Source organism: Mesoplodon mirus, assembly GCF_964341445.2.
Source record: "Mesoplodon mirus genome assembly, chromosome: 4".
NCBI classification, from domain to species: Eukaryota; Metazoa; Chordata; class Mammalia; order Artiodactyla; family Ziphiidae; genus Mesoplodon; species Mesoplodon mirus.
In genome coordinates, this window is record NC_138979.1 from 176,211,984 (window position 1) to 176,284,072 (window position 72,089).

The 72,089-nt window shown below is 37.6% G+C and overlaps 1 protein-coding gene across 2 annotated transcripts; it reads right to left on the reverse strand.

The window, feature by feature from the left end:
• Positions 1–549: 549 nt before the first annotated feature.
• On the reverse strand, positions 550–39,009 carry PPP4R3A (protein phosphatase 4 regulatory subunit 3A). 2 transcript variants are annotated; one of them, XM_082620200.1, is made up of 14 exons: positions 38,773–39,009; positions 26,337–26,392; positions 23,181–23,279; positions 18,624–19,241; positions 15,364–15,441; positions 15,166–15,282; positions 14,601–14,717; positions 12,381–12,512; positions 12,171–12,273; positions 10,714–10,872; positions 5,377–5,546; positions 4,363–4,505; positions 3,496–3,686; positions 550–3,062 (listed from the first exon to the last, which is right to left on the reverse strand). In XM_082620200.1, exons 1-14 carry the CDS (start codon positions 38,912–38,914, stop codon positions 2,824–2,826), a joined length of 2,364 nt encoding a protein of 787 aa, XP_082476326.1. In that variant the 5' UTR covers positions 38,915–39,009; the 3' UTR covers positions 550–2,823. The 2 variants fall into 2 exon arrangements, with proteins under 2 accessions (XP_082476326.1, XP_082476325.1); XM_082620199.1 differs by having other exon boundaries at positions 14,562–14,717.
• Between the last annotated feature and the right edge of the window lie 33,080 nt (positions 39,010–72,089).

The window sequence follows — 72,089 nt, forward strand, 5'->3', positions numbered from 1 at the left end:
TGAAATACACTTAAACTCTTACAGTTAATAATGCACGCAAAGTTTCATTAAAAAAAAAAAATTAGCCAACAATAAGACTTTTCATGACTGTAGCAAGTTGTTGCTTTCTGGTTTTCTATGCAACTATTCCATATAACCTTGTTTTTGGTATCACAATGTACTGAGGGCTAAGCAAAAGAGGAACTAAGGTAGAAGCACACAGTGCTTGCTAGATTATCCAGTTAAAGTATATGATACTTAAAATAGTATCCTTTTCCTAGATATGAATTTTTATTCACATTTGCAAATACATTCTTCAGTAAGTTCTAAAATCTTCACTTTAAAAAAGTGAAGGTGTGTGGAATTGAGATATTTATTTTTGTATCCTTAAAAGAATTTTAGCACACCTAAGACAATAAAAAGAACCTATTTAAACATACTGTTTTAATGAGGTGGTATCTGATGGTCCTCTGGCCAGGTATTTATTTAGGAACCACCGCTTACAACTCCAACTGGTATTCCAAAGGGAGTAATTAAAAAAAAGAAAAAAGAAAAATACAACTAATACAATTTCTCTTACTCTTCACTTTTTTTATTACTTAAAAGTCAAATACGTTTTATTTTTAAATTATTCATCCTCAATTTTGATTTAATGTACCATCATTTTCCCAAGATATGAAATTTCAGAATCTCTTTGGAATACTAATTTCATGTTTCCAGGTTTAACAAAACTGCTGAAATTTTAAATTCCACTCTATTTCCCTGAATTCTCAAGACAGTTGCTGATGTAAATTTTAATATAAAATATTTAGTCACAAAATAGTATTGCTTTTTGTATGCACATAGTTGTAAGATTACTTTGCTTTTGTCAATAAAAACTATTCCATCTTTCATAAAACTCTAAACAAATTAAGAACTGTGATGGAGAACAAAAATTACACATGGTAAAACAGGTACCAGCACAACGTTAGGTTATATTACATCAAAAAAGTTTTTAATGGTCCCAAATATATATACTCAACAACTAAGCATACACTCAGGAGAAAAAAAAAAAATCAAAAACAAAATGAAACAAAAAAAATTATGACACAAATGACCACATCTAGAATTCCACTCAATCTTTAATCAAGTAGGGACAAATCCCCACTTAAAAAAAAAATCTGCAGTTTGAAGGGCAAAGGGAACAGATAAAAAAGAGGAAACTTCATATTCGCCCCTCCCCCAAAGAGGTTTTTCCAAACCTGCTGTAGCTTGACTAAAATGTTCAGAATGTACGATTTTAAAGGCAGGTCTCTTTATACAAAGAAACTGCTGGCATTCTTAACTAGTGAAGAATCAGGGCAGAAGAGCCTATTCTTCTGAGTCTCAAACGTGGTCCGAGAAAGCATATTCTGATTGCAGCAACTGACCAGTCAATCCCGAGTTCCACTTCCAAAACCCCTGCCCTGTTGGCTTTTCGTTTCCATTTCCTTCCCTGAGAAAAGGGCAATGTGTGGTCCAAGCTTAGACCTCGAAGGTGTAAGTCTTCCCCCTAAATGTATAATTATCCCCTCCTCCTGCTCCACTGAATTGGCACTTGATGAGCAGAAGTCAAGTGTGCGAGCTGAGCTGTGTCAGTCATTCACAAGAGGCCGCTGCTTTGTTATAGATTTTGTAGTGGGGAGGGGTAGAGAACCGGTTTTCTCAACAGGTACTGGTCACAGGCAGTTGCCATTATGACTCAAACTTTGCTTTCTTTGACAAAGGGAGCGTGTCTTCCTTGTCTTCGTCCTCATCATCATCCTCATCATCATCAGGATAATCTACCAGACCCACGAGGCCTCCCTGTTGGGAAATAAGGATTATTTTAAGAAAACACTACATTTTCAAATACATCTGTCTCTTAAGTCTGGGTAAAGGATATACTACCCCCCACCCCAATATACTAACTGGTTATTTCTGGGAGGTGAGATTGTATGCAGCTGAAATTCATTACCTATTTCCCAAGTTTTCCATGGTAAAATTTGAAGCAGTTATGAGCCTTGCAAAACACCCAGTAGATAAACACTAATTACCGAATTTAAAATTCAAAACTTAAGTTTTAAGACTTTATGCATTAAAAATATGTTCTTTAACAGAGTCTAAACAGCATCACAATTAAAAGCACAGAAAATAAACAGACACTAGAAGCGAGGGCAGACGGACTACCAGAGGCTGTTAGGAAAGTGCCTCTGCCCCGTCCCTTCCTCGTTATTCCATCCAGGCTTCCTTTCAGCTGTGCGCCTTCACCAGAAACCACTGTAGCTCACTTTAGTCCTGATGTAGATCAATGAATCCCAAGTGCCAGTCTGTTAACTGCTAGTCCAGGGAAACAGAAGGCAGCCAAAAGAACTGTTTTTTCCTGAGATTATGTCTTTCCTACATTTTTGGTGGTAAAATTGTGATCCTTCCTAAAGGAAATGTTAGTGATAGTACATAGTTAATTCTTTTTTATAAACCTTGCTTGACAAAATTAAGTTAGGAGTGTCCAGATATTTAGATTATCTTCTTCCTACGAAGTCTTTATCTGGGTATTAGTTGGGAAAGCTGATAAAAGTAAATAATAATTTAACTTTAAAATTTCTGTAAATGTTTTGACACATACAAATGTGAACTTAAGGTTCTAAAATGCAAACAACCAAAATAAGAATATATTCAGACTTCTGAATTGGTCATAAAAACTTTCAGAAATTTCTCAACTGCTGGTGGGAGAATTATTCTCTAGTTCACAAATGTTAAAATCAGTTCCAAAAGACAGTAACCAAAGGGACTACGAGTCACAACAATTTTATTGTTGGGAAAGCTTAAATTTGGTAGGTCTGGGAGTCAAAAACATACCTTGGTAGTAATAGCTGCCGTCTGAGATGTATTCTTAGGGATGGATCCAGGAGAGCCTGGAGATCCTGGGGATCCAGGTGAGCCTGGAGAACCAGGCAGATTTGTTGCAGGTGACTGGCTGGAGAGGGTAGTCTTTGTTCCACTAGAGAGGGAAAGCTTGAAACTTGGGCTCTGCCGACCAGAAAGATTCGTTTTCAAAAGCACCTCCTTTTCCTCACTTTCTTTTACTAAAAATGAGAATACTGTCAATAATTGTCACCCATACTCATCTTTTTAAAAACCTCCAAGTGAGGTGGCACTAAAAACACAATTAACTAGCTTACTCCTTTGCCAGAGAGCGACACTGAAATTCAGTTTATGAACAAAGCTTAGCAAAATACTAAGCATCCATCCTTATCCACAGCACTTTACTACTGAGAAGGAAGGAGACCTTCAGTATTACAGTGTTCCTACCCTTCCTGAAATATCTCACTCAAGACAAATTAGGGAAATTTAGTCTATATCTTCACAACAGAGCTATTAAATTCACACTCTATAAAGCAAAAGTCTTTTAATATCTGTTGTGACACAAAGTAGATACTAATCACTCTGTCAAGAAAAAAAGGATAAACCTAGAGTGAGAAAGCCTTCAATTTTTCCTTGCCCATCTTTTCAACATACATTTCTTCCTCTCCATGAATTTGCTTATTGGATCCATAATGTCATCATCATTCTTAGTTTTGTCAGATGGAGACACGACAGCTTCTCCATCTTCCATGTCATCTTCATCTGTGTTGAACCACATCTCCTCTTCATCTTCTAGTGTTCTGGCATCTCTTCGATATCTATGATTCCTCAAAATGGAACGCATACTATGAGTAAAGAGAAGGGAGTAGAATTAATAGACTCATATAAAGACTTTCGTCTTCAAATATTATCCCAAATTACAGTCTTAATAGATAAATGGAATAATACACATTTATACACACAGAGGTGGAAAAAAAAAACCAGATTTTACCTAACATATAACAAAAAACTACACTCCACCATATCTAGTGTTAAGTAGTGGAATCAAAATTCCCATTATCAAAATTGTACTGTTACTGATCAGTTTTTAAACTTGCTAACACTACGAATTAACAAGTCTTAATTTACGGATTTAAAAATATACCACAAGTATGTGAACTCAGGTATTTAGAAAAAAATGTACACGATTGCATTAAAATAGTTTGTAACCTTAAAGCAAAGCAAATACAATAATACTCTGATTTTACTTTGGACACAAAAGTAGCCTTATTGCCGTATCAGTGTTTTGCTTTTTTTCTTTTGCATTATCTAACTTGATATATGCCTGAGAAAAGTCTACAAATCATACTGATACCCACCTAACACCGTCAGGAAAACATTTACATTGACCATTAGAGAAAACTACAACCCCATCTGCTTATTTCCCCCTCTGCTGCCAAGCTAAATAATAAACAAGCAAAAAAAGAGCTACCATCATAAACTTGTCACTGAATGAATAGGTTCAAATATGTGGTAATCTACCTGTCAAGTTTGGGATTATCTTGCCTTTCTCTTTGTTGTTCAAATCTCAGTTTCAATCCTTTAAATGTTTGTACATAATCTACATCTTCCAGTGCTTTCCAGTAATTTTCAATTACATGAGCAGTTAATGATTTTATATCTTCCTATAAAAAAGAATTATAATAAAAAATGATAGGAAAAATTAGCAAACTATGAGGCTTAATTGTAGTGAACTCATAAACCCACCAAAAATGGTTTAATTTCATAAAATTATTATCCAATCTTAGGGACAAACAAATGCAAATGGGCATAACAAATACTGGCTACTTCAATAGCCCCTGACTTTTGGTGTACCTCAGAATTATCCATGGCTCTTTCCAAAGTAAATGCTCAGGTCCTACCCTGGATGATTCTCATTCAGTAAGTCTGGGGTGGTGCCTAGGCATATATATTTAAAATCACACTACAGAAAAGTGCTAGAGGTGGATGGCAGTGATGACTGCACAACAATGTGAATACACTTAACGCCAGTAAACTGGACACTTTGAAAAATGGTTAAAAGGGCAAATTTTGTTATGTTTATTTTACCGAAATTTTAAAAAAGCATGCCACAGATAATTCTGAGACACACCAATGTCTGAGAACTACCCGCCGACCATATCATTAAAGAATGAAGTTTGCTCTTTAGAGACATATGGAGGAATGTCAAGAAAAAATCAAAAAACCTCAAAGTTAAAAACAAACAAAAAACACATCTGAATACTTATGTCAACTATAATTTTACTTTCTTAAAATGACTACCGTGACAGTGTTAAATCAGTTTTCAAACTATCCTGAGATAGTTTGAAACTAGCTGCTGAGAGAGATTATTTTGTTTTTTGTTAGTTCAAATTGAATCTCTCATAACCTTTTGGTAACACTGGTTTTCTTTCAAAAATTCTCTCCAAATAATCTCAAATAAGCCAAAATACCAACAATGCATATTTGATTTTCTCAAACAAAACCAAAATTCTAACTAAAAAGTATAGAACCTACCACTCTAATAAATTCAAACATTTCTATTATGGCAGAGTTCATCAGATTGTAGCGGGATCCGTTGTTGAGAAATGCTTTGACTACTGGTTCAAACAAAAAACTTTTCATTATATAGCGGTTGTAAAACTCATCTTTTAATCCAATAATCTTTCTCTTAAAACGAAGAGCACCTGAAACACAGAGGCATTGTTGTTCAAATTACATACCATATCTTCATATTTTAGAATTACAAAAAAACCTGTTAAATAAACATAGTTCTTCATGCAGTAATAAGTTACTGCTTCCAGAAGTATGAACCTAAAGATAAGGATTACAAAAAGGTTATCAGAAAAATGTATTCTAAAAGCAGTGTATGTCATCATAGAACACAAGTCTTAAGAGAGCCATAAGAATTCTGGAAATAAGTTACTGATTACCAAAATGTACTTTACATCTGAAATTAGAGCTAAGATAGGGCTAATAAATGAATTAACCTATCATACTACTTAAGATGAGAAAAGTCCAAATATATCCTTTTGTATATACCTTCAAAACAATAGAAAAAACATTGTTTTATTAGGGCAATCCACTCTATAATTTGATCTTCCTTATTTTTGGACACTCTTATTATTTTGTATCAGGGTTAATGGTGTTTACATTGATTTGTTTTTGGATGTGTTTGTAGAAATGCCATAAACCCACAGAAATCTGCATGACCCAAAATTTGCCTTCCAGAGTTTAGGAATCAATTCAGAGGATGTTTTTAAAATGTGGTCCTCTATGCTTACTGCAGCGAGTATGCTTTTTATTTTTTTCCCCTAGTTTTCCTTTTTACAATTAATTAGGCTTTAACTTACAGATTAAAAGGTATATTTACATCTTGAGGTATGGGGAGTTACTTAAGTCACCATTCGTCAAGATCCAAATATACTCAGACAGCTAGACTTCAACAAAGCCCTCTTTACCTAAATGGAATTATCAGTAAGTTAATGCCCCAGTTATTGTAAACAGTTCAAAAAAGCATACTCACTTCATGCAGTCACATCGTCTTCGGTTGGCAAGATTAAATATTGTGTTTGTATTTTGGTTTCTTTGGAGATCATGGAAGTGGCTCGTTAAATTGCCAATTTGTTATTAATCAAGTCCTTCATGAGCAGGTAGCCAGGCAACCATGCTGACACGGTTTCTGGGTAGGAAGGCAGAGGAGTAAAGCAGCTCAATTTTTCTTTAGTTGGCAGAAAAGAGGTCCACAAGTGAATGCCCAATTAGGTACAGTTGATTATAAACTGCCTTAACAATCCAACTTATTTAACAGTGTCTCTTACTAAAGAGACACTCTGGGCAGGGAGTTCAAAATAGTTTATAGAAGAGTAATTGCATTTAATTTTTTAAACTACTGAGTATTTTCAAATACATAAGCATGGTGAAATAAGACATTTTAAACAGTAAGCATCATCTTTCTTTGTGATAAGTCAAAGCCTAATAAGGGTTTATTTCCCCAAAACAATGATTTGAGAGCTTGTTTTTTTTTTTTTATTAATGTTACTTGACAAAGGAACTTAGGCAGTTCCACTTGTTAGAATAAAAATCAATACTTTAGAGCTCATGCTAATAGGCCAAATTTTAAGCTTTTAGTAATTAAGGCAAGTGCTGTTATTTTAAAAATTGTTACTCCAACTTTGCAGGTTTTGTGAAGACTTGTGTCCTACCATAACACACACTAATTGAACCCTGTAGTCTGCATGCAGTTCCCGGGTAAGTGAAAAGAAAACTCCCTTCCTAGAACTCACTAAGGCCAGAGTATGCAGCTGGCACCACTGCCATCTCAAGAGCAGTTTTGTTCAGAAACTGCTAAGGTAGATAGAAGGTAATTCTAATGGGCTTTTTTTGGTTTTGCTCCTCATTTGCCCTCATTTATTTATATCAAGAATCGTGTCACTTCCACCCAAACCTCTCCCCAAAAAGAAACTTGCATGAAATATATCCAACCACTATTCTTGCTGTTGAATAAAGTTACTTTCAAAAATTTACCAGTGAGTTCTAATGAAGTCAAGTTGCTTGAAGGAGATTAGAGAAAGCTTTTGTGATAGGTCAAGTTAGCACAAATGTAGGATTTTCAATGAAAAGTGCACTCTGCTTCCACTCACATCTCTAACCTTTATTAACATGCCAGGAATCTCTTACGCTTAGTTTCAATCATCTCTAAAACAAATAATCAATCTTTACCTTACACAACATGACATTTTTTGTAAGTCTGAAACTTTTTGCTGCATATGTAACTAATGATAGCTGAAAAAAAGCATCTACCACAAAATTTTTCTTTACTTCATTCTTCTTATAGATTTCCATTTTAAAAAACAGCCAGACAACATACAGGTATGAACTAAAAAGCTACAATTTAAGATCCAAGAATCTGGTAAAGGCCAAGACTGATAAAACTGTGTGTGTGTCTCTGTGTATATACACATACATATCTAACCTATAAAGACTAAATAGGATTGCTGTTCTCACTCACAGACTTGATTACATTGTCTTTAAATATGATACAAGTATAATAATTAAGAACCAGCAGATACAAAAAATTCAAAGCCCCCAAACTGTGTACATTTAACCAATCTTTTGTCTTTACAAGTGGACATCTAAATTTACTTATAAAATCTCCCTTAAAAAAAAAAACTATACTTAATATGTTAATGTAATCTTTCCTAAGATTGAATAGATACTAAATCTCCGCATTGAATAGATACTAAATCTCCGCAAATTTATGCTTAGTTCTTTTAGAAATCCTTGATAAAAACTCCTACTGTATAGCCAGTCCTAAAGAGTGCATTCCTAATGACTGGCATCTTCTTTTAGAAGCTACTCATTCTCAATCCTGTGAAGAGAGCCACACTGAGAATCATTTGAGAAAGAGTAAGGTTTAATTAATGATAACCTAACCTAGTTTGGAAAATATTAAAATAATAAAACATAACTAAGATTTTTGCTAGCATGCTTAATTTCCTACAATATAAACTCATTAATTTGTCATGATTCTCTTCATAGTTCTCATTGAACTGTGAGAAATTTTCTTTGCAATCCTGTAAGCAAAATGAGATGAAGGACTAAAGAAAAGGCCTTTCCCGTTTCTGCCACTCTCCCACTAGACTCATGTGTTCTACGTAGCCCAAACCTCTAACACACCACACTTTCACATTTGTTCATCTTAATTGTGTATTCAACCAAGAATTTCACACTCTCCCATGATCAAGACACAACTTACTTCTTTTTGCAAGATTTTCCTGATCTGCCTCATTCAGGGAGAATAAATCATTTCCACTATACATCCAAACACACCTCGATATAGTGCTTTTGATGTTGTTTTGGTATTTACAGACTATCTCCTCCTAATGAACTCCCACTTGACAACTGACTTCAGGTCTTAATCATCTTTTTCCTAATACTAGGTATGCATCGTACTTCACCAAATGTAAGGTGCCACTGATCGCAAAAAACCTTCCTTTCTACTACTAAGAAAACAAAACAAAGGAAAAAAGCTACCAATCATAATGACATGCCATTAATTTTAAGACTCACCTTGATTTGAGATGATAAATGCATATCTTAGAATCAATAAAACATGGTAGTAGGTGTTAAATTTATTGAAATAGAACTGATTAATTTTTTAATTTATTCAGTTTCCCCATTCTGTCCCATCTGCTCAAACTCCCTTTCCCACACTCAAACAAAACCTTCTATGTTGACATGAAAGAACAAATCAAAGAAGTGTTCATTATTAACTTCCTCTCAACTTGCTTTGGGACTATCACTTTTGCTATGATAGGTTTATAAGGAAAATGAATATGAGTTTAAGAGCCCTTTTATATGCACTATTCCTTTTGGCTGAAAAACATCTGACCACATGTATTCTCAGTTCATACTGCAGTGTGTACACCAGACTGAAAAACTAATTCAGCTGTAACAACTGTCACCCTAATAGGTTTCCTTCTAAGAAAAATTCATTAAACTTTCTATTTTGAATACCATTTTAAAGATAAAATGTTGACAGAATAAATAAATGTCAGAAATATCCTTATAAACAATGTTTTCATAATTTAAGGATATTTTAAAAGTCAATTAAGCAAAACATTTTTTTTGGCTGCACTGCACAGCTTGTGGGATCTCAGTTCCCCGACCAGGTAATGAACCCAGGCCCTCGGCAGTGAAAGTGCAGAGTCCTAACCACTGAGGACGGCCAGGGAATTCCCAAGCAAAATGATTTAAAATGAAGTAAAAAAAAGACAGCAAAAATGGATGTATATGTTCAGGCTTCTAATTACTGGATGATTATGATGCCTTTATACAACAACAAAACCAACCTACCCATAAAAACCAAAAGGCCAAAAAGAGTTAGTTACCAACAGACATCTCTTATTGAGCCTCTAGGGTACTCTAAAACTGGTGTGCCAACTTACCAAAGAAGGCTGACTGCTACATGATCAAGAATATTCTGGGTTAACCTATTTCTAATTCAGAAACATGTTTTACTTCTGTAAAGTAGGGTCTTAAGAATACAGTGAAAGTCAACTTTTGAAAAACATGTATAACTAAGAACAGCCTTGTTAAAAGACTATCTGTTGCTCTAAGAGAGGTGACAAACCTTTCCCATAAAGTTCTACAGAATACATATTCTAGGCTTTGTGGGCCACATATGGTCTCTGTAGCTTTTTTTCTGAACAATGCTTTAAAAACACAGAAACTATTTTTCACTTTGCAGGTTATGCAAAAACAGACCATGGACTGACTGGATTCAGCCACAGCTGTGGTTTGTCACCCCTTCTCTAAAATATCTGAGGTAACACAATGTAATATGTCAAATATGTCTCAGTAAAGCTGGGGGAAAAGTATTTGTGGAATTAATGAACAGACCATCTGCAGGCATTTGTGCTAGGCATTCTGTAACTTAGAAAAAATGTATTTTGGAAACTCAGTGCTATTAGCTATGTTTTCCAAATTACGAAATGTATTCTTCATGACTCAGTGTGAGACTCTGGTCTCACAAGAATGTCCAATTTGTGATTGTCATGCTATATATATAAAGTCAAAAATAAATACGGCAAATAAAATGATTTAAGGTGCCATTTTAATAATACTTTAATACATTTTGTAGGTACACTCTAACGCCTTTACTGTATATTGAGAAAGAAGAGTCAGGAAAATCACCTGCTCAAAATATGGCAAAAGTACATTATCAGTGTAGTTTAGTATTAGAACCTTGGTCTCCTGAAATCAGTGATCTTTTCTTCTCAGGCAATAAGACCGAAAGATAACAATACTAATATACAGACAATAAGTAATTCTACCAGAAGCAACACTTACATAATGCCAAGAAAGCATGCTTCGAGGCCATAAGAACTAACACTCTCCGGAGAATGTCCTTATTAATGATGTAGTTCTTTATGTGGTAGGTATGGTGCTCCACACAAAATGTTAACAATTCCAATACAAGTGCCAACAACTGGGCAGTCTGAAAATCATCTAAACGAAACAAAAACAAAACACAATTATATTTAATGGCTTATATTCTTTTCCTCCCCAAATGTAAGAATCCGAATTCCAATCAAGTAAAATCCCTTCTATTAACCCAAATATGTTAAAGGAAAAGGGAACTAACATTTATTGAATGCCTACCATGTGCCAAGAACTGTGCTTTCCATTTTTTCACATTTAATTTAAATAACTCTGTGAAGAATTAGTGTCACAAGACCCAGGTGTGAAATGTTATTAGTAAGGCAAACTGGGATACAAATCTATTAGATCTGTTTTATTCCAAAGGGCAAGAATGCTCTACCATGTCTTATGTCCCTCAATGGATATACAGATATCACAGGAGGTCCTCCTACCACACATCATCTGGCTTCGACGGAACTACTCTGCTCCTTTGATTCATGTGCTTTGTGCCTCCTTTTACTACACATAATGAGTCCACGCTGAATTATAATTACTGGCTTATCTTCCTCACCAGGCAGTAAGACTCCAAAACTATTTTACTCACTGTTTTTATTTCCCCCATTTAACCCCTAAAGGTTATATATATATAGCACAGTGCCTTCCACACAATGGGTTCTCAATAAATGTTTGATGAATTGAACATGTGGGTTTGGAAAGAAGCCTCAAGCTTTACCTACTATGAATAAAGAAGACAGGAAAAATTAGTATCACATTTCCAAGACTTGATTCTAGAGTCATTAAAAAAGGTAAATTTAACACTTTTTTTCTAAGTGGTGTCATAAGTTAAATATACTATATTGATAATTCATATGACAAAATAACTTACTTATTCTCAAAGCTTCAATAAGGAATTTCCCAATGAAGACCCTAAAACTATTTTCTAAATCAATCACACACACACACAAAGCTAAAGGAATAAAATGCAGAAATAAATAATCCTACCTTGGAATAACCTTCAATGCAAAGAAAAACTGCTTAATACTAAGCACAAGCTCTGCTCTGTATCTACACACCTGGAGTACAAATAACTTAAAATGAATTTTCTAATAGCTTCTTCCTTCTATTTGTTTCATACATGTAAATGCAAACTAAATACAAATATTGCTTTAACAAAAAAAATTGTTTTAAAATTCTGAAAGCAAAAAATTATCTCTAGTATCTTCTTTCACAGTTCTAGTACCTCTGACTATAGCACTTTTAAAAGAAATTTTACCTTGAAATTACCTCTTTTGAAAATATATTAGTAGACCTCTAGGTTAACACCAACTTTTTGAGTTTCAGAATTCAAGAACAAAGAACTTAACTACCAACCTGTATTATCTTACCTTTGCTAGGTTTGTCTTCTGTTGTATTTGCCAGTAAGGGAGCAGTAAGGACATGCATACAGTGCTTGTAGAAGAAACCCAGAAATTCAGTCTTTTCTGTTTTCTAAGGAATCGAAAACACTTCCATGAACTTTAACTGCATTGGTTCCTACCAGCAATAAAAATTATACCAGTATGAAAAAGAGAAAAATGCCCATGGCTTACGCTTACATTGGCAGTGGCTAACATGTTTTCCGGGTCAACTAATGTTCGAAGGAGGCCCATAAGCTGGACTGCTCCTCCAAGTTCAGGGTCTGTATCACAAATCATATGTTCTATAATGAGGTTGATGAGCAAAATATCCTGGTGAGAAAAATACACATAGTAAGGATCACTTATTATAGGAGGGAATGGAAAAAGCATATACTGTGAGACAAGCTACAGCATCATACCTAGCTATGGCTATCTTGTTAACTGCGGACAAAATGAAATGCTTGACTGGCTTCTTTAATGGATACAGAGCAGTTTCCCAAAAGTACGGTATAGGCACATTACACAAATAGTACCAAGAAGAATTTGTCTTTAATCACGGGGATTTATGATTAAAAGAAAAACAAGGTGTCAGCTTGGTGCTAACAGATCTCTTACACCTCTGGATAACGAAATCTCCCTTCTGAAGGAAGCCAACGGGCTTTAACAGTAAGAATGTTTAGCTGGAATTTATAACAACTTGTTCTTTCACTGCATTTGTATAGATTCCATTTATGGCAGATGATAACTGCACCTATTTTCCATTCATGGAAATGATATAAAGTTTCCATTTAAAATGAATTTAAGAAAAAATTAGTTGGTACCTGAATGTCTGAAATTGGGGGAAACAAGATAACGTTAAAGAGCACACAGGAGAACAAATATAGATATTCCAAATGACATACAAAATGGACTTAGTTTTCCTGATGCTCTACTATGACTGGTTTTCCTGGCTGAAGAGGAAAAATTGAGAGGCATTCAGTGAGAAAAACCCCTGCTCTTGCCTATATATGCAATGGTAGGATAGACAGAGAAAATGCAGACACACATGGAAATAACAATCAAGACTGGGAATCAAGAAGACTACTGCGTATGAATGAAGCACATCAATGTATGTTCAACTGGTGGGTTACAGCGCCAACAAGAATAGCCTTTATTTTTAATACATATATATATTTTGGTTTTCAAGATAGGACTGTTTTATAAAAGCAAAATGTAACATAATATTCAACAGTTCAAACTGGCACTTCCTGCACCTACCCTGACATTACAATTTTGTAAACAAGTGTTAAATATAGAAGTTACTAGGCATTCCACTTCATTTTGACATCACAACACATTACGATCTCTTTAAAAAGTCTATTTCCTCATTTTGTAAAAATATGATAGGCTGGAATTCTACGTATATTTTTTTCTAAGAGGTTGTCTTTTTACCCTCTCTGTGTGAGGGCAGAATACCTTAGTTTATTCTTAAGTAAAAAGTTACTTCCAAGATTTTATGGGGGAAAGAGAAAATAAAAAATCAGGGTGATTGGTTTAATTATCTGAAAAGAAAACAGAGCACAAACATTTACGGCTTCCACACATGCCATGTAACACAGACTCTGGGAGAACCTTTCACATCACCAGGATACATTCTCTCACCAACTCTGAAATTGATGGGTGAGTGAGTGAGTGAGTGTGAGAGAGTGTGTGTGTGTGTGTGTGTGTGTGTGCACAACACAACAGCTTGTTCCCTATGGTTAGGCAGTAAAGAAAGCACCCTAAACACTTTCCAAAGGAATGTGCTTCATCATTCTTAATGATTTTGAGACTCTATCCCTAGCAAAGCCAATGTTTTCCTAGGGAAGTTATTCATAATTCCACATATAGAAGAACAATTTATTGATTAAATGATTTAAACAACACTACATAGCACATTAACTTCTGAATTAAGAAACTTAATCTCAAATTTTTTTTTTTTTTTTTTTTGCGGTACGCAGGCCTCTCACTGTCGTGGCCTCTCCCGTTGTGGAGCACAGGCTCCGGACACGCAGGCTCAGCAGCCATGGCTCATGGGCCCAGCCGCTCCGCGGCATGTGGGATCCTCCCGGACCAGGGCACGAACCTGTGTCCCCTGCATCGGCAGGTGGACTCTCAACCACTGCGCCACCAGGGAAGCCCGATCTCAAAAATTTTTAAAGAAATTTAAGTTGAGCATTAACAACTGCTGTAAGACAATTTATAAACTGAGACAGGAGCCAGTTAGGGGAAGAATAAGCCATGATATTATGGCTACACTTTTCTCAAACATCAACTATTTAAATCTTTAAGAAATGAATAACAAATACAGTTATAGCTTCCCATGTATAAATACTTACTGTTAGTGCAAATAATATTTACCTTGTTGGTTATTTTTTGCTCTGTTAACTTCTTACTTACATCATCATTCTGTTGTGCCTCCTGCATGACAAACTCTCGTACCATGGATGGATTATATTCAACCAAGTATGAGAATATATCAGTAGCAGCACTTCGCACCTGTGTATCATCCATGCCCTGCAGATAAAAAGCACTTATTTCTCCTATAATAATAAAAATATGGAACTTGCAGCTATATAAATCCAAAACCTAACAAATTATAAGAAAACATTTGAATAAAAAAAGAGAGGTCAAGGAAACTCTGCTTATGTAAAATTCTTGTTCTATGAATAAAGTTATACTTTCTTTTATTCCTGTTTTTTTTCTACTTTAACATTTCAACTAATAGGCTGCAAAGTTAACAAATTATTGATATTAAAAATATGGAAGATTCCTGTATGTGTCCTTTCAGTACTCTCTGTAAGGACTCTCTAATACTAGAATTTTATAGCTTTTTAACTTTATGTAATACACAACTGATATTAAATATTGGCTATAATCAAACAGTTGCATGCTACATAAGAAATATACTATTTTGTGGATTAAAAATATGATGGTAATTAAGTCTAAGGAGAAACAGACTTACAAGGATGACTTCTAAAGCTGGTAATATACCCATGTTTGACAAAGTCTTGAAAAAAGCATCTCTGTTTTGAGGTTGTAGCGTTTGGGAGAACGCACAAAATTCTTTTAAAAAGTTAACCTGAAATTAGGAAAAAGGGTAAGTGAATACAAAAGGTGTGTTGTTTTAGCTTCATGCCCTCCATAATATCAAATTTCTTACCAATTCCTGTCTTTTTTCCTCATCTGTTGCTTCATCTGTTAGCTGTGCAAACAAATCTGTCAGAAATTTTTCATCTTCCTGTGAAATCAAAGGATAAATTAATTATGCTAATAGTAAGAGTATAATATATTTTCAAGTTGCTAATACAGAAGATATAAATTGTAATAACTGGAAAAGGGGAAGATGGTATTAGCAATGCTGTTTTTTAAAAGAGAAGAAAAAAACTATTAAAGGATAAATTGGGGATTTATACAAAGATTATCCTTTATATTTCGGCAAGGCTCTATTTCCTAAGTCTAGTTAAGGGCCACATTATAAACATTTTAGGCTTTGCGGACTCCACCACAGCTACTCAATTCTGCTGTTATAGTAGGAAGCAGCCACAGGCAATGTCAATGAACAAGTATGGCTCTGTTCAGATAAAACTTTATTTACAAAAACAAACATGGTCTGTAGACCCGTGATTTTCATAGGGTTTCATAATCTTAACTTTAGAAGTTAAGGTTCTACAACCACTCAAAGAAAGAAAAAACTTCCTTCATGTTTTAAAAACAGAAATGATTCAATTATGTAAAAAGCTAAATTCAGAACTTTTAAAGAAACATTATTTGAAGCTATCCACCTACAGACATACAAAATCATTTAATACATTATTAAATTATTCTATATTAAATTAAAATGTATTAAATTATTTTGGAAATGATTCAAAAGATCTCTCATAGGATACTCATCTGGGCATGTAAAAGTTAGAGTATAGAACTTGGAAATAACCTCATATGTTATCTTATCTTACCTCCTTATTTTATCATTGAGACAGATTAAGAAGTTTACCCAATGCCCAATCACAGTTAGCAGGTAGGTGGTAGAGCCTTCCTGACTGCCTGTTCAATTTTTTGTCACTATTTTTAGTTAAGGTTTTATTATATTTTAATTCCATACAACCTGAGCTAGTAGAAATAAATTCAACACTACATGCCCTACAGTCATGCCTAAGTCTAAATGTATGTATGTGTGTGTGTATATATATACATGTATATGTATGTGTACGTACGTATGTATGTGTGCATCTCCCACTAGTTTATAAACCCCTTATTCACTGCTGCAGGTGCTCAAGAAACATTTTCTGTGACACTAAATTAGTTTGGCTATTCCCACCTTTACTTTTTCTGCAGTGTACAAATAGGCCACACCTCAAATGGCATCCAATATCAAGATCCATCTCAGACATAATATATCCCACCAAATGGAAATCAAATGATTAAAAAAGATTCTCTGAACTGCTGCAAAGTACAGAGAATTAAGAAGGTTCATCAGTATTACAGAGAATCAGTCAACAGTAAGGGTTATGACTGTGTACAAGGTGGGTAAGAACCTGCTTTAATTACTCCTTGTCAGAAAATGTGTAAAACTCACCTTCCTTCATAGCAGTACTTTCAATATAAATGCTCAGCATCAAGAGAAACAGAAAGACCTACAGCACTGGCAGCCTGCATTTTACAGAGCATATTGTAGGGAAACAAAGACTTAACAACTTCAAATTATTCATACTTAATGAGTAAAACTGGCATTTTACAGGTCTGAAGACCAAGAAAACAAAGAAGTGACAAATCCCTATATAACAAAATAAGAACCATGTGGAGCTAAAGAAAAGGACCAGTAGTGCTTAGGACTATCCAAGGAGACCAGGAATCAGAACTAGACCAGAACAGAGGATCTATTAGGTAGCTAGCAAAAACTAGTTCCTTAGCAAACAACAAATGAAAATTGGTACCAGAACACCCTTCTTCTTCCATTATCAATCACAATACACTATGTCAAGGAATACTGTTGTACTTACCAGACTGTATTGCCTATGTTATTTGTCTGTCTTAAATGAATGGAAAACGTGTCAAATTAATCAATGTGAACTGGACTTATCACTAGCTTCAGGAAAGCAGTTTTGGTAAAATTGACTTTTCTATCTAAATTCATATATATATATATATATATATATATATATATATATATATATAAAGGTGATAAAACCAGGGTCACTGAAAATACAGCAATTTTCTAAAAAGGAATAGACAAAAATTAAATTTACTGTTTTACTCATAACATGTGCTACCAAGCAGCTCTTACTGACATTTATTTGCCTCTTTTTTTAAAATTCAAATCCAGGTTTCAAGTAATTATTTTATTTGTAGATCTGAGGTAAGGTCTTACAATAGCTTTCAAATCATATCACATAGCTGTTATTGTTACAACATCTTGGGCATAAAGAAACAAAACACACAGGAAGTGTGCAACTCACAAATCTTGGCACTATGCAAACTTATATTTCAACTGGACTAGACTAATTCATGCACCATGGGATAAATTACTGAGATTCTCTGACTTTGGGGGTTACAAATGCAGATTACCGGCCAGCTCAGACATTCGGATTGTGTGTTATGTGCAGAATCCAGGATGCATCCTAGGCAGTTCTGATGCAAGCACCCTAACACACCACACCCGAGAGACTGGGCATACTATAAAAAGAAAATTTGGAGTTTAATAGGCAATTATTAATAGATACTTTAAAATAATACTCAAGAGTCTTATATCATGTTCAATGCTTTATAGGCATGCATCTGATTTAATCTTCAGATGACCTTATAGGGTAGGTACTAATATCACCAACCTTAAGATGAGGAAGCTGAAGCTTTAAGAGATTAAGCAAGTTGCCCAAGCCACATAGCTATTAAGTGACAGGCAGAGCTGAAACTCATACTCAAGCCTAACCTCCCCACACTCTCATCCATTACAAAAGCATGCCTTTTGGTAGGGAGACATGCAGCTATAACTTGCCAACATCTGCTGTACCTCTAATAAATAATTACCTGGGAGTTCTATAAATGCTATAGAATTTGTATTCTATATTTAATGACATATTTCTTGGCTTCTCTTTTATTTTTCTTTCCTCTTCCAATCTATTCTGTTCTATGCATAACTGATAGATTAACATCCCTCCACATTCAAGCGTTTCATTAAGATCCTTTTCCTATAATTTCTTCAAGCTAGATTTTTTTAAAAAAAATTACATTTATCATCCCTAATCCAACACAACCTTCTGGTCCCACAGTATCATATATTATAATCTCTTGTAATATCACCAAAATACATACCTTTAGACAAAAATTAAAAATTCAATTTGTGTGCCTAAAAGGAACAGAAAATTATTTCTGCTGAAGGCAATCAGTATCTTTTTAAGTAGGAAAAAAATGAATGATCTAACTCACCTGTAACATACCAACAATTTCTACCTTATTGAAAAAGATAAAAGAGTGAAGTGTTGATAACATATTTTCTTCAAAGACTGAAGGGGTGGGTAGAACCATGTCTTGTATATACTGAACTCTGTATGTCTGATGAATTTTTTGTTTCAGCTCAGGATCTGATATGGGAATCACTTCTTTAAACTTGGCTGTTTTTGTTAGAAATTCCCTATGTTTTCGTGGTTGTGATAAAGCAGGATCATATTCTAAGCATCCAATGACGTCCATTATACATTCCTCAGAGAACATAACTTCAAAAAGAGCAGTTCGATTCAAGAGGAAGATGCCTTTGATAATTTCATACAAGTGGTGCAGTCCTTCGATATTTTCCAAATCCTCACACACATGAAAAAGCTCTAAGAGCTTTTTAATGTAACCCTCATTTTCCAGTGCTAGTGCAAGTTTTTCACGACGCAGGGGGGAAGGTAAAGATGATGCCACAAGTTCTGCAATTTCCTCAAGGCGACTTAATTCACAAGATGGCAACTCTAAACCTGGCGATGACATATCATCAAAACGCTCCTCTTCAGACTCATCTACAAGGTCCTGAGTGATGTCCACTGATGGGTCCTTTCCTTGAACCTAGTAAACAAGATTTATGATAGCTGACAAAGTATAATCAAAGCAAATCTAAATGATATTCTTAGATACAAGAGATGTTATAAGAAAACTATAATGATAATTTTCAAGTTTTAGACAAACTTTAAGTCTTCAAACTTGACACCGGTGCTTTGTGACCACCTAGAGGGGTGGGATAGGTAGGGTGGGAGCGAGATGCAAGAGGGAGGGAATATGGGGATATATGTATAGCTGATTCACTTTGTGATACAGCAGAAACTAACACACCATTGTAAAGCAATTTATATTCCAATAAAGATGTTAAAAAAAAAAAAGCTCGAAACAATTGCCTACTTTTCTAAACACATTTCTACAAATAACATACACTTTCGATTTTAAGGAAGGAAGTTCAAAGTTCAGAAATGGAATAAGCTTTCTTGTAAGTAAAAGGTTTACCAGCAACGGAAACATTCTAAAGATCCACTAAACTAATTGTGACTGTGACTTACAGTGCCCTGCAGATGCATAATATATAGAGGCCTGATGATAAAACATCCACTCACATTTTATATCCATGGCCCTCTTTTCCAACAGACCAGGGCAAATCTCAGAAACACTCCTAGCACTGTGCTCTGGTAGAGCCACCAAACTCTTCAAAGTTTAAGTAAAATTCAAACAAATGCTGTGACCATAGAAAATATATATAATTGTAAGCAATAAGAAAAAGATTTAATATCAGTTAATTTAGAAACCAAGGGCCAAGAGCATTTACAAAGTGGCTTAGGACCAAAGTAGGTCAGTGATTTGGTATGAAAATGCTGGTTGGTAGCCCAAAATGATGATTAAGAAAAACTGAGTGGGAAACAAGTGCACCCACACAAAAATAAAACCACATAAAAAGTAACCGCAACCTATGTGTAGTAGAGCTATCCCCTAGGAATACCTGCTTAAAGTTAAGTAACCAAACCATGGAAGTTCTCCTTTCTACACACCCAAACCTATACCTCTCATAATCCCCTAGAAGCTCTAAAGTTTGTCATAAACCCCAACTTTATGTCAGTGTAGGGGCTCTAATTATAAAAAGATAAGTTATAAGTCTTCACAATTAAATACATTTTAAGGTAAAAGAAAATTTTTACAAAAGGTCAAAGACGTATTTTGGAATGAAATGAGTTTTGCTATCTTGGCCCTGTAATTTGAGACACTGCCACTAAACCAGCCCAAAAGGCCACGCTGGATGGCAAAGGGATGGAGAAATTAGGCCTTATATGAAACGACCAACAAACTTAAATTGCTTAGCATGGTTAAGAGATGTTGATGGGTACTAGAAGGGAAGAAGTCCTGGACTAAGTCTAGAAAAATGCTGCAAGGCAATACCGTCTTGACCTTAACCCAGTGGGCAGCACCACTAAAAGGAGGCTAGGTACATTCACAGCTTTTACCTGGCATAGTCTCAAGTTGGCCCTGGATTTTTTAAAATTACGTAAGATCTCATCACAGCTTTAGACTCCTAGTATTCAAGGTATGGCTCTACCTATAGAAAAATGGTAGGGGTTTGTTTACAAAACCAATGATAAGGGATGAGAGCCCTTATTGTAATGAAAAATGCCATCTTCTGGAGTTAATTAGCAAATACGAAGGCTGAATAGGTAATCGAAAAGACCTGTGTTTAGGAATTTGATCTGCTCAGGGAAACATGGTGAAACTGTAATAATCTGACAAATATGTTTCAGTCTTACTTTCAGAAGAGAAGCAATAGAAGAATGAAAATTTAAAAAGGAAAGGAGACTAAGCTAGAAGAGAGAGCTTTCCTTATGAGAAAGGATAAATCTCAGAAGTCAATCTGGACAGATATGAAGAAAATGAGAATGTGAAGATCATAAAGATATAAAAAGGAAAAAGAGATGCACCCAGACATAACTGCTATCAAGGAGAGTACTAAAAATGTGGAGATTTTTTAGCTGTTTCTAGATCAAAAAATGATGAGTTCAAGAAATAGAGAAACATATAAGATCTCAGAGAACAAAATATAGTAAATTCCCTAAGATAAGCCAGGATCCAGAAATTAATTGAGAAGTACAGTCAGGATCATAAGAGTCATTGAGAAATGACATCTTGAACATAAACTATGTAAAAGTTGGGAGGGGAAGATCAGAAAGGAACAACAAAGTCGGCAGTGATTCCCAGGAAAGTTATTGTAGAGAAAAGTATACAAGTACTATTACTTGTGCCCCAAGAGAAAATGACGGAAAAATTTACGGTGTTACAGACTAAGGAGAAGTATAATAAAGCTCCGACAATTTTAAAGGAGAGCCAGGCATGACGGTAACAGACTGAGTCCAGGTCTGAGTTAAATATTGACCTAATAAAAGATTGTGTCCAGGGTGGGACTGTTCATCTTAGAAAGGTGAAAGAGAACAAGATTTATCTTAATAACGGGTGCTTTCAGCACCACCCTGAGCTCATTAATCTCTTCTCTTTCTATGGAAGAACTCCACATGACAAAAATCTAGAGGAACATGCTGTAAAAACAACTGTATGAGACAGAAAGCAAAGAAAACATGAAGAAAGCATAAATACAAATGTTAGTTTTTCACATGTTAAAAGAAGGAAAGGGACAGCTTAACAGGCAGGTTAATTTATGAAAAACACAGATGAGGAGAATTATATAGCAGAAATAAATTCTGCAAGTTAAGGAGAAACTGTGCCTCAGGAGCACTGTGGCTTCTCTTAAGGCAGTGGCTCTTAAACTTCAGGGTGCATCAGAATCACCTGAAGCAGGCGTTGACAAACGAGCCAAACCTGGCCCACCACTTGTTTTTGTAAATAAAATTTTACTGGAAGAGAACGATGTCCATTTATTTGTTATCTATGGCTACTTTCACAGTACAACAGCAGAACAGAATAGCTGTTAAACTGTATGGTCCACAAACCCTAAAATATTTACCATCTTGCCCTTGACAGAGAAAATCTGACCTAGAGGGCTTGTTAAAATAGAATTACTGGTACCTACTCATAGTTTCTGACTCAGTAGATCTGGGATGGGGGTCTCAGAAATTGCATTTCTATCAGATCCCAAGTCATGCTCATCCTGATGGTCTGAGGACCACACCTTGAGAAACAATGAATTAAAGAATCTCCTGAAAGTTATTTATTCTCCAGATAAAATAAACAAGATAGAGAAAGTGTCCTTAGGATATAATGGTCTAAATAAGTCCATAACAAGAACCAGTGGCTTTAGCCATCAGAGCGCATAAAAAATGACCATACTCAAAAGACTGTGGAGATTTTATCACTAGACTGAGGTACTAGAACCACTAGGGAATTCCAGAATCAATTGAGAACATGCATGATGACGTTGAAGAGATAGTCAAGTGCCATAAGAAGTTACTGAACAAGGGGTAACACGATCAGACTTGCATTTTTAAAAAGATCACTCCAGCTGTGGTACAGATTTGGGATGAAAGCAATAAACCAGGCAAGCAATGATGGTGGCTTAGTAAACTAATAGCAATGAAAATGAAGATAAGTGAATGCATTTAAGACTTACAATTGAGGGACTGAATGGATATAGAAGATGAAGGACGGATAAACACGTTTCTGGCTTCAGCAACTGGGTGGCATTTACTGAGATGAGAGAGATAGCTAGGAGAATGAACAAATCTCAGTGAGATTCCGTTCAGTCTTAGACTATTAAATTTGAGATGCTAGTTAGCACTCATGGAGGAGCTCTCAAAGGCAGCTGGATATACAACTCTGGAGTTCAGAAAAGGCCTGGGCTGGGTAGATTAATGTCAATAAACTGTACTTTCCTATAAATCAAGCTTTTCACAGACAGCAGTGAATTTAGAAGATGTATATGAAATGTGTCTCTGTTTAAAATTGGGGGCATTAGCATAAAGCACAGCAAAAAACAAAATGCTTAAAAGGAAAACATGTTGATTTTCTGATTTTTAAAATTACCTGACATATTTTCTCCCAAATTTCATCACATCCAGCTTTTTCTTGAAAGCTAAGGGCCAAGTCATAATTTTCTGCTTCAGACCACACAATCAAAGTGTCCTTGAGAGAAAAGAAGTCTGAATGATTAACATATATTATCACAAACTACTTCAAATATAAGGCAAATGAACAAAGCAACAGGGAATTGAGAACAGTACTCATTTTTACTTTTTGTAGCATTGATGTCAGTAATTTCCAATGCCTTTTTGCACTTCACTTTATCCAACCTATGAAATGAAAACAACGTTCTCCTTAAGGAGAAGCTGAACCAATATATGAAAAGCACTACAAATTGAGCACATAATCTAAATATATCAAAAGATACAAACTAAACATTATGTCAATCCTTTGCTTGCACATTAAGTTACATTTTATGCTCTAGTCAAAACGCTCAAAGAGGAAGTCCTGAGTATTCAATAACAAGGGCGTGTTAGGAGGATGAGATTAATAAAATAAACATAGCTCCTCCTCCTCTCTAACTTTCAGTATCGGGTGTTCTTTACCTGGGGCACTTGAGGCCCATGATGCCCTTGAAATTACTGGCTAAATTTGTAATATGTGAGCATTTACCTGGACAGAGGTTTTTTAACTTTTACCAAAGTTCAAGAAGCAAGATGTTCCTACCACCTACCACCCTTTTATTCATTTCATACCAGTTTTTGGTTTTTTAATGATAGTAAGTTTAATAAACAGTTTTTACTAAGACGTAATCTCAGCAAGACACTACAATTATAATACCGAGACCACTTTATATTTCCTGTGGTACAAATAGTCTGTACTCTACAATATGCATGGTATAATATTTATAGGGTCTAAGGTATCTTTTTGAAATTACTGACTATAAATAAACACATACACTGTTCCATAGCAATTAACCATTTCAAAAAAGAGCCTTCTTCCAGAGGGATCTATGAATCATATTAAGAATTTCTGAATGGCACTAGGGAGAGTTACATTTGAAAACGAAGCCTAATGTAACAGCTACCATGTAGCCTTTTTCAAACTAGTCCAAAGAGACGAATTAGGAGTAGAAATTAGATGTGAACACAATATAAAGAAAAATAATTTAATCTAATAAGTAACTGAAAGGAGCCAAGCCAAGGCTGGCTGAGCATTTACTGAAATGATAAAAGTTCCTGCATTGAGGAGGAAACATGACTATATTTTAAGGTATCTTAAAGGATCTATGTAATTTCTAATACTTTTCAGTACCTCATAAGGACACTGCTTATTGTACACAAATGGATCCCATGTTTAAAAATGTCTGCTAAATTGCATATTTACTCTGTTCAGTCAATTATTTAACTGTCTATCATGAGACCAATAGTCTCTTACTGAACTAAAGTGATGCCAGCCAGAAGTAAATAAACAATCCTCTGATTAGGCTGTGCAGCATTACTAAGAGGATACATCTGCAAGTCTTACTCAGAATTTTTAAAAAGAGCTCAAAGACCCCTTTTTATTATCTTCAAGAACTTCAAGAGATCATAGATCCCAAGCAAGCAATCTGTTCCAGAGACTGGGTAGCTGTTCCAGCTCAAAATAATTTACATTAACACTGTAAGATCAACATGTCAGAAATTAGTCAGTTGGCCTCAGTTTCATCTTTAAATAAATGGGATCGTACTGTTTTGAAAACCAGTAATAAGGTAAGATCTATTGGAAGAAGTCTAAAACCACTATCACATTAGTAATAAGATAAGTTTAAGACAATTGTAAGCAACTGCTCTGTTACAATGTATATTCAGAATCATTTGGAGGCTTAAATTAGGGCACAGCTAGAAATACGTTCTTAATTATCCATTTGACAAATTCATAAGTTTGAAAATTTTTAGGAATTACTCTTCTGTTTTCCTTGAAGAGCCTAATTTTCACCAAATCATCCTGCTTGCTTATCATCCAACAGCCTACAGGTTAAGACATATAGATTTGTTCATTCATCCTCAAAATAGACTTGATCTTTTCTTTTTCTTAGGATATGCTTTTACTCTTCAGCTGACTGAAAACTCAAAACGTGAATTTATGTATAGAATATCAAAACCAAATAATACTCTAGTCTCCAGCCATTGCAATCTAACCTGAGAGTTTTCTTAAGAACACCAAATGCAACAAAGTGTATTTAACAGACCACTGAACCATCAAGAAAATATTTCGTATTGTACCAATACCTGTTGGACAAATAAATCACCATTAAACAAATTTAGGAGTAAATATCCGATTGCCTATGTACTATCTGTGTGACCTCAAGCAAGCCACAATCTTTAGGCATCATCTTATGTGCAAAATAAAACTAACTTCCCTCTAGTAGTATTTTAATGGTCAATGATGAAGCAAAGCACTGTATAATTTATTTATAAAGTTATATATTTATAAAGTAATATAAATATAAATGTGTTGGTAGTATATTTTACTTTAAGTTATTTTGTATATGCACCTTCAGGGCAATGAGGGAACTGATACTGATTTCATTGGCTTTGTAAAGCACTCAGTGTTATCTACATGGGTATATTCTGATTAAATACCAATTTTGATGACAGTGCTTGTAGGTATTAAGTGAGAGATTTACTTTCAGATATCTCTTGCATCAGAAGGGTACAAGAGTACAATTTGTACTCAAACTGAAAGTTCTTAAAAAACTGTTACATCATTATAAGGTCCCAGTCAGGCTATATAAGAAATCAGATTCGTATTTATACTGAGTTGCTGTATAGAGATATGAATGTTCCTCCTGCACTAGCATTTACAACAGTGAAGGAAGGAGTTTCTACTATTTAGTTGTGTTAGCAGCTGATTATTCCATCAGTGGTCACTTTTTAAATTCTCTTTAGGTAGAAACAAGAAAACTGTGTCGTTTTAGGTTTTAAATTTGAGAATAGGCTCAGTTAGCCAAATATCTAGAACTTAGCTTAACTTGAAGCAAGTTTTTCTTTTTTTAATTTAAAATGATTGCTTTATACATACAGAGATTGGGAGAACTGGATTTTAGAATTAGACTGGCAAAGCATCTTATAATCTACTCCAAAATTTTCATTGTAAGGAATCAGATGGCAAAATTTTCATTTAATCACCAAATCAAGAGGATAATATGCAAGATAAAGGACATCTTCAAAATTTTACCTGTTGTTTCTGGTATGCAGTATTAGGATTTATTTTGGACTCTAAAAGTAGAGAACCTAGGATAGAGGAAAAAAAAACACATTCCATTATGTAACTGTAAAGCAGCAAAATTGTATTCCCTTACATACACACACATTTCCTTTTCTGAAGGACTGATGCACATAGAAGTTCAGTTGAGGAAATATTATTTTAAAACATACAAATTTAAATATAATAGCCTGTAACCTAAGAAATGCTTGCTTTATACATGTTTACTTTTAACAAAACAGACACAATCATCAAGAGTGAGCACTAGATGGTAAGAGAAATCTAACAACTCCTGGGCAGCAGAAGGTAGTGCAACAGCACAGTGTGAAGCCAGATGACCTGGGATTAAATCTCTTATATACAGTATTATTTAGAGAAATAACTTAAAACATGCAAATAAGCATTATAAATAAAATCTGGTCTCTCTCAAGAATGAAAATAAGAATTCATTGGTAAAAGTCTGAAAACATCAAGGATATGATCCATTGCCCAAGTACATCCCCAAATTATGATTCACCTTCAGAGTCTTATATTTCTGCTTAATACAGGAATCACACTTCTCCATCTTCAAATTATCAATTTACTTCTAATAAGCGAATTTGCAAAAAAATTTCTGTTTTTCCCCGGCAGTATCATAAGACTCAAGGTATTAGAAAATAACTACTACTTTGCGACAAAGAGCAAAATTTAAAAAAAAAAGTATTTTATTTAAGTATAGTTGATTTACAATGTTGTGTTAATTTTTACTGTACAACCAAGTGATTCGGTTATACATATATATACACACACACATTTTTCATATTCTTTTCCATTATGGTTTAATCACAGGATACTGAATATAGTTCCCTGTACTATACAGCAGGACCTTGTTGTTTATCCATTCTGTAATAGTTTGCACCTGCTAACCCCAAACTCCCAATCCATTCCCTCATTCCCTCCCCTAGCCCGTCTCCCCCTTGGCAACCACAAGTCTGTTCTCTACATCTGTTAGTCTGTTTGTTTCACAGATAAGTTCATTTGTGTCATATTTTAGATTCCACATATAAGTGATATCATATGGTATTTGTCTTTCTCTGTCGGACTTACTTCACTTAGATTGACTCTAGGTCAATCCATGTTGCTGCAAATGGCATTGTTTCACTCTTTTTTAGTATTTTTTTAGTAGTATTCAGTAGTATTCTTTTTTAGTAGTATTCCATTGTATACAGGTACCACATCTTCTTTATCCATTCACCTGTCGATGGACAGGTTGTTTCCATGTCCTGGCTATTGTAAACAGTGCTGCTATGCACACTGGGGTGCATGTATCCTTTCAAGTTAGTTTTCTCTAGCTATATGCCCAGGAGTGGGATTGCAGGATCATATGGCAATTCTGTTTTTAGTTTTTTGAGGAAACTCCATACTGTCTTCCATAGTGCCTGCACCAATTTACATTCCCACCAACAGTGCAGGAGGGTTCCCTTTTCTCCACACCCTCTCCAGCATTTGTTATTTGTAGACTTTTTAATCATGGCCATTCTGACTGCTGTGAGGTGGTACCTCATTGTAGTTTTTATTTGCATTTCTCTAATAACTAGCAATGTTGAGCATCTTTTCATGTGCCTGTTGGCCATCTGTATGTCTCCACAAAGAGCAAATTTTAAGACTAAATGTATACCTCTCCCCTCCTCAACCAATTCCAGTTTAAAGCCAAGTTCTGACCCAAAATACTTGAGAAAAAACATTTTCTCTGCAGCTGTCTCTCATCCAAAGCTTTCAACTCTTCTCATATTACATTTAACAGTTGCTTTTTCCATTCCAAATAGTGGCTAGACACTTGAGAAAAGGGCACTCTTAACATTTCCAAATTTGACTAGTTTTGCCTTTATGTTAAAATTTGTTTACTAAGTTTATGATACTGCCCCGTGTTAGTAATTTACTGACCATTCACTACCATGTGCTGGTAATGATGCTCAGTGATACTGAATATATATAGTAAAATACCAGCATTTGCCAAGTTGCAGTGACTTAATTTGCAAACACCTTGTGCACAAGAAAGCTTCCCACTTTACTTGAATCTTTCCAGTGTACAGCACAGGTGAAATGCTTAACCCAAAATCTGTCTCTTATCCTTTCTGTACTTAAGGTAACTAAACAGTCTCCCTATTTTCTCCACCTGTACTCCCAACACCCCATTTCTTTAGGCTCTTTTCTTTTTACTATTTTGGCTCACTGAGGTTCAGACAAATATTCTCACATTCTGGAGCAAGCCTGATTACTCTTCTTCCCATTTTTCCAACTTTTGCCACAATAATCAAAATAAATTTTCCAGTGCCCCTTAATTTTCTTTATGCACAATCATCGAATTTTTATTTTGGTAATTACTAAGAGCTGTCTAGTGATATATTTATAAGAAGAAAAAGCAGCAAGCAAACAAACTCAATGTCTAGAGTCCCTTAAAAGTATTAAAATTTCCAACTATCTCTGTAAATATTCTTTCACTGTTTGTTGCTTAATTACTAGAAAAAAAAATTGCACCCTATTATTTCCCAATGAAATCACAAAGTATGTCAAGTACATTATGGATCAAACTTTTAAAAGATGAGTCATGGCATATAATCATATTCAAAACATGGGTTTCTATGAGAAAATACATTCCAAAACCCCTACTTTGAAATGTACCATGTCCTCAAAAACAATCCATCCGCAGAAAACTACATAAATAATAGAGTGAAACAAATGGATTACTTTATTATAACATATTTCAGAATATGCAAGAGATCTAATGTCATAGAACCAAACTGAGTAAGTAATGCCACCTTGAAAGTCAAACTGCCCAAAAGCACAAAGGAAAAAATCACACATCATTGATAAATGATGCTAATTGGACATAATCCAAATTAAAAACTTCTATGCTACAAACAATACCATTAAGAATGTGAAAAGAACCCACAGAATGGGCAGAATTATTTGGAAATCATATATCTGATAAGGGACTTGCATCCACAACTCTTACAACTCAATAATAAAAAGATAACCCAATTTAAAAATGGGCAATGGATCCGAATAGATATTTCTCCAAAAAAGATATACAAATGGACAATAAACATGAAAAGAAGCTCACCGTCTTCAGTCATTAGGGAAATGCGAATCAAAACCACAAAAAGATAACCATTTTACACCAGCTAGGAAGCCTATAATCAAAGACAGACAATGACAAGAGCTGGCAACCATGTGGAGAAATTGGAACCCTCATACATTTTTCTTGTAGGTATATAAAAAGACATCCACTTTGGAAAAATTTGGCAGTTCCTCAAAAAGAGAGTGTTACGGGCAATTCCACTCCTAGATACATACAAGAGAAACGAAAACATTTGCCCACACAAATTTGTGTACACATACATTCAGAGCAGCATTATTCATAATAGCAAAAAAGTGGAAACAATCCAAATGTCCAAAAACTAATGAATGGGTAAATAAATGAAATACTATTCGGCTATACAAAGATATGAAGTTCTGATCCATGCTGTAACTGAACCTTGAAAACATAAGTCATAGAAGCCAGTTACAAAGGACCACATGTTTTAGGACTGCATTTATATGAATGGTCCAGAATTTGCAAATTTAGAGGATCTGTAGATTAGTGGCTGTTTAGGACTGCGAAGAAGGGGGAACAAATGGGTAGTGATTGCTAATGGGTACATGATTTCTTTCAGAGGACAAAATGGTCTCTCATTGTGGTGATGGTTGCATAACCCTGTGAATATACTAGACAATACTGAACTATACACTTTAAATGAGATGGCATGTGAATTCTGTTTAAAAAAAGCTAAAGTGTAAATATTCATACAATGGAATATCATACAGTAATGTTAATGCATGAACCAAATATATGTAAATGCAAAAATGTATATGAATCTTACAAACATAAATGAAAGAAGCCTCAGACAGAAGTATATACCATAAGACCATTTACATGAAGTTCAAAAAGTGGCAAAAATTAATCTATGGTGTTAGAAGTTAGGTTGTTGAGGGGAAGGGGAGAGATAGTGACTGAAGATAGAGACATGAAGCAGGCTTCCGGAGTGCTGGTTACGTGGTTTCTTTGTGCTGGTTATTTTGTGAAAAATTCATCAAGCTGAATACTTATGATTTGTGTACCTTTTTGATGTATTATACTTCAAAAGTTTTTTTTTGTTTTTTTTTTAAAGTTTAAGAGAAGGGGTAAAATGACACACGGCATAGGGGCTGGAGCTATCACTTCAAGTTGTGATTTCAAGAAACACACACCTGGGACTTCCCTGGTGGTGCAGTGGTTAAGTATCTGCCTGCCAATGCAGGTGACACAGGTTCAACTCCTGGCCCGGGAAGATCCCACATGCCGCAGAGCAACTAAGCCCGTGCACCACAACTACTGAGCCTGCACTCTAGAGCCCGTGCTCTGCAACAAGAGAAGTCACGGCAATGAGAAGCACGCACACTGCAACGAAGACCCAACACAGCCAAAAATAAATATATTTTTTAAAAAACCCAAAAAACCCCTCACACCTGACTTGGCAACTGCTAAAACAAAACACCAACACCAACTATTATTTTTTGAGTACAAGTTTTTTTGCCTTTTTTTTTTTTTTGCATTTGTTTCAAAACTCTCTCGGTAGTGTTACAGTGTTAGGATGACTAGAAAGGAAAAATCAATCACAAATTCAAAGTATGAAGTGTTCCCTCCCAAAGTGCTGGCTAAAACAAGAATAAGCACATACTAGAAGCTTCTGGTAAGTTTTTCTTTTTCCTGGGCCATTCAAGATGTCAGGGGGAAGCATCTCTCCTGAAACCATTTCAGCCATATCCAATGGTTTTAGTCTAAGATATAACTTTAGGAAGTCCAGCTCTGGTCCCCAAATACCACGTTCCCTAAGATGTCAGTAGGCTGTAGAGGCTGGAATATGGGAAACAGCCTTTTAACTGGGGGGCTAAGTAAGATAATAATGAAAAGACACATTTCTAGTTTTATTCCTAGTCCATCTATTAGGTTCCCCACTCCCATCTCCTAGTTCCTACTGAATAAAGTTATAAGCACTTATCCAATCAACTGAAAAATATCCGGCTGAGTGTTAATATGCATTTACACAATCCTTCCCCCCAGCAAGTTTATTTGTTATCAATAGCTACAGTACTGGGAACAGTGGTTCCATCCCAGTAATAAGTGGGTATGGAAGCGGATGTAGAGTTCAACTGTAGGTGTGAGGCATTTATCATGGTAGCAGAGATAACAAGGGGAGAAATGAGGAAAATGTTCCTTAATAGGAGACCTTAAATGACATCAAGGGAGTTAAAAGTTCTCATTAAGAGGAACACAATGCTTTTGATAATGGGTAGGTCCAGTATATCTTAGTAACTGAAACACATATGTAAAACAGCCCCCCACCCCAATTTATTTGAGAAACACATTCATCCTATCCAATGAAATAGATGCCTTTATCCTCCAAGAGGAATTCATTCTCCCCCCCCCGCCCCCCACCATGACACCATCTCCTCACACATCTGAGAAAGACACTCACACAGACAAGAGAAAGACAAGCCTATATAGCAAACCCCAATATCAAGACTTGAGAAAGGCCTTCCCACTTCCCACCTGAATGACTGGGAAGGAAATATGGAAACACAAAAATCGAGAGATTGATGTAGCTAAGGGGAATGCATCAGTACACGTAATTAAGTTTGTCACGGCAGAATCTATCATTCAGACCACTAACAAAATCAGCCACGCTCAGATGAACTAAAGAATACTCCTGCACAGCAAATGCTTGTCAGAGTCCATCCCCACGATTCTGACAGGCGTGCAAGGCCATATTTGCACATATACTTCTTCAAAAAATAAAGAGGGTCCTTAATTCTCATTTACTATTACCCAAACTGAACATCAGCACAACCTTTCTGGAGGGTCATTTGTCTTTATCTACAAAGCTTCTAAACACATACTGCTCTTTGGTCCAACAATCCTAGGAAATTACCCTACACCCTCATACAGGTGCCAAGTATATGAATACAGATGTCATTAGCAGTGTTTGTAAAGGAAAAGAAAAACTAGAAACAGTGTATGAGCCAGCTGGAGAGTGTGGGGATCTCAAGAGGCCTGGAACAATCAGAACTCTTTTCATAATATTACTGAGAGATTATCTGCCATTCTCATTCTTATTTTTCTCACAGTGTCTACAATGACAGTGCAACAGATTGAATGAAGCAGAAAAGAACACTTTAAACAACTGAACCAGACGGTACAAAGAGGTTGTAAAAACGTCACACAGTGACATTCTTGCCACTGAAGTCTTGCTGTAGAAAAGACTTTTAAAGCCTCATCTTAATTTCTAATATGGTAAATACCGATAGATATTTTTTAGTTAAACATAAACAAAAGCTATTAGGGATCCTCAAGTTTAGTACTGTGAAGGTATATCCTGAGGGAAAAAAATTTGAGAAATGTTACTCCATGCCACCAACACCGTACTGTGTGAATGCAATATATACAGGGGAATACTATGCTAGTTTTAGATGAGATCTGTATATCCTGACACAAACAGAGGCCCCAAATATACTGATAAAAAGGAGGTCTGTACCCTCAGGAAATGGGGGGACAATGGTAAAGAAGGGGAAACGCCACTCATAACATCACCAAGACAACTACAGGTAAAGCTGTCATAGATTGATAGCAAGAAAAAGTGACAATAAAACAAACAGTACAATTATGAGTATAAACAATTAGGTCACTAAAAACATTCCCTCCCTACTTCACATCTTGGTTCCTCGTGAACTTTTCTAATATCCTGCTGCAAACCCCCAATACATCCCTATCAAAACAAAACAAACACCTCCAGGGATAGGGGGAGGGTAGTTAGTACGTGCAGAATGAAGTCTCATCTGAAGAGTTGAAATCAGAGAACTTAAAACTAGTGCCTGTAGTATAGATCCAGCCAGCAGACAGCTTGTTCGATTCCTAGTTCTAACAAACATACTCATACACTAAATTCATGAAAATCTTTTACAATGGAAAGATTTTACATTGGAAAAAAAAAAAAAGTCTAGATTTCTGGCTGGGTACAGGAAAAAAAAAGACTCCAGAACTATCCAATCAAAGAATCAATGCACCAAGACTTATGGTTAGAAAAAAATAATACCTCTTAGGGTTGCTTTTGAATATTAACTGGAATTTTATATTAAACTGCCTACCCCAGAACCTAACACATAACCAGCACTCAATACTTTTTTTTTAACAGCATGATCAGCATATCATTGCCCTGGCATCACTATAATCTTGAATAGTAGAAAAATTAGTACTGATAACAATGATCCAGAAACACATTACAAATAAAAGGCTAACCAACACAGGCTCATTAGACTGCCTAAGAAAAACCTTCTAATATATAGTATTTAGGAAATATTCCATGAAAATTGTTGAGATTTTTTAATCATGTTACACGGTTTAACTTAGCTGGAAAATTCACTTGTTCAGAAGGTATCAATTCCCTTCACTGGAGAAATTATATATTATTCTTTATATAATTTTATGGCTTTATTTTCAATACCAATCAATCAGATTCGGATAATATGGGAGTATCTGGTTTGGGGTTAAGAAACTTAGATCCTGACCTTAGTTCAGATTTGGATAAATACTTAAGGATTTCAGAATGAAGAGCTTCCAGGTCTGCTGCCTTTTTTTTTTTTTTGCAGTACGCGGGCCTCTCACTGCTGTGGCCTCTCCCGTTGCGGAGCACAGGCTCCGGACGCGCAGGCCCAGCGGCCATGGCTCACGGGCCCTGCCGCTCCACGGCATGTGGGATCCTCCCGGACCGGGGCACAAACCCGTGTCCCCTGCATCGGCAGGCGGACTCCCAACCACTGCGCCACCAAGGAAGCCCAGGTCTGCTGCTCTTAAGTAAGCAGTTCAACCTTACTGGCAATATACTGGCTTTTCCAGTATATTGACATTATCAACGGTCAAAGCTAAGGGCAAGAGCTTAGGTACTATGTTTCCTTAGTAGGAAGAAAACACCATCAAAATGAATTAACGGAAGTCCAAAATCTCATGATGATAGGAGACTAGTGTATGTTTCAAACCTATAGCAGGTCTGTGTTCCAGGTCCCTCCCTCCCAATTTTGTGGACCACAGATTACACATGGCATTTAAAACCTAAAATGAAGGCCTGGGGAAAAAAAAACTTGGTAGCATTATGTTAAAAGGTCCCACCCCTGTGTCAAGCCTTCACTACACTCCAACCCCATCAGTTATACCCAATGTAGCCAATGGCCCTCAAACTTTCAAAAGTTATCACATGCAACAGATGAAAAATAAGGGTTTGGTTATCCTAAGCCTATTAATTTTCCACGAAGTAAGTCTACACAAGAGAAAAAAAAGCACATTTAAATCAACTTTTCAAAGTGAAATATTTCTCCCAGTACTGACACTGGGTTCTTCTTGGTAGCTAAATCTGGAGTGCTTACTATATGCAAGATTATATACTACTTACTGATTTATAAGAATAACATAAAAAATGCTGATGCTATCTCTGTTCATTTCTCACCACCGCAGCCAAAACAAAACAAAACAGACTCTCCTACCCAAACTGTTGACCTCCTTTTCTATTTATAGTAGTAGAGGCAGATCTACCTACAACCAAGTTCTATCAAGAGGAAGAAGCACAGGATTCCAGTTTTTACCATTAGCTAGCAGCACTACCTTGAACAAAACATTTCCCCATGTCTCATTTCTTCATGCCTCAAATAACAGTGAAAATGAAATCTTTTTTCTTTTTTTTTTTTTTTTTTTTTTTTGCGGTACGCGGGCCTCTCACTGTTGTGGCCTCTCCCGTTGCGGAGCACAGGCTCCGGATGCGCAGGCTCAGCGGCCATGGCTCACGGGCCCAGCCGGTCCGCGGCATATGGGATCCTCCCGGACCGGGGCACGAACCCGTATCCCCTGCATCGGCAGGCGGACTCTCAACCACTGCGCCACCAGGGAGGCCCGAAAATGAAATCTTTTTAACGTTGACTAGACAAGTCAGAATTAAAACCATTAAGAAACATAAAAAATATAAAACTTACGGTGAAAACCAAATATAAGAACACTATTCTTTTTTTTTTTTTTTGCGGTTCGCGGGCCTCTCACTGTTGTGGCCTCTCCCGTTGTGGAGCACAGGCTCCAGACGCGCAGGCCCAGCGGCCATGGCTCACGGGCCCAGCCGCTCCACGGCATGTGGGATCCTCCCGGACCGGGGCACGAACCCGTGTCCCCTGCATCGGCAGGCGGACTATGAACCACTGCGCCACCAGGGAAGCCCCAAGAACACTATTCTTGATGATTGGCAAAGTAATCCAGAATAAAGAGTATAGATATGATTTTATGTTCAAAGACATCCTTCAGTGTGTGGAGAAATTCCAATTTCTTTACTTTATCAATTCTAAAATTGGCAGGTGGAGGTGGTAAAAATAATAATGGAGAAAAGAAGTAGAATGATTTGAACATAAAGCGAGAGAGTAAGTAAAGGATGACATCATTACCCTCACTTCAGCAACCTAACAGGTACAGCATAAACTGGGAGAAGAAAAAAAACAATACTAAGTAATCTTTATTGGAGGATGGAACTTTGCAGGTACATGGCTATGAGGTAATGAGGTAATCTACCTTCGTTTTTAAAAAAGGATATGTTCCTACAACATATCTGCCAGTAGAAACCTACTGAATAAGGATGCAATCCAGAAAATGGGCTCAGTAACTTAGTGGGACATCTCTCCTCCAAGGCTAGGAGAGCTACAGATTTGCCAAGCACTCAGCTCCAGAGGGGAAGGGCATATTTACCTACACAGATGAGCCCTGTAACAGGTAAGACACAAATACTTCCATTCAGAAATTTCCTTCCTGATTTTCAGATAAGTGTATATGTTCCTCTAACAAGATAAATGACTCATTTTATGGAAAACCAGAAACAACTTTCCATTTTGCTCATCACAATAAAAAGAAAATTCTCAATTATCCTGTGATGGAAAATGAGGGAAGCACACAATAATGGATAATCCAAGCTAGCAGCCAATACAAAACTCCCACATGTGGCCTGGAGATAAACTATAATTTTAAATATCTTTAGGCTAAAAATTGTTTTCATTTTCTTTGAAATGAACCTTGAATCTAAGTATAAAGCAGCAAATACAAGTCGACAATAATATGGGGGTTTAAAACACACTATTAACAGTTAATGATGTTAATTAAGTAATTGATAATACTAGTTTCAAGTCATAGACTAGAAGTCTTATTCAATCCCTGACACCTCTCCCCCACCTCAGTTTGAACACTGATCTTCCTTGCTTTTTAACCTAGCTATGTGATCTTAAGTTATTTAGCTTCTTTGAGCCTCAGTTTCCTGATCTATAAATATGGCTAATAACAGTACCTACACCAAGAGGACACCAGAGGATACAAATGAAGAATCTCTGGCACACAGTAGACACTCAATAAATTTTGACTATTATTCCTATTTGGAGTTTCCCTGTTAGGAAAAAAAAAAAAACCATAAATCATCAAATTAAAGATTATTTACAAAGTATTTCACAAGTATCCTGGAATTTTCTAAGCCTACTCTTTGGATTTAGTTTTCCTAACAACTTATAAATTTAACAAGGGCACAGTCAGTTTATTTCAGCTCTTTCCCTATTAGATAAAAATGGAAAAAACCCAGACTCCTATATTACTGTGTTAGAAGAGTATGATTCCCTATGACAATATGACATTGACTTAATGCTTAAAAATACTTTAAACAAAGGACTTTGTATAATGAGTCCTATTAAACACATTATTTCAAATTATTATGAGGTTTCAAAGAATTCATCTCAAATCTACACATGATTAACTGAATCTATAAAGCCTATACTTTCCAACTCACTATGTAAAAAGTTTTCCAAACAAGCAAAAACATAGAAGTTAGAATAGTTGGTTACTACATGATAGTCATACAGAAAAGTACACTAACACTTCACATTCAAACTTGTATTTTAAGAGACAAATAATATAGGCCTCAGAAAAATTTACCCAATGTGTTCAAAACCCTTTAAATGCCTCCAAGGAAAAATAATTTTTCTCCAGTTTTCAGTTATTTTAGGGAGGCTTATAAAGTAATCTGTGGGCAATATACTCCAAGTTACCATTTTTCTTTCAATTCAAATTGAAAAGCAATGTCCCTACAGTCTTCAGCTACAGAATGGTGAGTCTTATTTGTTTTCCGTGGAATTGGAGTTCTGGGTAGGAAGTCCAATTAAAGGTCCTTGAAATGAGTTTGTAATAATTTAGACACAAACCTACAATCGTAATAAATTCAAGACAGTTAGCTACCATAAAATTATAGGCTATCGTTACAAGGCAGATTTTCAAATTCAGAAGGAACTATTTTGAAAAAAGTTTTACCTGATGTGAACATTTTCTTTAAGGGAAATTCACGGTACGCCACCGGAGGAAGTGGCAATCCCTAAACTGAGTTGAGTCTTTAAAACTGTGAAACACTTATTATCTTCAATCAGCTTGGTCTTTGAACCTTGAAGGGCTGTTTCAAAATATGTGAAACACATGCATCACTAGGGCAGATTCGAAAAGTTTTAAAGGTTTCTGCCAACTTCTCCCCACCTGTTAGCTGAACCAAATTATGAATAAATATTTAAGCAATCGGATAAAATGCTCGGGTAAAATGATTCCAAACTTGCAGGGCGTTTACCCAGTGAAACTACACACAAAGTTCTGCATTTCTAATGAAAAAGACAACTAACGCTGCGGGAACACAAATCTCTCTTCCCACGGCAAAGAAGCACTTTCCTCTGCCGAGTGCAGAGTTGCCAGGTCCAGAACCAGGGTTGCCAACCTGCAACAGGATCGGAAAGATGCAGCAATGATACGTTTTTTTTAAAAAAAGAAGAAAAGCACAAAATGTTTATGCTCCAAAAAGTGAAACAGCTAACAACTTTCTTAGCTCCGAGACAAGTTTCATGCCTGCTTTACAGACGCGTGAACGAAGAAGGCAGGGGATCGGTTTGATCAGTAGCTTTCTCAAGGTCACTCTTGTGCAAAGGAACGGCAAGGTCCGGGCTCCCGCTCCCAGGCCCCCGACCTCTGCACACGCCCCGGCGGCACCGCTCAGACGCGCCTGGCTCCGCCCGTGCCCGCACAAGTGCGACGGGGCCCTCAGAGAAAGAAACACTTGGAGCGAGAGCAGCTCCGGGAGGACAGGGGGGCCGGGGGCCCGTCTTCCCCCGAGGCGGCGGCCGCCGCGGCCCGAGCCGCCGCCTCCGTCCCCTCCGTCGTCTCAGGCAGAGGGCCGCTAGCCCCACAGGACCGGGCAGTTGGCCCAGGGGCGCGGGCGGGGCAGGGCGAGGGTCCCGCCGCGAGGGGTTCACTCACCGTCGCTCTCGGCCCTGACAAGCAGGGACATGCCCTTCAGCCGCTCCACGTAGCCGGACGACACATGCCCGGTGCCCCGGTCGTCCCACTGCCGGTCCTCGTTGAGCGTGTAAACCTTCACCCGCCGCCGGGTGTCGGTCATCGTGCCGCCCGGGGGCCGGGGCAAAGGCCCCGCCGGAGTCGCCCGGGAAGGGGGTCCGGGGAAGGCGGGAGCCGAGGCGAGAGGACGCCCACGAGGGGAGGGCTCCCCGGCCTCACTGCCGCCTCTGGCCGCCCCGGGGCCGCGCTGCCGCCCGCATGGCCCGCCGCTGGGCCCGAGCTCTGGCCCTCGCCTTTCCTCGCCTCCGGCTCCTCGGCGCTATTGTCCAGGCCCGGCGAGCCCGGCCGCCCCGAGGGGGCCGCGCAGCGCTTCGCAGCCTCCCGCCCCGCCGCGCTAGGAACTCGCGGCGCCGTTCACTGCCCTGCTCCCGCCTCCGCCATGAGCTCCGTGAAGCTGCTTCCCGCGCCGCCGCCGCCGCCGCCGCCGCCGCCTCCTCAGGCCGCCGCCGCCATGTTTTCCTTCCTTATACCTGGCCCTGCCACCGTAGCCGGGGACTGCGCTCCGCTCCCCTGCTTCAAATGTCCCAAGCCGACCGGCGCCTGGTCCTGCTGCAGCTGCCACCACTACGCGGGAGACTCCGAAAGCCCCCTGGCGCACGAGCGCTCTTGGCTACTGGGAGTCCCTTTCCCTCCGCCGCTGCCGCCGCCTCTTCCGTCTTCCTCACAGAGCCAAAGCCGCCGCCATCTTGGTTCGCCCCTCAACAGCGGCGCGCGGGGCCACCCCGGTAGCAGCTGCAGGGGCGGCCCGCTGGCCCCACCATTTAAAGAGACAGGAGGGAAGCCGCGAGCCTCGCAGCGGCGGAGGCCGCGGACGGAGTGGGGGTAGGCGGGCGTCGGGTTGCCGAGGTGGCGGGAGCGCAGGGAGTGGAGGAGGCGGAACGCTGGTCGCGCCGGTGACGGGCCGAGGCTCCCTCGCGCTCCCTGCACGTTACTGTCGTGCGAGCGCGGGGCGTGTGTACGTCCGTCGCTCCCTGTGTTCGTCATCAGCACCGTTCAGGATTCGAAGCGGGGGTGGAGCCCGCCTCCGGCTGCTGAGCCCTGAGCTGCTCTCTGCCCGCCGGGCGCTTGGCGTCTCCGGCTCTGGGTCCGCCCGCCGCCTACCCGGGTGGCTCGCTGTCCAGCCGCCGCTCCCTGCAGGCGTCGGGCGGCTTCGGCCTGGGGCTTTCCCGCGGCGCGCCCGCCTCCGCGAGGGCGCTGTTCGAGCCGCCTTTGGGGCTGAACTGGGCACCCGGAGCGCGGAGGTCGGTGGCGCCGGAGCCTCGCAGACTCAGGCCTTTCTCCTTTGGGAAGAAATTGAGAAGTTTTCGGGAAAGACCGTAGGTTTGGCCGCAGGTCCTGGGAGCTGCCATAGGGCACGCACCGAGATGGGAGTCTAGAAACTTGGCACAGTTTTCTATTTCTGGGCGTGGGACCAAGGCTGTAGTGACGAGTCTAAAACCTCTCCTTAAAATAGCTGCTACCTCTGTTCCTCCAGAATTATTTTCTAGCTCTTCATGTTGCAAAAAGGACTTGAGGGGCTTACAAAAACAAACGGGGTACTGTATAATCAGGATGAGTAATTCTCAGTGTTCACTGTTAAGCACTATTAATCGTCACAAGTTCCCATTCCTATCACACAAATGATAGCCACCATTTGGGGGCCTTTTACTCTTTGCCACGCCGTCTAGGTCATTGCTGGCCACTGGAAATAAAATGTGAACCGCGTATGTAATTTTACATTTATGGTAGCCGCTTCTTTAAAATGTTTGAAGAAACTGCTGAAATTTGTTTTTATAATGTATTTTGTTGTGTTAAGAAAAAAATGTTGCCTGCCGTTCCACTTCTACAAGATTCCAGCCATTAGCCACTGCAGTGGCTCACGGACAGTGCACCCTGAGGGGAATTCAGGAAGGAGAAAAACAGGAACCATTCTGTGCTTTGGATACACTGGCCCCTGGAAAAATAAACATAGCTAAGAAAAAATTTCAGTGACCCCGAGATTCTAACATCTTCCCAAACGTAGAAAAGCACTAAAATCATTGAGATGTCTGTTCTTTGTGATTAGCAGTAACCTTTTCATGCTTGACTACAAATGTTTTTCACAGCAAAAAAGGTCGTATGTATTCCTGGCTCCTCCCTGACCTCTATGGAGCAGTTCCTCAGAGCTATCCGAGAGGCTGTCTCCTAAGCTATAGCCCTCAGTAAGGTCCCAGAACAGAACTTAACTCACAACTTTTACATTTTGCCTCTTTACTTCAGTCAACAGTGTAATGCGATATCTTCAATATAAAATGAATGAGATATTTTGAATTACTTTTTTCTCATACTAAGTTCAAACTGTGATGTGTATTTTACCTTTAGTGTAAATTTCTATTTGGATGCTGAATTTTCATTGGAAATACCTGATGTGTATTTAGGCTTCACTAAGTTTACAGTTGAAAAAGTAGATTCACATACTAAAGTTACTTGAAATATACTTACCTTTTTTCCAAAAATAAATCGAGTATTTTTAAACTTTAATTAAAATTAAGTAAGGTTTAAAATTCAGTTCCTCAGTCCCACTAGCCACATTTCCAGGCCTTAGTACTGAAACCGAGCAGGACCCTATGGGGCTCCTGGGCACAGAAGCCTTTCTGTGTAAGGAACAGACCCCAGGTTCTATGATCTTCCGAGTCCCAAAGGGCAGATTCAAACAGTTGCTAATCAGGGAAGGGAGGGGATACAGAGGCAAGGGAAGAACAGCCAAGAAACAATAGTGCAGCCTTGGGGCAGGATCCTGGTTCTTCAAGGGATGCACATAACAATATCTTTAAGCTCCTTATAGATCTAAAACCCCTAACAAATGGAAGATGTCAGGATTCTTCATTCCACAGAAGACCACCTGAGGCCAGATTAAAGGAACCAGAAAAGCTCATCAAGAGATTACCTGAGACCAGATGAAAGGAGTGCAGTTCCTGCACACACCCTAATCTTATCAGCAACCCCACCTTTGAACCATTGCTATAAAACTCCTCACCACATCCTCCCGGGTTGGGACACACAGTTTTGGAGGGCAGGAGCCTACTGTGTCCCCTTTTGCCTGGCAAAACAACAAAGCTATCCTTTTCTACTTCACCCAAAACTCTGTCTCTGAGATTTGATTCGGCACCAGTGCACAGAGGCTGAGTTTTTGGCAGCATTACCCACATGTGGCTACTGGCTACCATTTTGGCAGGTTCACATGCTTAATATTATCAGAAATCTCACCAAACCTGCAATGTACAGCTTTTTGAATTATACCCATCTATTCAGACAGAAGTTGGAACCTTCCTCCCCTACCACGTCAAATACAAAGAAGTGCTTGCAAAGAACAGCCTGAGGCTTTCATCATTTACAAAAAAAAACTGGAAAATTATAAAAACAGCAATTGTTTTTTTCTAAAAAGTAAGATGCAATAATTTCAAGCATATGGGCATGACAGCAATTATGTCTACTTTTGACACAGACATCTTTAAGTGTATTCACATGTTATTACTTATTCGATCCCCAAACCAAACATGAAGTAATTTGTGGGGAAAAAAAACATACTTTATTTTATAATATCTTTTTAAGGTAAATTAAATAGCAGGGTTTATTAAATGGCAAAAAGATTTTAAATTATATATACAACTAATATTAATAATTATGTTTGAATGAACTTTTTAATACAATCTTAAATAACAGTTGAGTTGTATTAGGGTTCTACCAGAGAAACAACCAGTAGGATACATCTACAGGGAGAAAGAGATTTCGAGGAATTTGTTTATACCGTAGTGGGATCTGGCTAGGCAAGTCTGGAGGTACGTAGGGCAGGTCAGCAGCAGGCTGGAAACTCGGGCAGGAGCTGACACTGCAATCCACAGAATTTCTTCCTCAGGGAACCCTCAGGTTTGGTGATAAGGCCTTTCTCTGATTTGGATGAGGCTCACTCAGATTACTGAGGATAATCTCTTTTACTTAAAGTCAACAAATTGTAGACGTTAATCACTCTACAAAATACCCTCACAGCAACACCTAGATTAGTGTTTGACTGAATAACTGGGTACCATAGCCTAGCCAAATTGACGCAAAACTAACCATCACAGTAATAAATAAATACCTTAATTTATAATCACTTAATCATATGCCATGTGCAAATGGTGATACAATTTAAGAAAATTCCTAATGGGAGGTTGCAAATCACAAAAGGTTGAGATACGTTATCATAGTGGTCAAGGATGTGGGTGTTGGATTGTGAGTCCAGGTCCTGCCTGTTAGTAGCAATGTGATATTTGCAAGTTTCTAAACCTCTCTACCTCCTTTTCTTCACCTGTAAAATAGGAATAATAATAACTTCTAAGGTGGTTGTAAGGATTAAATAAGATACTGACTCCTCCCGTGCTCTAAATATAAAGCTTTTCCCCTGAACCCTGTACCTTCACCTACATACATAACATAAACTTATAAAATATGCAGTGGAGTCTATTCATTGGACAATATTTATACCTACTCTATGTTACTTACCTTTATCCATGGCACAGTCATTCGTTTTATAGTGTTACCTCCTTTAAACTAAAAACCCTGGAGAGATCAGGGACAAAGATGCTGGATTATGCACCGCCCAACTCCAGAATGCTCCATCCCTATAGATGACCCCCATGTTAGGCCATGAAGATAATGGTGTCTGTATGGGGGGAAGGGCACAGCACCAGTGCTGGAATTGTTGAACCCTAACTGTGGTTCAGCCAATAAACTGGTGGCCTAGGATAAGACACTTAACCTCCTTGGGCCTCAGTTTTCTAATTCCGATGAGAAGATCTTTAAGGATACTTCTAGCTTTCAATTTCCATAAGTGTGGAGCAATGATGGTAAGAATAATAGAAATTATTAAATTCTCCCCATAAAGGCAATAAGAAGATGTGGTATGTATGTATGTATGTATGTGTGTATATATATATAGATAGAGAGAGAGAGAGAGAGAGATAGTGGAATACTACTCAGCCATAAAAAAGAATGAAATAATGTCATTTGCAGCAACTTGGATGGACCTAGATATTATCATACTAAATGAAGAGAAAAGACAATAAAGACAAGAAAGAGAAAGACAAATAGCCATATGACATTTATATGTGTAATCTAAAATATGACACAAATGAACTTACCTATGAAACAGAAACCAACTCATATAGAGAACAGACTTGTGTTCACCAAGGGGGGGTGGGGGAGGGATGGACTGTGAGTCTGGGATTAGCAGATGCAAACTATTACATATAGAATGGATAAAGAACAAGGTCCTACTGTATAACACAAGGGAACTATATTCAATATCCTGTACTAAACCATAATGGAAAGGAATACAAAAAATAATATATATATAACTGAATCATTTTGCTGTACAGTAGAAATTAATACAATATATAAATCAACTATACTTCAATAAATTTTTAAAAAATTCTCCCCATAAATGCAGATGCTCATATGAGCATACATAAGCATTTTCATGGCATTCATGAGCATTTTATTACATAGCACCATGTAATATAAACAGCTGAAAATAATCAGAAAAAACACTCAGCAGAAAAATGTTCCATCATTCATCCATTTTTGTTCTAAACTATTTTCATAAGTTAGATAAATATTTAAGTTGCTATATAATACTTCTGAAAAAAAATTACAGTTTCTCTTATCCTACCCTCAACATAATGTAATCATGAACAAATCAGAAAGTGAAGGTAATTTTAGATAAACTCTGTAGCAACAACAGACTTTGACCAGCTGAGAGCTCACTACCACCCACAATTCATTTCTTTAAATATAAAAACTACCTTACAAAATGCTGAATAGCAACTCTTCATGGGTTAACAACAAGCAAAACAAGTGTTAAATTTATTAACAAAGAACAAGTTAAATTGAAAACAAAATTCTCTACGTCTGTCATTCAATTAGCATGCTTGGGAATCATTTAAGATACTTCTAGGGAATGGAAATCACAATTGGGATTACTATGATTTGTTCCCTGTTCTTTTCATTGTTCAGGATTCTATCCACCTCCCCTCCCCTCACCAAAAAATCTTGAAAGAAAGAGGAAGGTAGTTTGTCCTCTCTCTTGAAAAGCTTTTAACATGAATTCCATATGTGTTTATTATTCCTTTCCATCAAAAATTTGATAAAGACAAGCCCTCCCAGAAGTACAGCTGTTGTAGCAAGATAAGCTTTCCTGCTGGAAACCCAATTGGTACTTCATTGACATAGATCTGTAATAAAAGGAGCAAAAATCTGTGATGTTGCTTAATTTTTATTAACCAACCAAGAGCTTTATTCATGTTCAATTAATAAATGTATCAGTCTAGTCCTAGAAATAGTCATTTATGTGTGTGCCCCAATGAATAATAATATAAGCAGGATAAATAGAAGTCATTATTTTACTAATGATGTATATTAAAGTGAACAGATGGGTAGCTTAAATATTTGAGTACTTTTTACTTTTATTTTTAAATTTTTATATTTATTTATTTATTGGCTGTGTTGGGTCTTCATTGCTGCACGCAGGCTTTATCTAGTTGCAGCAAGCGGGGGCTACTCTTCATTGTGGTGCACGGGCTTCTCATTGTGGTGGCTTCTCTTGTTGTGGAGCAAGAGCTCTAGGTGCGCGGGCTTCAGTAGTTGCGGCACACGGGCTCTAGAGTGCAGGCTCAGTAGTTGTGGTGCACGGACTTCGTTGCTCCGCGGCATGTGGGATCTTCCCGGACCAGGGCTCGAACTCACGTCCCCTGCATTGGCAGGCGGATTCTTAACTACTGGGCCACCAGGGAAGTCCTGGGTACTTTTTAATTTCAAAGCTTCCCCCTTCACTCCAATCCAGGGAATGCCCTGCTACCAGAATTACATGTTTGATATACGTATCCCTATATACAGTGATATATAACAGGGGTCCCCAACCCCTGGGCCGCAGACCGGTATAGAACCGGGCTGCACAGCAGGAGGTGAGCGGCGGGTGAGTGAGCGAAACTTCATCTGCCGCTCCCCATCACTCCCCATCGCTGGCATTACCGCCTGAACCATCCCCCCTCCCCCACCCCCGCCTGTGGAAAACCTGTCTTCCACAAAACCGGTCCTTGGTGCCAAAAAGGTTGGGGACCGCTGATATGGATATGCTGGAAACCCTTCAGCAGGTTACTATTTTGCCTAAAAGTTCAAAGGATGAAACAGTCAGCATCTCCCTTCATGATCTGTTACTTGCCCCTTGAATTTTAACACCACTCCAGGGATGTTGACTGCTTCTAGTTCCCTAAATGTTAGTTTTTGTTCTGTGTCTTAAGCCTTGTGCCTCTGTCTAGAATGTTCTTTCCATCTTGCTTCCTTTTAAATCCTGTATAGGTATCACCTACTCTGTTAGACCTCCTCTGACAGCTTCCATCCCAGACAGCCTTAGCCATCCTCTCTTTTATAACACTCTGTGTCTTTTCAATACTTAAACTATCACCTGTGCACTACTGGTTTATTAACATGCCTGATTCTTCTACTAGCTTGTGAAGCTCTTTGAAGGCAGGACTTTCTCTCATTCTTATGTATACTCAATGTCAAGTACATTGCCTGGAATTTGGTTAATGTTCAGTAGATATTTGTTGAACTGTATGCTAAACTGTCTAATTAGGAAGGTCACCTAGTAACCGAGCACAGATTAGCTACAAGAAAATAAGTGTTAAACTAAGGCAAAGGTCATGCTGAATGAACACAGAAGTTGTGGTAAAATTGATGATTGCAGGGGTCAGAGAAGAGTTTTGTGGAAGATGCAGCATTGGGATGAGATTTGAAGAGTTTGATGTCAAAAGAATGGGAAAAATAGCATCTGAGGCTGCAGGATTAAGAGAAAAAATATTTACAGCAAGGAGATATGAACATGTGTGGAAATTCAGGAAACTGTAAGCAGATCAGCATGGCTGGGGAGCCCAAACTGAGGGAAAGTAGGGAATTAGGCAGAAAAGGGAGTTTGGGCCAAGATTGTGAAAGCCTGAAATGTCATTTGGATATTTGTTTGGATGTCATTCTGAAGATGAATGGAGAGACATGAAAAGTTTCCGGGTCAGAAAAGTGACAGGATAAAAATCTACACTTTGAAAAAACAACTACATTTACAGTAGCATCGAAAAGAATAAAATAGGAATAAACTTAGCCAAGGAGGAGAAAGACTTGTACACTGAAAACTACAAAATATTACTGAAAGAAATTTTAAAATACATAAATAAATGGGAAGATATCTCATGTTCATTGGTTGAAAGACTTAATATTGTTAAGATGACAATACTACCCAAAGCAATCTACAGGTCCAATGCAATCCCTATCAAAATTCTAATGCCTTTTTTGTTGTTGCAGAAATTGAAATATCCATCCTAAAATTCATAGGGAAGCTGAAGGGACCCTGAATAGCCAAAATAGTCTTAAGAAAGAATAAAGTAGGAGGACCCACACTTCCTTATTTCAAAACTAACTACAAAGCTACAGTAATCAAAACAGTGTAGTACTGGCATAAGACAGACATCCAGACCAACGGAATAGAATAGAGAGCCCAGAAATAAGCTCTTGCATATATGATCAAGTGATTTTCAACAAGGATGCCAAGACCATTCAATGGGGGGGGGGATGGCAGGGTGGGAGACAGTCTTTTCAACAAATGAAGAAGAATGAAGTTGGACATGTAAAAAGATATCTACATGTAAAAAGAATGAAGTTGGACCCTTACCTTACACCATATGCAAAAATTACCTCAAAATAGATCAAAGACTAAACATAAGAGCTAAAACTATGAAACTCCTAGGAAAGAACTTAGGACATGACATTGGATTTGACAATGATTTCTTGGACATCAAAAGCATAGGCAACAAAAGAAAAAATAGATACAGCAGACTTAATAAAAATTTAAAACTTTTGTGCAAAGGATACTATCAAGAGAGAAAAAGGCAACCCATAGAATGAAACAAAGTATTTGCAAATCATATCTGATAAGGGATTAATATCCAAAATATGTAAAGAACTCCTACAACTCAACGACAATAACAAAAAAACACACTATTAAAAAAATGGGCAAGGGTTTGAACAGATATTTCTCCAAGGAAGATATGTAAATGACCAATAAGCACATGAAAAGATGCTTAACATCACTAATCATTAGGGAACTGGAAATCAAAACCACAATCAGATACCACTTCAAGCACGTTAGGAGGGCTATTGTTGGCCAGGATGTGAAGAAATTGGAACTCTTTTGTGCATTGCTGGTGGAACTATGAAATGATGCAGCTGCTATGGAAAACAGAATGGCATGTCCTTCAAAAAATTAAACAAAGAATTTACCATATGATCCAGCAATTCTACTTTAGGTATATACCCAAGAGAATTGAAAGCAGGGACTTGAACAACTATTTATACATCCTTGTTTGTTGCAGCATTATTCACAATAGCCAAAAGGTAGAAACAACCCAAAAGTCTATTGACAGATAAATGGATAAACAAAGTGTGATGTACACATACAATGGACTACTATTCAGCCTTAAAAAGGAAAGAAATTTTGTCACGTGCTACAACATAGATGAACCTTGAGGACATCATACTAGGTGAAAGAAACCAAACACAAAAGGACGAATATTGTATGATTCCACTTGTATGAGGTACCCAGAAGAGTCAAATTCATAGAGATGGAAAGTAGAGTAGTGGTTACTAGGGGCTGGGGAAGGTGGGAATGGGGAGTTATTGTTCATTGGGTACAGAGTTTCAGTTTGTGATGATGAAGAATTTCTGGAGATGGATGGTGGTGATGGTTGCACAACAATTAATATACTTAATGCCACTGAACTGTACACTTAAAAATGATTAAAATAGTAAAATTTTATGATACATATATTTTACCACAATAAAAAAAAGTCTACAGTTTAGAAGCTGAATTCTGGTGGCACTGTTGAAGACAGATTGAAGAAGGTAAAAACTGGAGTCTGGGAGGCCTGCTTGCAGATTATATAATAACAATCAGAGTTTCTCATGAGGGTCTACATCAGCACCAGGGCAGAGTAATGGAAAGAGAAGGGTAGTTACAAGGGCTATTTTATTCTTTTTTTTTTTTTTTTTTTTTTTTTTTTTTTTTTTTTTGCGGTATGCGGGCCTCTCACTGTTGTGGCCTCTCCCGTTGCGGAGCACAGGCTCCGGATGCGCAGGCCCAGCGGCCATGGCTCACGGGCCCAGCCGCTCCGCGGCATATGGGATCCTCCCAGACCGGGGCACGAACCCGTATCCCCTGCATCGGCAGGCGGACTCTCAACCACTGCGCCACCAGGGAGGCCCACAAGGGCTATTTTAGATGTACAATCAATAGGAGTTAGACACTAACTGAATACTGACGTGGAGATGAGTTATGGATGATCAAGGTTTCTAGGTCATATGACAATAAGAGGATAGGAAAGGGATTGCAGGAGAAAATAGGTATTTGTGTCATTTACAAAATATGAAATCAATTTAAATTAAAGGAATATAAAGCAATCATTTGCCCTTTTATCTAGATGCAGTGTGGTCAACTCTTTCTGTTCTGGTTTATTTGTACTACCAACGCTCATTAATGTGGCTAAGAGCCAGGTTCCAGATTTGGACTGCATTTTGCCACGTTTTGTTCTTTCTGTCCCTAACTTTAATGACATCCGAGGTACAAGAGATAAGAGCTTTATCAGATGAGTCTAAATTCTATATTATTTAAATTATGAGATAATCATACATACAGAAAAGTGTATAAACATAATATACAGTTTATTGAGTAATAATAAAAATGAAAAACTGTACCACCATCTAAAATGATCTCAGAAGTACTCTGTGTCACCTTCCCCCTCCATCTTCCCTCAGGAGGATCACTTGTTCCTTTGCTTTTCTTTTTAGTTTTACCTCCAATGTATGGATTTCTAAGCAATATGCTGTTTAGATTTGAAAACTGAGTAAGAAGCACAAATTTAGCTGTGCAAAGAAAGAGGACAAAAGTGCCACCATTAGACTCAGTCGTTGCTATGGACTAAATGTGTTTCCCCCAAATTCATATGTTGAAGCCCTGACCTCCACAGTGTGACAGTATTTGGAGGTGGGGCCTCTGGGAGGTAATTAGGTAGTTAAAGTGAGGCCTTCGTGGTGGGATTAGTGCCATTATAAGAAGAGACAAGAGAGAGCTTGCTTTCTCTCTCTGTTCTCTGTCATGTGAGGACACAGCCAGACATCTGCAAACCAGGAAGTAGGCTCTCACCAGACAGGGATCTGTTGGCACCTTGATCTTGGACTTCTCAGCCTCCTGAACTGTGAGCAATAAATGTTTGTTGTTGAAGCCGCCCAGTCTATAGCATTTTGTTACAGCAGCCTGAGCAGACTAAGGTCATCATAGTCTGCGGGCAGTAAATGGATTCAGGTTTCCTGAAAATTCACAAGGGCCCTTTTGGGGAATTCAGGGAGCAAGGCTGTGAACGAGTCCGTGAAATGAAAGATTTCCATTTGGGGGGCATCTGGTGGGGCTGAGCAGGGGCCAGGTACTGATGCCTGACATGAGCACAGTCATTTTCTGCTCGTAAGTAGACTATGGTCTAGCTCTAGTCCTCCTGTATGCATGCCCTCTCTTTCTTGTTTTACCCTCTGGTTTTGGTAGACCACATTCTTTGGTAGCTTCTTGAAAGAAGTTCATGGGAAGGGAATCTTTTTTGAAACTTTTGTATGTCTGACTCAATATTACTTGAAGGTTTAGTTCAGTATCGAATTCCAAGCTGGTGGTAATTTTCTTTCAGAATTTTGAGTGTTTCACCATTGTCTTCTTGTTTCTGGTGCAACTGTTGCAAAGTCCAGAGCCATTTTGATTCCTAATGCTTTGTATTTTTTTCTCTCTGGAAGCACAACTAAGTTTTGAGGTAATTTGCTACATAGCAATAGTAACTAGGACATGTATTTGCTTGGGTAATTGATTCTAAGCTCAAAGAGATGGGGGTAGTAGTATATTTTCCAAGGATAGAATAGATGGGATTGAAATAGTTTTGCATTTTTAAAAAACTTTCTTCTGATATGCTCCTTATCTCTTATGGAAGAACTCTTTACTTAAGTAGATGCAATGACTGTATGAAATGGATTTTTGAGCACAGTCTATATCTCAAACGTCTGACTCTGGTTCCGAGATTTGATTTGGGAAATATGGATCAGATCTGATTAAACCAACATTATAGGGACTGTATAGATATTTTATACTATACTGAAATTCTGTGGTATCTTTTTCCCCCCTTAGGTGGTCTCAAAATTTCTGTTTAGTTAAACTTAACTTTTATTTATACAGGTATTATTATTATATTTCTATTTGAAGTTGGATCAAAGGAAAAAATGAAGGGAGTAAATATGATAAAGAATGAGAATAGGACTTTCCTTTGATCAATGACTAAACGAGAACACTGTGTTTTCTCTGAATGGCAGTTAAGAGTCAGTGTTACTTTCTCAGGCTCTGTGCAGGACTGATTAAAACTGAGAGCCTGGGCTAGCAAGATCAGTGTGGGAAAGGGGAGAGTTGAAGCATAGTTGAAGCTGAGGTGTCTTAGCTAAGGTATATCAGAAAGCAGAGTCTGAGACAAAGACTTGGGAATGAGTATTTTGTTGGGAAGTGTGATCTCATGGAGAAAAGCAATGAAGAGGCGTACAAGGCAGAAAAGGAGGAGAAGCCAATATGCGGAGGTGTTAGCCAACATGGCCACTGCTGTGTGTGGATGATTGCTTGATCCTACAGGGCCATTAGTCTGAGGGGAGAGATGGAAAGCATTTATTCATTAGTTCCCGTGTCCCTCAGTCAAAACTTTACCCCATGGAGTGTTAATTCCCCTACACTTTTGGGTTTTGCCTGCATGGACATAGAGCAGGTCATCATGACATCCCCACATTATAGCATCAGAGAGGCCCTGGGAGGGAGGTGAGAAGCATATGATACAGGGCTATGGTGAGGCTGTTAAGTTGCATCTGTGGGAATGAGATGAGTGCCCAAGCAGCTCTGGTCACCACAGTAGTGCCTGGAATAAGAGAGAGATGAGTCTGAGAGTATGGGGAGGGGGGACTAATCTGAAAACATAGTTAATAAGTGGAAGTTTTCATATTGAATCATGGGACCCCTGAGAAGACTTTCCCCCTTTCTAGGCAAGAGGTGGCAGACTTCTCTGCGCAATCTGATCATAAAGGAAAAAATTTTAAAGATGCTAAATTACTGGGCTTCTCAACAAAATGGTCTAGCCAGGTCATTCCACAATGCATCCACAGTTGACAAACCCAACCCATTCGCATAATTTCCAAACAGCTTTTTAGTTTCTTACTCTTAAATATGAGTAGAGATCTTAGGCCCACAAGAGAAAAGCTCATAACATGGCATACGGATGCTGAAGCAACAAGCAAGCAGGGAAAAGCAACTTGGAGGAAACAGGAACTATTCTTAGAACAGGAAATTTCTAAAAACCTATTAATATCCTCAGAGATAAAGGATGTGGCACCTATGAAACAAAAATGGGGTGCTTTTAAAAAGGAACATTCAGGGCTTCCCTGGTGGCACAGTGGTTGAGAGTCCACCTGCCAATGCAGGGGATGCGGGTTCGTGCCCCGGTCCGGGAGGATCCCACATGCCACAGAGCGGCTGGGCCCGTGGGCCATGGCCGCTGGGCCTGCGCGTCTGGAGCCTGTGCTCCGCAGCGGGAGAGGCCACAACAGTGAGAGACCCGTGAACCCCCCCCCCCCAAAAAAAGGAACATTCAGAGAACAAAGTATAATAACAAAAATGAAAAATTCAATAGATGAGTGGGAAAGAAAAGTTAAGAATATCTCCTGAAAGTAGATCAAAAGAACATGTATAGGAAGAAAAGATAAGAAAATCAGAGGAGCTTCCAGAAAGAACAAAGCGTGAATATTAGGAGTTACAGAGAGAACAGACAAAATGGAAGGAAAATAATTATTAAGATTATTGATTCAAAAAGATTTCCCAGAATTGACAGACATGAGTGTCCAGACTGAAAGGCCCACCATGGTGTCTGACCCATAACATGCGTATAGAGCAAAACCAAAGCACATCATTACAAAATATCAGAACCCTAGGGACAACAGAAAGATATTTAAATCTTCCCACACAAAAGAATCAGGAAAAATAATAGCATTAGACTTCTCAACAGCAATACAGCAAACTAGGGAACAATAGAGCAATGCTTTCAAAATTTTGAGGAAAAATGGTTTCTAATATAGAATACTATACCTAGCCAATCAAGTGGAAAGTAAATAAAGACACTTGCAGACATGCAAGATCTCAGAAAATTGGCCACCCATATATTTTTTCTCTGGAAGCTACTGGAAGATGTGCCCCACCAAAAAGAGGTATTAAACTAATAAAGCAGAATATATGGGAGCCAGGAAACAGAAGATCCAGCAAAGGGAGGTTATGGGGATAAAATAGTGAAAAGTGCATCGAAAACTAAAAGCAGGGGCTTCCCCGGTGGTGCAGTAGTTAAGAATCCGCCTACCAATGCAGGGGACATGGGTTCGAGCCCTGGTCCAGGAAGATCCCACAGGCAGCGGAGCAACTAAGCCGGTGTGCCACAACTACTGAGCCTGCGCTCTAGAGCCCACGAGCCACAACTACTGAGCCCATGTGCTACAACTACTGAAGCCTGCGCACCTACAGCCCATGCTCCGCAACAAAAGAAGCCACCACAATGAGAAGCCCGCGCACCACAATGAAGAGCAGCCCCCGCTCGCCACAACTAGAGAAAGCCCGTGTGCAGCAACAAAGACCCAATGCAGCCAAAAATAAAAAATAAATAAATTAATTTTTAAAAAATCTTAAAGAAAACTAAAAGCAATAAAAACAAAAAGATTTTCAGAGAAGGAAAAGAAACATGGCTTAATTGTGAAAGTGGTTTACCTTGTTCAAGTAATGTAAACAGTGAATAATGATCTGACTAAATTTTGATAAAACTATAGTGGGGGTGGTGGGAAGAGTGAGTGTTAATGTATGGTGGTCATGTGGGGCTCATGAGAAAGCTAAACCCCCTTTTCCATGGTGGAACGTTAATAGATTATAACTTTTTTAAATGTGGCAATAGGGAATTCCCTGGTGGTCCCATGGTTAGGACTCGGTGTTTTCCCTACTGAGGGCCTGGGTTCAATTCCTGGTCAGGGAACTAAGATCCCAAAAGCTGCGGGTGCAGTCAGTCAAAAAAAATAAATACAAAAGTGGCAATAAAAGCAGGTTTTTTAGAAATACAGGGGGTAAATATTCAAACAGCTAAAAGAATTTTATGTGGTTGCCTCTAAGGGAAAAGAAATGGGGAGAATGTTGTCTACAAGGAACTGTTACTTATCATAATATTTGTGGAATTATTTGAACTATATGGAGGTACACATATAATAACAATTCTAACTAAATGAAAAACTTAAAAAGAGCAGACTAGGGCTTCCCAGGTGGCGCAGTGGTTGAGAGTCCGCCTGCTGATGCAGGGGACACGGGTTTGTGCCCCGGTCCGGGAAGATCCCACATGCTGCGGAGCAGCTGGGCCCGTGAGCCATGGCCGCTGAGCCTGCGCGTCCAGAGCCTGTGCTCCGCAATGGGAGAGGCCACAACAGTGAGAGGCCCGCGTACAGAAAAAAAAGAAAAAAAAAAAAAAAAGAGCAGGCTAGAGCTAACTCAGGTTGGTGAATGATTTTTTTAAAGCCATTAACATCTGAAATTACCCGTGAAGTTATTTACTAAATGTCTATTTGGTGGAATCCCCTGTTATACAATTGTGATTCGTCTAAGAAATATTGCTTTCAAGTTTATTGACAGTGTAAGTGCTTAATCTTCACTCTTAAAATATTAAAGTTCATTTTAAAAATTCATTTTTAATATTTACTTAGTATCCAAATATATAGTACAAGTTGTTCTACTTATGGATTCTAGCAGCATTTAACCACATATAATGACAAGATTATCTATTTGTTTAAAAGTCCATTGGGTGGATTTAAATGATTCTGCTGAAGAATAATGTTTTCCCTGAAAATAATAAAAAACATTCTACATCCTAGGAAATGGCTATTGTAAGCGGCATGAGAAGATGTTTTGGTCAGTGAGAATAGTTGGGTATGTATTTAACCAACTGTATTATATTAACCAGATTATGATTATGGGTATTAATTATTTAATTCTTTTTTGAGATATGAAGAATTTTGAAAGCATAGAGAGCAAAATAATGATGCTACCCATACAGTGAAAAGGAAATTTTGTATAATGCCCTTACATTTGAATTGAGACCTGGGATGCTGGTATTTACACACTGATGAACTCTGTTAGAAAATTTTATGATCTTGAGGGATAAGAATGGCATTTGGCAGTTTGAGACTTTTGGCTCATAGCTGCTCTAAAACTTAGATTGACTTGAAGTTCAGGGTGCTGGTTACTCTGCATCTGGCTGCTCCTCCCAGCCACATCTATTCTTTACCCTTCCCTTCCCTGCTCTGTGGCCTGGGGACCAATCTCCATGGAGTGTTTTACCAGGCTCTCTTGCCCTCTGGCTTCTTGCTTCTTGTTGGATTTAGTCCGTAGGAGGAATGGCAAGAGACTGTTGAGGGGGAGGAGAGGCAAGGAAAAAGTGAATGTGTTATTTTTTCCCTTGTTTTCTTATTGCCTCATGGCCTCAGTTCTGTCAGGGCCCACATCCCAGGAAAAATGGTTTGTTGCGATGGAGTACAGAGGTATATAGTGGACTGAGATGGTGCCGGAAAACTCAGTTGGACCCAAATCCTGAAGGCCTCTATTTGTTTTGGATTTTATTCTGGAGGGTACAGGGATTTATGAAAGAATTCTAAGTAGAGGAATATTTGTGTTTTCTAAAGATCACTCTGGAAGTATTGTGGAGGAAGGATCAGAGAGAGGGGATACCAAAGCGGGGGGGGGTCCTATTTATAAAGTAACTGTCCCAGACCAGACAAGAAATGGCAAATTATAGAATTAAAGCAGTTCTGGTGAGTATAGAGGGGAAGGAATAGATTTCAAGTACTCCTATCACTCTCAGGAAGGAAGGTATGAGTGGAGGCCTGTAGGGAGGCTGGAACTCCCATCTCCACCCATCAGTAATGAGGAGTACCCCAGCTTGGATGTCAGAGGAGGCCAAGTGGGAAACTGGACTTTTACCTCCACCTGGTAGTAACAAGGCACCACTCCTTCCTTCTCCCGGAGTGGAGTCAGAAAAAAGCAGCCAAAAGGAAGGCCTAAAGAATATCCAGAGTCTCATAACATGTTAACCAAAATGTCCCAAATTAAATTGAAAAGTCATTGTCATCCCAAGAACCAGGTAGAGCTCAAATTGAATGAAAAAATACATTCAACAGATGCTAACACCAAGGTGATAGAGATGTTAGAATTATCTGAGAAAGATTATAGAGTAACCATCATAAAAATGCCTGAACTAGCAAATACAAACATACTTGTACAAGTGAAAAAGTAGAAAGTCACCCAATATGAAAGAGATCATTGGAATGCTAGCTCTATGATTATTAAGCTCTATTAACTTGTAATTAAAATCTCCTCAAAAAGAAATCTTCAACCCAAGAAACTAGGGGTTCACTGGAAACTTCCTCTCAAGATCCTTAACTTAATCACAACTTTTGGCATGTAAGATAATATTCACCCTTTTGCCATATAAAGTGATATTCATTGGTTCTGGGGATTAGGATGTGGCCATATTTTGAGAGGAGCCACCATTCAGCCTACTACATATAGCCATAGTAATCAAGATGTGTGATATTGATGTAGAAATAAACATAAAGATCAATGAAACAGAATAGAAAACCCAGAAACAGATGCACACAAATAAGCTCAACTGATGTTATACAAAAAGCAAGAAAGCCACTTCAACAAATAGTGCTGGAGATTTAGAACATCCATGAGGGGAGAAAAGAACCTCTCTCCAAGTTTCACACCTTATTAAAAACTAACTCAAAATGGATCCTGTACTTTAAAATGTAAAACTATGCAGCTTTTAGCAAAAAAACATAGGAGAAATTATTTGGGACCTAGGAGAAGGGAAAGAATTCTTGGACTCAACTCCGAAATCACAGCTTATAAGAGGAAAAATGGACAAATCAGACTTTATCAAAATTAGAACTTCTTCTGTGACAGATCCTGTTAACAGAATGAAAAGATAAGCAACAGACTGGGAGGATTTATTTGCATACCATGTTATCTGACAGAAGATTTTTTTCTAGAATATACAAAGAATACTCAAAACTCAACAGTACAACACACACACAATCCACTTAGAAAATGACCAAATATATGAACAGACATTCACCAAAGAGGATATACAGCTGGCAAATACGCGAAAAGATGTTCGACACCATTAGCCATTAGGGAAATGCAAATTAAACCCACAATGAGATATCATGTGCACCCAACAATTACTAAGATTAAAAAATAGTGACAACACCAAATGCTAGTGAGGATGCAGAGAAATAGGATCACTCATATATTACTAGTGAAAATAGTTTGCCATTTTCTTATAAAACTAAAATGAAATATGACCCAGCAATTGTACTCCTGGGCATTTATCCCACAGAATTGAAAACCTATGTTCACACAAAACCTGTACACAAATATTTATAGAAGTTTCTTTGTAATAGTTAAAAACTTCAAACAACCCTGAGGAACTTTTGTGGGTAAATGGTTAAACAAATGATAGTTTTTAAAAAAAACCTCAAATCTGTCTAAAAACCAAGTCATACCTTATTTAAAAATTAACTCAAAATGGATCAGGGACTTAAATGTAAGATGTAAAACTATAAAACTTCTAGCAAAAGACATAGGAGAAAAATTGATAAATTGGACTTCAAACTTAGAAACTTCCTAGAAAAATTAGAAACTTCCATGGTATACCATGGAATACTATGCAACAATAAAGAGGAATGAACTACAGATACACACAACAACCTGGATAAATATCCAGAGAATTATGCTGAGTGAAAAAAGCCAAAGGATGCATACCCTATGGTTCCATTCACATAACATTCTTGAAATGATAAAATGATTGAAATGGAAAACAGATTAGTGGTTTCCAGGGGGTGAGGAGGTGGGCATGTGTGGAGCTGGAAGGAAGTGGGTGTGGTTATAAAAGCAACAGGAGGCATCCTTGTGGCAATGGAAATGTTCTGTATCTTAACTGTATCCATGTCAATATCCCGACTGTGGTATTGCACTATATATAGTTTTACAAGATGTTTCCTTAGAGGAAACTGGGTAAAAAGTACTTGGGATCCCTCTGTATTATTTATAATAACTACATGTAAATCCATAGTGTTCTCAAAATAAAAATTTTAATAATAGTATTATTATGAAGCAAACAACTGTGTAACCACCCTATATAGTTGGCCAGCATCTCAGAAGCCCTCTGCCTGCCTCGTCCCATTCAAAATTACTCCTTCCCCTAAAAGTAACCTCTGTTTTGACTTTTTATGGTACTAACTTTCTGGCTTATGTTTATAGTTTTACCACCTAAGTTTGCATCCTCCAAGATAGCAGAGTTTTTCCTCTGTGTGTGGTTGTTTTTGTTTTTGTTTTTTTTTTTCTGTTTACTGCATGCTTACTTCCTGGCTTATTTATTTGTTTATTTTTTAGTTTTTTCATTCCTTCTATTTTATTTGAGTTTACATTGTTGTTCTCTCTCTAACTTCAAGAGATGAATGCTTATGAATGCTTATTTCATTTATTTGCAGACTTTGTTCTTTTCAAAGGCCAGTATACACTTTTAAGATGAAATGTTTTCCTCTAAATACTGCTTTAGCTGCATCCCCAACCAGGGGTGATATGAAGTATTTTCATTATCACTGTGTTAAAAACATCTTATAAGATCACTTTGATTTCTTTTTTGACTCCCACACAGGGATTAACTTTTATGTTGTTGTTTTGTAATTGATTTCTAATTTAACTGCAGTGTGGTGAGGAAACAGAGTCTGATTAATTACAATCCTTTTAAATTTGCTGAGAATGCTTTATAGCCAGTATATGGTCAATTTTCATAACTTATCTGTATGTGCTTTAGAAGTATTTGTAATATGGTAATAGTTATGGTCAGTATTTTATATATGACCATTAGGTCAACTTTGCTCATTTTGCCATTCAAATAATATATCCTTACAGATTTTTGTCTGCTGTTCTTTTAATTTCTGAGACTTAAAAATCTCCCATTATGCTGGTGGATTCCTCTATTTCTCAGCTTTCACTTTTTTTGAGGTCAAAATGCTTACGCATTTTAACTGGCTATAGCTTCCTGGTCAATTGACCTTTTATTACTGTAAAGTGACTGTCATTAATTTAGTATTGATTCTTGCCTTAAGGTCAATTTCATCTGATATTAATACAGCATACCAGCTTTCTTACTGCTAACGTTTGCATAGTATATCTATTCACAACCCTACAAGACATTCTTTTTATTATTTAATACATTTGGAGTTACCCATCTATGTGTTAGCTTTTTACCCTTATTTTTTTCTCCCAACTTGGACTTTCCATCTGGGATCATTTTCTTTTTGCCTAAAAGGCACCTTTTTATAATTTCCTATAGTGAGACTGCTCTTGGCAAACTCTCTTAGTTTTTGTCTGAAAAAAATTTTTGTTCCTGATCCCTGATAGATATTTTTGGTTGCTGTAGAATTCTAGGTTGATGGTTATTTTCTTTTAAATATATTAAAGATATTTTTCCATTGTCTTCTGCCTTCTGTTGTTCTGCTGAAGAAATCAGATAATTTCTGATTGCTACTAATGGTTGCCTTTTTGAGGATAATATATTTCATTTTCTCTGGCCACTTTTTAACACTTTATTTTTTGGTTTTCTTTAGTTTTGCTATTTATTTCACTCTTATTTGTATTGCTTGGGACGTGTTGAGCTTCTTGAGTCAGAACTCCTCTTTTTCATCATTTGCTTGACAACATCAACCATCCTTTCTTCAAGTATTGCCCTGTGCCCTCTTATCCTCCCCTTGGGGGACTCCATCTGATTGTATTTTAGATTTTCATACTGCTTCTTCTAAGTCTACCACATCTTCTGTATTTTCTATCTTTTTGTCTTTCTAATCTAGACTGACATTATTTTCTTTCTAACTGGATTGCTTAGTTATAACAACCTATGATCCAGTTAACTAACCCTTTCTTTTCCTAGCTATATCGTCACACTTGTTTCTCATTTATTTAAACTTATTTTGCACAGCTGTTTTATAGTATGTACCTGTTAAATTCAATGCCTGAAGATGCTGTGGGTCTGGTTTGGTTTGTTATTTCTGCTTCCTTTCGCTTATAGAGTCTGATGTTGGGGGGAGGGTTCTTGTTATTCTTTGGCTACAGTTTGGACATTGTATTTGAAAAATTATTTGTAGAAATACGTTAAGGCCTAGAACTGAGGTGCTTTACTTCAGAGAAGAGTTGCATTTGCCTCTGCCAGATTCCTGGGTTACTACTAATTCAGAATCACTTTAAAGCAAGTTTAAGCCTTGTCAAGACAGGTGATTTGAAAACTGGCCATAATTCTGTGAGGGCTGTTGTACTTCTGGTTCTTCCTGTCTTATTAGACTCCCTGCTGATGTCCTGGGCTTGATTCTGTCCTTCTATTCTGGATAAATGGTTTCTCTTCATTTTTGGCCTCATAATTTCTTACTGTGTTATCATTTTTTCATGGTATTAAGACTTTAAAAAATGTTTTACCCACACTTTTTGTTGTTTTCACCATATAAATTAGCCTTCAATGACAGGATGACATATGGTATGTTCTTTTATCAGTTATATAAAGTTCTTAATAGCTACAAAGTTCTAAAGTTAAAGAATGGGATCTGAAGAAAAAAATCCACAATTAAAACTTCATTTGATAAGATCAGGAAGCATTATGATTTCTCCTCATAGATTAAAACATCTTTGGGTCCAAAACATAATAGTCCTCTCTTGAGTGCTCTTTTAAGTTTCTATTAGTAGAACAAATAAATATAAGCAACAATGGAAGACTAGAAAATTTAAAAGCAGTTGAAGTTCTAGAAACACATCAGAAAGTAGTGTAACTAAGGTAATGTATTAGTTTCCTAGAGCTGCTAAGAACAAATTACCATAAACTGTGTGGCTTAGAACCACAGAAACTCATCTCTTACAGTTCTGGAGGCCAGAAGTCTGGAATCAAGGTGTCAGCAGGGTGGTGCTCCCTCCAGAGGCTCCACTGGAGAGAATCTGTCCCTCGCCTTTTCTAGCTTCTAGTGGCTGCAGGTGTCCCTGGCTTGTGGCCACCTCACTCCAATCTCCCTCATGGTCACATGGCTTCCTCCTCTTCTGAGTCTTCTGTGTGTCTATAAAATCTCCCTCTGCCTTTCTCTTATAAAAACACTTGTGATGGCATTAGGGCTCATTCACGTAATCTAGGATAATCTCCCCATCCCTAAATCATTAACTTAATTACGTCTGTAAAGGCTCCCCCCCCCACATAAGGTCATATTCACAGGTTCCAGGGATTAGGACATGGATTATCTTTTTAAGGGCCACCACTGAGCCCACTACAGGTGCTATGATGCAAAACAAAATTAAATATAGCTATTATTGTGATAAGATCTTGTTAAGATGAATAATAATTGCTAAGAAATAAATTTGAACATTGCTCCAGGTCAAATTTGGAGTGTCCAAGTTATTCTTTATACTTTTTTCATTCTTCCACCTTCCCTTAGTGTCTCTTACTTAAATCATGACAGTCATATCCTCCTCTCACATCCAGTTACCTAAAAAAGAGAGTGGTTACATGTGTGTTTGTCTTCCATACAAAAATATCCAAGGCTGCATGGAAACTGGGCATATTAACTCTGAAATGTTAGCAGTGATTGGTCTAGGGAGAACTGGATATGCATTCAGAATACATTGAGTACCCTCCCATATTACAGACTGCAAGCATCCATCCTTTATGTTTTCTTCTTGCTTCTTTTGGGTGTTTACCAAACTAACATTAGAACCACATGGGACATGAATTATAGAGTTTCCTCTTTTCCACAGTAGGGATAGAGTTCTAAGGATACACATACAGTAAGTCCCCTACATATGAACCTAAGAACATTTTATGTACGCAGTTAGTCGAAATGTATACATACTAAAATTCCAATTTTATAGTCATTTCAAAAAGCCTTCAGTCCTTGAGTGCTTTGGCACCGAAGTGGCTCCATGTAGTGTTTTCTGTTGCATTTCGCATCTGAGCCAGAAGGTGGAGATGGTTCTCATTAGAGCAGTCACCCCTCCGCCAATTCCTGACCCAGGAAGTTCAGCGTTCTCTTTTGGAATTAGGGAGTCAGCTTTTTGAAAATTCATAATGGCATTCACTTCTTGAATTTTAAAACATTAAATAATATAACAAGCACTAAATGAATGTTGGCTCATTTGATAAACTACATGTGAGACTGCTTGGCAGAGAGCTGCATTTTTAGAAGACATTTGAAATTGGGACTATCTTTATGGTTCTAAAGGAAAAGGGATTTCATAGCATTGGACCACTAGTATCAGTTAGCGTTCTAGTAATCCACATGCTTCTGATTTCTGCATGCTTAACTTCTTAGGTCCCTTACCGGGAGAAACTTTTTGTCCTCTGATTAGAGGTTGCAAACTGCTAATCTGAGGGTCAAATCCAGTTCACTGACCTATTAAGTTTGCCTGAATAGTTTAAAAATTGGGAAAACTTGCATAAAAATATTGATTTCTGACTTCTCTTGAGGGATTGGGAAATCTGACCACATTGCTTACATTCCCACAGGACAATGGGTTGGTGATACACAGTAGAAACTAGCTTTGGAAAGGACATCCCAGCTCCAGTCAGCTACTATGTGTACCGTGCCCATCAAGTTTTACTTTTCCTGCTTCCTTATTGATACCTGGCTCCTGCAGGTCCTTAAGTTTCTGACTGTTCTTAGCAGATCAGTAAGTGCCTTGTTGCCAAGGAGACAGATAACTACATTTTATATAGTTAGTTTTATATATGTAAGCCAGCAGAACAGTTTTTGAAAGTTTGTGTGTGTGTGTGTGTGTGTTTAGTATAACTGCAAGAAAATTAAGTCCCAAACATTCAACAGACTTAAAAAGAAGAAAAATTTCCCTAGGTTATGTGATTTATATCACTTTTGAAGTTCCTTAATTCTTTCATTACTTAATTTATCTATTATCTATCTATCATCTATATATCTATCTAATTTGCTTTCTTTTGCTAAAGACATTGGAAAATTTAACTGAAACTAAGAATTAAACTAAACTAATAAAAACTTTACCAAGGCTATTTTTTCCTTCTAAAGTGATTAATAATAATTTTTTTTTAACATACTGAACTGTGAACCAAGCAGGCATGTTGCCTGCTTGGTATTTACTAGAAGCTATTATTTCCACTGTGTAGCTGTGTGTATCATCCCAATAATTTTTGATTTTTATTTCAAGCACATTCAGATTTCCAACTAACACTTGAATAAATGGTACATACAACACATCGGCGGTCACTTCGTCACTGCTGTGACGAAGAACAACTATTAACGTTACCCTGGCAAGATAATGTAACACTATGTTTTTAAAAAGTCAACATTATACTCAGTGGCAAAATTCTAGAGCAGAGGCCATAAACTGGTAGCCCTACTACTGTATCTGTCCCACACACTGTATTCAAAAATTTTGAATTACCGTAGTTGCAAGCACTGAAAATCGCAATACTATAGTGCAGCCTCCACAAGGGGGCGCTTCCAGAACACTTGACTGGGTTAAATGACATGCCTGGCCTTACAGGGCACTAGAGTTTGTGACCTGTGCTCCAGGTATTCTTTTTCAATTCAGAAATATTACAAGGAGGCTCATTTTCACCATTTTCCCCTATTTCTAAAAAGTATTGGTAATATATGAAGGCATGAAAAAAATACCAAGAAGCAGCTGTTGGAAATGATTTTTCACCAGAAACGCTGCAAGCCAGAGGGAGTGGCAGGACATATTTAAAGTGATGAAAGGGAAAAAAGCTACAACCAAGATTATCTACTAAGCAAGGATCTCATTCAGATTCAATGGAGAAATTAAAACCTTTAAAGGTAAGCAAAAGCTAAGAGAATTCAGCACCACCAAACCAGCTTTACAACAAATTCTAAAGGAACTTCTCTAGGCAGGAAACACAAGAGAAGGAAAAGACCTACAAAAACAAACCCAAAACAAGAAAATGGTAATAGGAACATACATACCGATAATTACCTTAAATGTAAATGGATTAAATGCTCCAACCAAAAGACATAGACTGGCTGAATGGATACAAAAACAAGACCTGTACATATGCTGCCTACAATAGACACACCTCAGACCTAGGGACACAGACAGACTGAAAGTGAGGGGATGGAAAAAGATATTCCATGCAAATGGAAACCAAAAGAAAGCTGGAGTAGCAATTCTCATATTAGACAAAATAGACTTTAAAATAAAGACTATTACAAGAGACAAAGAAGAACACTACATAATGATCAAGGAATCAATCCAAGAAGAAGACATAACAATTATAAATATGTATGTACCCAACATAGGAGCACCTCAATACATAAGGCAAATGCTAACAGCCATAAAAGGGGAAATTGACAGAAACACAATAATAGTAGGGGACTTTAACATCATACTTTCACCAATGAACAGATCATCTAGAAAGAAAATAAATAAGGAAACACAAGCTTTAAATGACACATTAAACAAGATGGAGTTAATTGATATTTATAGGACATTCCATCCAAAAACAACAGAATACACTTTCTTCTCAAGTGCTCATGGAACATTCTCCAGGATAGATCATATCTTGGGTCACAAATCAAACCTTGGTAAATTTAAGAAAATTGAAATTATATCAAGTATCTTTTCTGCCCACAACGCTATGGGACTATATATCAATTACAGGAAAAAAATGTAAAATATACAAACACATGGAGGCTAAACAATACTCTACTAAATAACCAAGAGACCACTGAAGAAATCAAAGAGGAAATTAAAAAATACCTAGAAACAAATGACAATGAAAACACAACAACCCCAAACCTATGGGATACAGCAAAAGCAGTTCTAAGAGGGAAGTTTATGGCAATACAATCCTACCTCAAGAAACAAGAAACATCTCAAATAAACAACCTAGCCATACACCTAAAGCAATTAGAGAAAGAAGAACAAAAACCCCCCAAAGTTAGTAGAAGGAAAGAAATCATAAACATCAGATCGGAAATAAATGAAAAAGAAATGAAGGAAACAATAGCAAAGATCAATAAAACTAAAAGCTGGTTCTTTGAGAAGATAAACAGAATTGATAAACCATTAGCCAGACTCATCAAGAAAAAAAGGGAGAAGACTCAAATCAACAGAATTAGAAATGAAAAAGGAGAAGTAACAACTGACACTGCAGAAATACAAAGGATCATGAGAGATTACTACAAGCAATTATATGCCAATAAAATGGAAAACCTGGAAGAAATGGACAAATACTTAGAAATGCACAACCTGCCAAGACTGAATCAGGAATAAATAGAAAATATGAACAGACCAATCACAAGCACTGAAATTGAAACTGTGATTAAAAATCTTCCAACAAACAAAAGCCAAGGCCCAGATGGCTTCACAGGCAAATTCTATAAAACATTTAGAGAAGAACTAACACCTATCCTTCTCAAACTCTTCCAAAATAGAGCAGAAAAAGGAACACTCCCAAACTCATTCTACGAGGCCACCATCACCCTGATACCAAAACCAGACAAAGATGTCACAAAGAAAGAAAAGTACAGGCCAATATCACTGATGAACATAGATGCAAAACTCCTCAACAAAATACTAGCAAACAGAATCCAACAGCACATTAAAAGATCATACACCATGATTAAGTGGGGTTTATCCCAGGAATGCAGGGATTCTTCAAAATATGCAAATCAATCAATGTGATACACCATATTAACAAACTGAAGGATAAAAACCATATGATAATCGCAATAGATGTAGAAAAAGCTTTTGACAAAATTCAACACCCATTTATGATAAAAACTCTCCAGAAAGTGGGCATAGAGGGAACCTACCTCAACATAACAAAGGCCATATATGACAAACCCACAGCCAACATTGTTCTCAATGGTGAAAAACTGAAACCATTTCCTCTAAGATTAGGAACAAGACAACGTTGCCCACTCTCACCACTATTACTCAACAGAGTTATGGAAGTTTTAGCCACAGCAGTCAGAGATGAAAAAGACATAAGAGGAATCCAAATCAGAAAAGAAGAAGTAAAACTGTCACTGTCTGCAGATGACATGATACTATACATAGAGAATCCTAAAGATGTTACCAGAAAATTACTGCAGCTAATCAATGAATTTGTGAGAGTGGCAGGATACAAAATTAATGCACAGAAATCTCTGGCATTCCTATACACTAATGATGAAATATCTTAAAGAGATATTAAGGAAACGCTCCCATTTACCACTGCAACAAAAATAATAAAATACCTAGGAATAAACCTACCTAAGTAGAGTAAAGACCTGTATGCAGAAAACTATATGACACTGATGAAAGAAATTAAAGATGATATAAACAGATGGAGAGATATACTATGTTCTTGGATTGGAAGATTCAACATTGTGAAAATGACTATACTATCCAAAGTAATCTACAGATTCAATGCAATCCCTATCAAATTACCAATTGCATTTTTCACAGAACTAGAACAAAAAATTGCACAATTTGTATGGAAACACAAAGACCCTGAATAGCCAAAGCAATCTTGAGAGAGAAAAACAGAGCTGGAGGAATCAGGCTCCCGGACTTCAGACTATACTACAAAGCTACAGTAATCAAGACAGTATTGTACTGGCACAGAAACAGAAATATAGATCAATGGAACAGGATAGAAAGCCCAGAGATAAACCCACGCACCTATGGTCACCTTATCTTTGATGAAGGAGGCAAGAGTAAACAATGGAGAAAAGACAGCCTCTTCAATAAGTGGTGCTGGGAAAACTGGACAGGTACATGTAAAAGAATGAAATTAGAACACTTCCTAACACCATACAAAAAATAAACTCAAAATGGATTAAAGACCTAAATGTAAAGCCAGACACTATAAAACTCTTAGAGGAAAACATAGGCAGAACACTCTATGACATAAATCACAGCAATATCCTTTTTGACCCACCTCCTAGAGAAATGGAAATAAAAACAAAAATAAACACATGGGACCTAATGAAACTTTAAAGCTTTTGCACAGCAAAGGAAACCATAAACAAGACCAAAAGACAACCCTCAGAATGGGAGAAAATATTTACAAATGAAGCAACTGACAAAGGATTAATCTCCAAAATATACAAGTAGCTCATGCAGCTCAATAACAAAAAAACAAACAACCCAATCCAAAAATGGGCAGAAGACCTAAATAGACATTTCTCCACAGAAGAGATACAGATTGTCAACAAACACATGAAAAGATGCTCAACATCACTAATCATTAGATGCAATCATTAAATGCAAATCAAAACTACAACAAGGTATCACCTCACACGGATCAGAATGGCCACCATCAAAAAGTCTACAAACAATAAATGCTGGAGAGGGTGTGGAGAAAAGGGAACACTCTTGTGCTGTTGGTGGGAATGTAAATTGATACAGCCACTATGGAGAACAGTATGGAGGTTCCTTAAAAAACTAAAAATAGTACTACCATATGACCCAGCAATCCCACTACTGGCATATACCCTGAGAAAACCATAATTCAAAAAGAGTCATGTACCACAATATTCATTGCAGCACTATTAACAATAGCCAGGATATGGAAGCAACCTAAGTGTCCATCGACAGATGAACGGATAAAGAAGATGCGGCACATATATACAATGGAATATTACTCAGCCATAAAAAGAAACAAAATTGAATTATTTGTAGTGAGGTGGATCAGCCTAGAGACTGTCATACAGTGTGAAGTAAGTCAGAAAGAGAAAAACAAATACCGTATGCTAACACATATATATGGAATCTAAAAAAAAATGCTTCTGATGAACCTAGGGGCAGGACAGGAATAAAGACATAGACATAGAGAATGGACTTGAGGATACGGGGAGGGGGAAGGGTAAGCTGGGACAAAGTGAGAGAGTGGCATGGACATATATACACTACCAAATGTAAAATAGATAGCTAGTAGGAAGCAGCCGCATAGCACAGGGAGATCAGCTCAGTGCTTTGTGACCACCTAGAGGGGTGGGATAAGGAGGGTGGGAGGGAGACGCAAGAGGGAGGGAATATGGGGATATACGTATGCATATAGCTGATTCACTCTGTTATACATCAGAAACTAACACAACACTGTAAAGCAATTATACTCCAACAAAGATGTTTAAAAAAAATTACTTTTGCGTGCTCCTAGTTCTGCACTAGATTGTGAGCTCCTGAAGAAAAGAAATCATGGTTTATTTATAGGTACATCCCAAGCATTTCACTCAGTATGAAACCCATATTAAGCACTCAATAAATGTTTATCGAATTGAATCAGTGTAGTTCTCTTTTTAAGCACTAGTTTAATTCTTTAAAAATTGCCCATTAAAGGTGTCCTTATACTACATTTGAGAGAATACATTCATAGGTAAGGATAAATTATCAGAGCATTAGACTTTTGAAAATAATTACCAAAGTGAAATAAAAATAGAAGACATCAAAATAAATACTATTCACGATTCTCAAACTGGGAGCAAGTCCTCTTGATGTAAACAGTGCTATAAGCTTGTCTTTGTCCTCTGTAATAGTATCTTGTCTTAAGAAATAACAATAGGGACTTCCCTGGTGACGCAGTGGATAAGACTCTGTGCTCCCATTGCAGGGGATCCGGGTTCAATATTTGGTCAGGGAATTAGATCCCACGTGCATGCCACAACTAAGAGTTCACATGCCATGACTAAGGAGCCCATGTGCCGCAACTAAGGAGCTCGCCTGCCACAACTAAGACCCGGTGCAACCAAATAATAAATAAATCAAAACAAAACAAAACAAGGAGCCAATTTCAAGAGGTATATTTTTAAAAAATACTTTTTTGGAGGGTAGGAAAAGTTAAATAACTAGAGAGAAGAGTACACCATATTTATCCTTAAATAAGGGAGAGATTTTAAAGCACATATAAACAAAAGACAGTTATTGCTATTAATATGTCTAATTCAAGTTAACAAAAAGTAACCTTTACAATTATAGTTTCAGAATTATAGATTATGTTACTAAAACTGACAGAGTGAAAAGACATGGGCCTTTAGAACAAGGCAATCTTTTGTGAATTTTAGCTCTGCAAAATACAGGCTGAGGACCTTAGGAAAAATAGTTAACTTTATTCTAGTAAAGATTCAAGCTAACAGATAGTTTTTGGAAAACATCTTACTTGTGTCTGTAACATAAGTGGTGTACAGTAAATGTTAGTCCTTGTCATTTACATTTTATAATGTTTTTTTCCCTTTTATTTATTTATTTATTTATTTATTTATTTATTTATTTTTTGCCTTATAACAAATTTAATCAGTTATACATATACATATGTTTCCATATCCCCTCCCTTTTGCGTCTCCCTCCCACCCTCCCTATCCCACCCCTCCAGGCGGTCACAAAGCACCGAGCTGATCTCCCTGTGCTATGCGGCTGCTTCCCACTAGCTATCTACCTTACGTTTGGTAGTGTATATATGTCCATGCCTCTCTTTCACTTTGTCACAGCTTACCCTTCCCCCTCCCCATATCCTCAAGTCCATTCTCTAGTAGGTCTGTGTCTTTATTCCTGTCTTACCCCTATGTTCTTCATGACATTTTTTTTTCTTAAATTCCATATATATGTGTTAGCATACAGTATTTGTCTTTCTCTTTCTGACCTACTGCACTCTGTATGACAGACTCTAGGTCTATCCACCTCATTACAAATAGCTCAATTTCATTTCTTTTTATGGCTGATTAATATTCCGTTGTATATATGTGCCACATCTTCTTTATCCATTCATCCGATGATGGACACTTAGGTTGCTTCCATCTCCGGGCTATTGTAAATAGGGCTGCTATGAACATTTTGGTACATGTCTCTTTTTGAATTATGGTTTTCTCAGGGTATATGCCCAGTAGTGGGATTGCTGGGTCATATGGTAGTTCTATTTGTAGTTTTTTAAGGAACCTCCATACCGTTCTCCATAGTGGCTGTACCAATTCACATTCCCACCAGCAGTGCAAGAGTGTTCCCTTTTCTCCACACCCTCTCCAGCATTTATTGTTTCTAGATTTTTTGATGATGGCCGTTCTGACTGGTGTGAGATGATATCTCATTGTAGTTTTGATTTGCATTTCTCTAATGAGTAAAGATGTTGAGCATCCTTTCATGTGTTTGTTGGCAGTCTGTATATCTTCTGTGGAGAAATGTCTATTTAGGTCTTCTGCCCATTTTTGGATTGGGTTGTTTGTTTTTTTGTTATTGAGCTGCATGAGCTGCTTATAAATTTTGGAGATTAATCCTTTGTCAGTTGCTTCATTTGCAAATATTTTCTCCCATTCTGAGGGTTGTCTTTTGGTCTTGTTTATGGTTTCCTTTGCTGTGCAAAAGCTTTGAAGTTTCATTAGGTCCCATGTGTTTATTTTTGTCTTTATTTCCATTTCTCTAGGAGGTGGGTCAAAAAGGATCTTGCTGTGATTTATGTCATAGAGTGTTCTGCCTATGTTTTCCTCTAAGAGTTTGATAGTGTCTGGCCTTACATTTAGGTCTTTAATCCATTTTGAGCTTATTTTTGTGTATGGTGTTAGGGAGTGATCTAATCTCATACTTTTACATGTCTCTGTCCAGTTTTCCCAGCACCACTTATTGAAGAGACTGTCCTTTCTCCACTGTACATTCCTGCCTCCTTTATCAAAGATAAGGTGACCATATGTCCATGGGTTTAACTCTGGGCTTTCTATCCTGTTCCATTGATCTATCTTTCTGTTTTTGTGCCAGTACCATACTGTCTTGATTACTGTAGCTTTGTAGTATAGTCTGAAGTCAGGGAGCCTGATTCCTCCAGCTCCATTTTTCGTTCTCAAGATTGCTTTGGCTATTCAGGGTCTTTTGTGTTTCCATACAAATTGTGAAATTTTTTGTTCTAGTTCTGTGAAAAATGCCAGTGGTAGTTTGACAGGGATTGCATTGAATCTGTAGATTGCTTTGGGTAGTAGAGTCATTTTCACAATGTTGATTCTTCCAATCCAAGAACATGGTACATCTCTCCATCTATTTGTATCATCTTTAATTTCTTTCATCAGTGTCTTATAATTTTCTGCATACAGGTCTTTTGTCTCCTTAGGTAGGTTTATTCCTAGATATTTTATTCTTTTTGTTGCAATGGTAAATGGGAGTGTTTCCTTGATTTCACTGTCAGATTTTTCATCATTAGTATATAGGAATGCCAGAGATTTCTGTGCATTAATTTTGTATCCTGCAACTTTACCAAATTCATTGATTACCTCTAGTAGTTTTCTGGTAGCATCTTTAGGATTCTCTATGTATAGTATCATGTCATCTGCAAACAGTGACAGCTTTACTTCTTCTTTTCCGATTTGGATTCCTTTTATTTCCTTTTCTTCTCTGATTGCTGTGGCTAAAACTTCCAAAACTAGGTTGAATAAGAGTGGTGAGAGTGGGCAACCTTGTCTTGTTCCTGATCTTAGTGGAAATGGTTTCAGTTTTTCACCATTGAGGACGATGCTGGCTGTGGGTTTGTCATATATGGCCTTTATTATGTTGAGGAAAGTTCCCTCTATGCCTACTTTCTGCAGGGTTTTTATCATAAATGGGTGTTGAATTTTGTCGAAAGCTTTCTCTGCATCTATTGAGATGATCATATGGTTTTTCTCCTTCAGTTTGTTAATATGGTGTATCACGTTGATTGATTTGCGTATATTGAAGAATCCTTGCATTCCTGGAATAAACCCCACTTGATCATGGTGTATGATCCTTTTAATGTGCTGTTGGATTCTGTTTGCTAGTATTTTGTTGAGGATTTTTGCATCTATGTTCATCAGTGTACATTTTATAATGTTATGTAGTTTTCAAAGCATTACCGTATGTATTCTAATCTTGTATCCTTATCCTAACACTGTGAGTACTACCAGGTAATATTATCCCCAGGTCAGATAACTAATAAGTAGGAGAGCTAGTTAAAGGAATTAGAACCTATATTTTC

Coding starts and splice junctions, on each gene's coding strand:
- PPP4R3A (XM_082620199.1), bottom strand. CDS start 38,914: ATGACCGACACCCGGCGGCGGGTGAAGGTTTACACGCTCAACGAGGAC. Junction 10,873..12,170: donor AGAAGACAAACCTAGCAAAG/GTAAGATAATAC, acceptor TGTTTCGTTTAG/ATGATTTTCAGACTGCCCAG. Junction 4,506..5,376: donor TGTTTGAATTTATTAGAGTG/GTAGGTTCTATA, acceptor TCTTTTTTATAG/GAAGATATAAAATCATTAAC.